Here is a 72,089-nt window from a genome sequence, read left to right as displayed (position 1 = left end):
GCAGGTTGCGGTGGTTGGGACTCTTGTTTTGAAAGGGGTTCTAACGGAAACGTTTTAAGCGACACTATATGTCACTACCTCGAAAAAAACTGGAAAAAAAAAAGTTAGAAAAACTGGATTTTTATCTCGGAAAAACAGAAGAAAAAAAGTTTGAAAAACAGGAAAAAATAAATAATATTTTATTTACTTTTTTATCCATAGCTTTTTTTTCAAGTGAATGCAATATGCTTCCGTAAAAACTAGCGTAGCGAAACTAATACTGGAGAAATGTGGTCTCTTTTCTTTTCTTGGTTCTTGACAGGACTCGTGCTGCAGCATTTTGGAGAAGTCTTTAATGATTTACTGTTGGAGCCTGATAATAGTGAATTACAATAGTCCAGTCTGGATGTATAAAGGCGTATCACCCCAACTGTCTTAGTTACCTGCACTCTTGTTGCCAATGCGGAGAAAAAATATCATGTGTCCAGAAATGTTGATAGACTTACAGGTCCACACCCTTTTAAACACTCAAAAGTGTGAGGCTTTATCAAAGAAAATGTTTTATGAAGAAATAATATGCATTATAACCCTTTCTGAAGATTTTTTTTAATTAATCTTGATGTCATTATAATATCATATTATAAACACATCATGAGGCTTTCCGTGACACTGACAGAGGAATTCTCTCAACGACATGTTCATCACAGAGGTTGCAGTTAGAGATGGTCAAATATAAGAAACACCCTTTCACTGGACACTATTGAATTACACCAACCAAAGTAGTAACATACTGTTTATGTACTGTTATACATGTATGTGATTATTTACATTTATTAGTAGTCATATAAACCTGGCACAAATAAAAAATGAGGAAAGAACATCACAAAGAGAGATATACTGAATTTAGCTGACACTGCTCTCAGAATGCTGGTCAGCTGTATAAAAAAAAACAGCAATGTTTTTAAAAGAATGACTAACTCCCACAAATTTATTCCAGTGTGGGAGATGGTTGACTCCCATACTTCCCCCCCCTCAATGTTTCACTACAGTGGCCTCTGTTTCACTTAGTCCTTCTCTGCGTGCAGAGAATCAAACACCTCAGCACTTCCAGCTTCACTGGAACTGGGCTGGGGTTTCTTTTTTAGCATCGCTCTCTGTTCCTCTGTCAGAGACTGAGCATCCTGCTCACTGCTGCACCATCAGACCTCCATGTGCTCTGTGGGAGTTAATGGATGATAAGTGTACCAAAAAGATGTGTTATTGGTTCAGATTTTGTCGGTATTGGGCCACATCATATTACCAGTGTTGTGCAAGTTCACTACTCTCATGAACTAGTTCAAAGTTCAGTTCATACAAGTAAACATGAATAGTTCAGGTTCATAGTTCACCATTTAAATTCTGAACTAGTTCATATTTCAGTTCATTTCATAGTTTTAATGTGGACAGTGAGAATGAAAGACTTAACTTGTTAAAGAAAACCTTATCCATCACTACCCCTTGCCTTTACTGTCGGAATATTTATCAGACAGTTTGTAAAAATCCCTCAGATAATAATAAGGTGCATCGGATCTCGGATGTAGTTGCTGAGTCTGCATCTCTGCTTTCTCTTGCCATCTGTATATGAGACCGAGAGCTGTTGTGTTGCAGGTATGGCTTGCCCCTTTAAGGAAAGTTTGTAGTGTGTGACGTAGTGCACCAGGGTATTGTGGGAAAATATGCTAAAAGTGTGTCTATAAGGAGAAGTGACGGAGCACCTAGAGGTGATGCGAGTGTTGCTCCTGCTGTATATCCGAGAAATAAAGTGGCCGCATTCCAAGTAAAGAAACATCTCCTCCTCCTTCTTCACGGAGCGGTCCAGACGGCTGGTTACCGGCCAGACCGCGAGCCAAGATAACGTAAGTTATGACCATAACTATGGATCTATGAGACCGACCGATGACCGTCACCACGGTCTTAACACGAATGATGTCCTCATCTCCCTATCCTCGAGACCAAATATCAACAATGTCACGTGAGTGACCTTAAGGGGGCTGGGCTCACCGCCCATAAAGCTCCCCGGTGAGCGCGGCCGCCTCCTCCTTGTCTGAACGCCTCAGCCCGTTCTGAGTGACAAAAGAGGGTGACGGTCATCGGTCAGTCTCATAGATCCATAGTTATGGTCATAACTTACGATCTATTTCGACCTCCCTCAGACCGTCACCACGGTCTTAACACGGATGACTAGTATCATCAGGGTCGCGAAGAACAGAGGACTCTACTGCCTCACATCCTCGCCCAGCAGCTGAGAGCAGCACTGCGGAAGCCAATGGTGTGGGGGAAGCCACGTTGACCCTGTAGAATCTAGAGAATGTGCAGGGAGCACTCCATGTTGCTGCTGCACATATTTCTGAAAGAGGGACCCCCTTTAAAGCCGCCCAGGAAGTGGCCATACTCCTGGTGGAATGAGCTACCAAGGAATCTGGGACTGGTATGTTCTGTCCAGAATAGGCCTCAGCGATAGTATTAACAATCCAATGGGACAAACACTGTTTAGACACAGGGTGGCCGACTTTTTTACCCCCAAAACAGACAAATAACTGAGAGTATGAGCCCCTCAGAGACTTTGTGCGTGCAATATAAGCCTTCAGTGCCCTTACTGGGCACAACATAGGCAGGCCGGCTTCCTCCTGTAGTAGAGCCGGATCAGGTTGAAAAGTGCTGATCTCGATCACCTGATTTACCGTCTGATGGTTTATGACCTTAGGCAAAAACGAGGGGTTTGGCCAGAGGGACACACCGGATTCACCTGCCCTCCATCTTAGACAATCGTCACTTATAGACAGAGCATGCAATTCATTCACCCTTTTGGCAGAGCATATAGCCAGGAGGAAAGCTGTTTTGTAAGATAGAGACTTAAGGCTGGATTGCCCTATGGGTTCAAAGGGAGACTGCATCAGGGACCGTAATACCAAGGGGAGTTGCCACGATGGAGCCCTGGGAGCCCTGCTTGGTCGCAGGCGGTGTGCTCCTTTAATGAACTGAGACACTAGAGGATGTCTACCAACTGTAACATCTCCCACTGTCTCATGGAAGAAAGAGATTGCGGCAGTGTATACTTTAATGGTGCTAGGCGCCCTGTTAGAGTCCAAAAGTGACTGAAGGAAACGGAGAATCAGCTCAATAGGACAAGTGGCTGGATTTTCCTGTCTGTTGCGACACCATGTAGAAAACACACTCCATTTATGGCCATAGTTAGCCCGAGTGGAGGGAGCCCGGGCATTGTTTATGGTCCTCAGGACAGCCTCATCTAACCTTTGAGAGAGGTACTGAGAAGGGGCCAAGCCCAAAGCTGCAGGATGTCTGCTCTGGGGTGCCATATCTGACCTTCTGCTTGTGAGAGGAGGTCTGCCCTGACTGGCAGGGCCCATGGTTGACCGTGAACCAGGCGAAGGAGCGCTGGGAACCAATGCTTCCCTGGCCACCTGGGGGCTATTAACAGCACCTCGTAGTGGCCCGAGGCAACCCGGTTGAGTACCTGGGGAATCAGAGGGAATGGAGGAAAAGCGTACAACAACCCTTCCGGCCATTCTTGAGATAGTGCATCTAGGCCTAGGGGACCTCCCTGGCTTTTCAGAGAGAACCACATCCGGCAGTGGGTTGTCTCTGCTGATGCGAATAGATCGGCCTGAGCCGTGCCAAACCGACTCAATGGGAGGGATACAACCTCTGGATGAAGCCTCCATTCTCCTGGGAGAGGACCAGTCCTGGACAGGAGGTCTGCTGCTCGATTTACAATCCCTGGGATAAAGATTGCTTTGAGTGAAGCCAGATGCTGAAAGGCCCAAAACAGGAGTTTCTGTGCCACCTGGAGGCAACGCAGGGACCTTGTGCCTCCTTGGTGATTTATATGATACACAGTTGAAGTGCTGTCTGTTCTTATCAAGACATGCCTGCCATGGATGGAGGAAAGGAGAGCCTTCAGAGCAAGGTGAACCGCTCTCAACTCCAGAACATTGATGTGTTCGCCACCCCAAGGGGGTATCCACGGGCCACGCACCATTCTGCCTTCCCAGACTGCTCCCCAACCTGTGAGGGAAGCATCTGTCGTCACCACTTTCCTCCTCGCTGGAATGTTCCCGAGGGGGACTCCTTGGAGCAGGAGCACCCGGTCTGCCCATGGGCGTAAGGCTTGGAGACATGTGCGTGTCACACGAAGTTTCACGTGTCTGTCCAGCTTCGGGTCGAGCTTGAAGGCATTCAGCCACCTCTGAATTGGCCTGGCCCTGAGGAGGCCCAGAGGAACAACAGCTGCTGTGGCTGAAATCATCCCCAGCATCCTCTGAAAGTTGATAAATTGTAGCTGCCTGCCGAGACGGAATCGTTCCCGGAAGGCTAGAATCTTCCTCACCCTCTGAGATGTGAGGGATGCAGACATTGTAAGGGAATTCAAGCAAAGTCCCAGAAAAATCACCTGCTGCCCTGGCTCGAGGTGGCTTTTCGTCACATTTACCTTGAAACCCAAGGACCGTACATGCGACAACACCCTCTGGGTATCCTCTACAACTTGGCCAAGAGATGGAGCACAAATCAGCCAGTCGTCCAGGTAGGGAAGGATTTTTATTCCTGACAACTGGAGAGGAGACAAGGCAGCCCCAACCACTCTGGTGAACACCCTTGGTGAGAGGGAAAGGCCAAATGGCAGGACCTTGAACTGAAAGGCTTGCCCCTGGAATGCAAACCGAAGAAAAGGTCTGTGGTTTGGACAGATGGGCACATGGAAGTACGCGTCTTCCAGGTCTATCGAGGTGAACCACTCTCCTCTTTCGATAGATTCTAGGATCTGACCCGTGGTCAGCATCTTGAAAGGAAGTACCTTTATGAAGGCGTTTAATCGCCTTAGGTCCAAGATGGGACGTATTCCGCCATCTTTTTTCGGCACGAGGAAATACGTGGAGTAGAAGCCAGTGAGCTGTTCGTCTGGATCTACTTTCATAATTGCATCCTTCTGCAGAAGGGTTAAAATTTCCTGTGTCAGGATTTGAGCCTGGACTGGGTCCGTGACAATCGTCATGCGGATCCTGGAGTAAGGGGGGGGCCGCCGCCGAAACTGAATTCTGTACCCCTTTGATACTGTAGCAAGCACCCATGGGTCTGACACAGTTTCTTCCCAGCTGTCCAGGCATAGCTGAGAATGAAATTCGGCGGGTGTCCCCCCACCCCTAGGCTGTACCGCCCCGAGGTCCTGAACCTCTGGGGGGGCGCCTCCTCTGGGGAGCATCTCTAGTCGAAAAACGGGGATGGGACCCACGTCGACTTTGTGAAGGCTGTTTGGAGTCACCAGAGGCTGTGAATCCTGTAGCCTGTCGCCTGTCATTCACCCATGGCTCCTTACGGGCCCAGGATGATGATTGGTGGGGAGGCTGGGAGCCCCTAAGTTTATACCTGGTAGTCGCAGCCCCTCTAAACGTGCGCTGTACTGACTCTCTGGTACGCCGAGACTGTTCAGCCTTATCTAACACACCCTGGGAGTCAGGATGAAAAACATGTGCTGGCACGACTGGCATATTGGTCAGTTCTTTCCTGATATTCTCGGGAAGAGTTGTCTGTGCCAACCAGATCTGCCTCCGAGATATCATGGCAGATGACATAGCTGCACCAATGTCCCTTGTTAGCTGGGAATGAGTGACAAGGGCAGAGTCTATCAGGCTCATGGTGTCCTGGTCCTCTGGGTTGGCTGTTCTCCTAAGAGCTGCCAATAAAATGGCGAGTGCATTGCCCGAGCGGGCTGCTCGTGTGGCTGCATTATATGTCAGAGACACCAGTCGGTCTGACTTATCACACTCCTTCAGGGGACAGCGTGGATTGGTGGTTACCCGCTCTGGACCCAGAGATGTTAAGGCTGCCATCTCCCGCTCAACTGGAGGCATATCCCCCATACCTGTTTCAGGAGCATACTGATTCTTAGTCAGTCTCCGGCAACCTGCATTGAACTGAGGTGCCCCACTTGGAATGTTCCATGCTTTCCTGAGCATGTGCAAATAGTCACCAGCCACAGGTACAGTAACTGATTGCTGGGTCTGAGTGATGCCGGCCCAAATCCCATCCACTGGAGCAGGGGCCTCAGTTGGAACATTGAGCCCCACAATTTTTGCCGCACTTGAAACCTTTGAGATGACGTCCATGGGTGAAGGCTCACTGTCACCCATGTTGCTGAGGTTGGACGCCCCCTCACATTGTGTGGATTTAGGCTGTTTTAGCCCAGCAGCACCCTCAGACTGCCCATCACTTTCAAAAAGGGAATTTTGAGCATAGAGAGAGAGAGAATGTCAGGGTGAACCACATTCTCCTCCTGATAGGAGGGTAACCTGTCCGGGGAGGACTGCCCATGCCTCGATGCCCTAGCTGTTGTGGCCGGGTACTGGGCCTCAACTCTACCCAACCTCTCTGATAGACCACGTATGGCCGCTAGGATTTGCAGCTGAGTGTCATCATGCTGACCAGCTGGGTTCTGTGAAGGTTTTGGAGCCTGTGTCTTTCCTGAGTCCCGCCTGCGAACAGGGGTGTGCTCATGCCTACTGAGCTGATAAAGGGGATCTAATAAACAGGCTAATCACAGCTGGCCAATATCACATAAAACGAAGGAAGGGGTGAAATAACTAATTCACCTGAAAATGCCCACTGTATGCCTGCAATGGCAGAAAACAAGGGGGGTGGGGGGGTGGAGAGAGAACAAAATCCCAGCCACAGCGAACAGGGCTTTAAGGGAAACAAAAAATAGCACCTACAAAGGGTGATAACTACTTACCCAAAGCTGTGAACAAGAGTAGTTAGTACCAGGTGCAGCCAATTAAGCTGCCTGAAACAAAGAGCAGAGCTTAACACATGTAGTGTAACCCTCTGCCTCGCTATTAGAGAAGGGGAAAACCACAAACAATCCTCAGGGACACAAGGCGCCTGCACAAAAGTGTCGGATTGATAAAAGTGGAGTCCCAAAATATATCACTTACCTGTCGGTCTCGGATGAGGCTAGTGAAGAAAAGAGGAGGCGGCCGCGCTCACCGGGGAGCTTTATGGGCGGTGAGCCCAGCCCCCTTAAGGTCACTCACGTGACATTGTTGATATTTGGTCTCGAGGATAGGGAGATGAGGACATCATTCGTGTTAAGACCGTGGTGACGGTCTGAGGGAGGTCGAAATAGATCCAGTGGCAGGGGCAGCTCCTGGTACAGGCGACATAGGAGACTGATTTATCATGACGTGACACATGCAATGTAAAACAATACATTAACGTCACACCATCATCCTCTAACCCCGGGGACGCACCGGAGGTAGAAGCACTGTGAAAAGCGCTCCGCCTCCTTTCCTCGCCCATGTTAAATACTTTGGCTGTTCCACCGGCAGCGTAGTGCCGGGAAGAACCAGGAAGCGCCGCAGCCACACACACAAGCACATAATCTCCTGTGGGGGGGTGGCGGCTACAGGCTTGCGTAGGTCAGTCACCTGTGAAGACCAGCATCATTTACCCCTGAACCAGCGCGGAGAAATGATGATGAAATGTAATAAAAAAAATATATATATAAAATTAAATATAAAAAAATTTAATTAAATGAAAAATATATAGTTTTTTAATTAAATTAAATGGGGGGGGGGGGGAAACTTCGCGCGCACATCCTGCGCAGAAGCCCACTGCGCACATCCTGCGCAGAAGCCCATTGCGCACATCAAGCCACATTCTGCGCAGAAGCCTACTGCGCAGAAGCCCAATGCCCAGGAATTGCACGGGCAGCTTCTTCTTTTTTTTTTTTTTTTAAATAATTTGTTTTCCTGTTTTTATATTTAATTAATTTGAATTAATATAGTGTAAGATATTTTGCAATTAATAGGAGAAGTTCTGCCAATTTTAAGTGTAACATATTGTCAGCTTGAAAATGGGAAAGAGTGGGATTTGAACCCAGGTCACTCTTGTTAGAGACCGAACGTTTTACCGACTAGGCCGCTTCAGCTGATGGTTTCCACCTGGAACTAAGCACATTAAGACGATGGATAAATTATCGTGTGTGTCGGTGTCATTTTATGCTGCTTTTGATAAACACTTCTGAGAAAATATTTTCTACTTTACTACATATATTTGACAGCCTTACTTAAAAGTTACTATTATATTTTTGGCTTTTAGATACTGGATGAAACCTATTGTTAGAGAATAACCCAGTGGGGGGGGAAATATTTTTTGAGAGATGATTCCAGATTCATTCACTATACGGCTCAACAGAAAGTATTGAAATGTCCCGAGGGTCAGTGAACAGGTAGGGGTGGGGCACGTGAAAGTTCTAGGCCAATGGCCGTAGGGTTTTGTGGGATGCCAGGCTCTCATTGGCTGATGAGTTGGCGTATCAAGGGTGAATGAGGAAGGGGAGTGAAGAATACAGTGGTGGATGAGAGGAGTGTCAGAGTTACGAACAAGAAGCGTGTCGTGTTCGCTGGATTTTAATAAAGTTATACATAAAGAGAGAAGTTTCCTGTCGTCTATACGCGAGGACGCTACAATATGAACGTGTTCACCGTTAAAATTCATTATTTGTCATTGAGTTGCGTTCAGTTCATCATTCTCATAAAACTGAACGTTTTCATTGAACGCGTTCTTTTGCGTTCGTTCATGCACAACACTGCATATTACCATGTACACCATCCTTCATTTAAAAAACAGATTATTGCAAGACAAAAGACATTTAAATACATTTAAAGACAGTACAGGGAAGACAAGAAGATTTACACAGTTGTCGAAAGATATAGGAGATAGAAGAGAGGAAATAAGAAAAAAGAAAAAAGAAAAAGAAAAAGGGGCTAACACCAGGGGCGTTTCTAGGATTGAAACCCTAAGGCCAATTTTTTTTATGGGGCTCATTTGGGGCTGCGGATATCCATTGTTTCAGACAGTTCAAAGATTGGTTCAATCAGACAGAGTGTGATTTTTCTCTGTATCTTTGCTTGCATTCATTCAGTATAAGATAACAGAAGAGACAGAATTTCATGGTCATTGTGAAATTTGACAACACAAATATGAACTTTTCTCAATTAGAGTGAAATAATTTTCCTGCTTGTAGAGAAAAGACAGATATACTAGTTTTCATATCCGCGACACTCCCAAATCCTAATTCTAATGGACCTGCCACTGTCAACTTCTGAGTTGTTTATTTGTTGTATTATGAGCAGAAGGGAATAATAGGCACTGATATTATGTTTTAAAATATTAGAGATAGATATCTAGTAATCCTGCTGTCTTGATGAGAGATGTTACTTGGCAGAGTGAGAAAGCCAGTGCAGCAGCGATGCAGACTCCCCAAGGTCCTAGTGCCCGGTCTTTTATTGTTAAGTATGATGAGAGGCTATTGGATTGTACTTTGAAGGGGGAGAAAACATATAAACCAGAAACGCACACACATATGTAGCATGTTAGAGTTATAAATAACTTGTCCATGTGTAAAACAATAGTTTAATTAAAAAAAAAAAGAAGCCCAATAATTATTTTGGGGGGCTGAAGAACATTTTAGGGGGGCTTCAGCCCCCCTAAAACAGGCCTAACGACGCCCCTGGCTAACACAGATATACACAGCATTAATGATGAGGTCAGTGGGAGGCCTGTTTGACTGTCCGCTCTGGCCAGCAGGAGTTTTGGATCATGGCACCTAACGGGAGCTCCAGTATGGCTCACCCAGGTGAGTTGTCATCCATCATGATAAAGGTTGTCGCTCACATCTCCAGTTCTTAGACAAATTCTGTAGAATATTTCTCAGTCACTCAGTCCATTCTAAGAAAAATGTTATCGAACCGTCTCGTTTCGTTCTTACCCCAGTGTGTGAGTCATTTGGGATCGCAATCGTCTCTCCCCCCCACCCAGTTGGTACCAGTCCAGCATCTGAACCCACCACCATCCCTCCACACCGAACGCGACAAAACAATTTAAGAAAAGAAATCCTGTGCTTTTATTTTGAAGGGGATTTTTTATGCAGCACAGTGCCTTCTACTCACACTTACTTAAGTTAATTAAGTACTTACTTAAGATACTGAATTTTTATGTATGTTGTATTACCTTGTGTCCTTAAAATTAACTTTTTGGTTTTTAATTAAAATGTAGTTAATTGAGTGTTAAAGGTTATATTTCCCTCTCTAGCATCGCCACCTGCTGGTCGTTGTGGTTTATCATTAAACTTGTTTTTTCTTTTGGCACTGTGATATTCTGTACTATCTCAGGTTCAAACGGCACCATCTTTTCATTAAATAAATTTGAGAAGTTTTGGGTCACAGCTTGTCAGTAAGGGGTGATGGTGGGTCACGTAGCCAGACCAGTTGAGAACTGCTGATGTATACGATACTCTGTATTGTAACTCCGTTGTGAAACTTCCTACTGTAACTCAAGACGGTAGACTACTCTTACATTGGCCGAGTGTCCTGCTAACACTTGAACAAACATGAGGTCAGAGGTCAGTGTAACTTACCGTTCAGAAACATCCTGTTGTAACCGACTGTAAATATGTGGCTGGTCTTCAATAGCTGCCTTCTAATACCTTCTCCAGACATTAAGCTCCATTTCTGGAACTAGATATTTCTGAAACCCTGGGTATTTCTAACCCTAACCCTGCTGCAAAGTGATGCTAAGTGATGTTTAACCTGGCCATGCATTCTTAAAAACTGAGTTTTGTAAGCTACATTCATACCTGGTCATGAAAATGGCTTGGCTGATGTCATGTCTGGGTTTTGATTTCAGGAGTTCAAAAGCATATGTCTCCATTCAGCCATCTGACTCTAAAGGCTAAAGTATGCTTCTCCGAGTCCGTTACGCACCGACGGACGGACGGTCAGACTCTTTTTCATTTATGGTTCTACGAGCGGTTTGTGCTGAAAAAAAATTCACCGCCAGAACAGTAGTTGGCACAACGGAAGAGAGCATAGAGAAGCCTACCTCATGAGGTATGTAGAAGAAGTCCACGCTGGTTTATTTACGTTCTCCCGGCTCCTCACACATAGTGAACGATGGCAACTAACAGACAAAGGCTGTAGATGTTTTTGCTGATATAAAGTGACACCCAGCGATTCAAAATGCTTATGTTATCGTTTCTTAGCGCAGCCGTTCCCCGGTCTTGTTTCCAAACTGCGTTGCTAATTCAACAGCTTGAAGGTACACGGAGGCAGCTATTTCCCCTCCCAGCTTCCACACACAGTTAGCAGGGACTCCCGATACTCACTACTACCAAGTGTTTGCTTTTAACCTGACGGTGTTTGAGAAACAGTGTCATGATAGCCCTGGAATTAAAGTCGTGACAGCAGGTTTTTGCGCCGTTACCACCCCAGTTAGCATGTTGGCTAGCCTGCTAGCACCGTTATGACAAGGCGTTATAACCGTATGTGACCGTACACACATGCAGTTAGTAATCTAACCAGCCACCGTCAGCCGGACAACTCCGCTGGCTTAACACACTTGTCACATTAATACTAGAGTCGTATTATGAATCAGCCAGCTGCTGGCTGCAGCTTTTCTCTTCATCTATGTCAACCCTCTAAAGCCTGAAACATGCTTCTGCGTTTTCACGGGCCCGTAAGCGCAAGAGCCCTTCCGGGTCCCTTACGTTCTTATGTATCCCTTCTTACGTGCTGACGGGCGTCGCCCCACTTTTCTAAAATCTACGGCAAAGCTCACTCAGCCCGCAAGGCTGTGATTGGTCTGCTCTACATCCCTTCTGGAGCTGCATTTCCGGTTTCATGCCCCATAATACAGGCAGAAACAACGGGAGATTTAGAAGAATGAATATGGACCAAATAGAAGAGCGTTTGGCAGAAGAGATCCGAAAGTATGTCCACTTGTATAACCCGTCACTGACTGGCGTATTTGTCCGCCTGAAAAAGGCTACAAGGAGCCGCAGTAGCTATGTAAATAAACAATCGATGAAGAAGAAAGAAGGCGTCTCTCAGGTCGTCTTCAACAAAAAGCATTACTCCGCCTAGTGTTCTGGCGCGGAATTGCTTTGTAAGACGCGCAACGGTTGGGGAAGCATGAATGACAACGAGTCTTGCGCCACAGCGGCGTGAAAAGACGCAGACGCAGTCGCAGAAGCATGTTTCAGGCTTTAGGAATGCTCCTCCTGGTGATAATAAAACGGTCCTTCACACCACCTCTGACTGGTGAAGCTGATGACAGTTTAAAGCCAAGCTTACTTTGATAACACGTTGAACAAGTTTATAACATGTTGCAAGCTGTTGTGTCTGTCTCTGCTGGGGCAATAAATATGAAATCAGATTTTCAGTATGATCTTACCTTCTCACCGATAAACCATAGACAAGCACATGTACAGTTTTTCTTAAGCAGTCCAAACTGAATAGATCATTCTAAGGTTCCGAAAATGTAATTATTATTATGATCTTGGGGATCGAACTACCGACCTTCTGGTTGGAGGATGACCGCTCTACCCCTCAACCACATTATTTTGTATTATTTTAAGGTCGGTTTAGCCTGCATGCTAGACGAACTTAGCCCCGCCCACAACATTTGAGGTCGGGAAGTTCGGTCTGGCATCGCTCTGTTGGGGAGAAACTATGCCCGAACAGAAGCAGTTCGGACCAATCAAATTGTCAGGGCGGGCTTTATACGATGATGGAGATAATCAACCACGTCACCAAAGAGCGCTTGGGCCCCTGGTCTCTTTTCTCTGATGCTTTTCTCTTGCTTCTTCAGCCTGGTCTCCTTCGTCGTCTGTTCATTTTTTAAACACTGGAATGTCGCGTTCCAATCGTGTTATTAAGTTCTTACAGGACCGACAAATGCGATACGATTTGTTTGATGTGTTGTGGAGTTGTAATCCTAAACGGAGAAGTTGTTCGTACGTGCATTCACCTTTACGCCGGGTTCACACCGGACGCTGAAGCGACGCCAAAGCGACGCCAAAGCGACGGGTAAGCGCAGCGCAGAGCCTTAAATAACAGCTGGCTCCCATCCACTCCCATGTTAAAACCTTTGTGCGGGTCACACCGAGGCTAGCCAGCCAGGGCTGCCTAGCGCCGTGCAGCGATTGTTTCGGCGTCGAGTCTATTTTTGGCGCTTGACACGAACATATCGCGCCAGGAAACACACTGAAAAATTATTTTAAACGATATTGATGACATATTTTATATGATATAAATGATCAAATATGCATCTCATACTTTGAATTCCCCTTCTTTTTAATTTTACCAATTTTACCAGTGACATTATTAAATGTCCCCCTCTGCCCATCCACTACAGCCACACAAGCAGTCATAAAGATAAGAAACGGAGAAGAACTTCAACATGGATGACATTAAATTACTAATTGAAGTGGAGAAGTACAGTGAGTTGTACATCCTCGGAACAGTATAAAACACAAAAAGACAACACCAAAAAAGTCAAATGTTGGGACGCTGTTGCTTAATGTTGAAGCAACAAGTAAGTATATGCTTTTATACTGCTGGATCAACGGGTGATATTATTAGTGCTGCCCAACGCTTCTGCGTCGCTTCAGCGTCTGGTGTGAACAGCCAAGCCCTGGCGCGCTAGGGATTAGCGTGGTGCGTTTTTGGCATCCATGTCCCGCTTTTTCCATTAAAGGTGTAGAGAAATGTGCTGCCTCTGTATGAGGACTGAGTAGCTGCCCCGTTTATGCCCAAGCTGTCTACCATCAAAGGAATGTAAAACCAGTGTTTGGCTCTTATCGGTATCTGAGCTGATTAGAAGGCCTACTGCAGATACTTGATGCTGACTGACTCCCAGCAGGCCTAAGTTTACACATTGTCTCCTTCCATTTTACAGACTGTCCCCATTACCACAGCTTGTTAATGTTATTTAAAATGTTATAGTAAATGTTATAAATAGATATTGGAGCACCATTGACTTACCAATTCATTTACATGAAATAATAATTTGTCCACATCCTCTGTTAGAGGATGCAGGCTAATGCTTTTGGTAAATATACCATAACTTAGCAAAACAGGAGGTGCTGGATGACGCCCATACTCACAGGCCTTTGTTTATCAAACATTTCCCCCCAAGAACAAAGGAAGACATTTCCCTTCACTTTGACCTTTCAACAACATAAAAAGAGAGGATGGAACTCTATTAAATAAACATATGCCCCCACAAGAAAATTTAAAGAGAACAATGTATCCTGACGACTGTGTGACAATTATGGCATCAGGTGTGGGTCTTCACATTTTATCAGAGGTGATAATTTTGGTCAATGACCAATTACTTATTGTTTGCGTCTTTTCTTACTCTCTCCCTCAATTCTCCCTCTTTTTCAATTCATGTCCATCACTTTGGTATGAGGCAATTTCCTTATTAACTGAACATAATAACAAATCCAAACTGTAACAAACCTGCAAAAAGAGCATGGTCAGGGTAGTTCATTATGAAACTCTCTGGACAGTCCCTCAGGTTGTCACTGAGTATTTACACAATACAGTGTGCTACTCATTTGATAAATCGTTGAGATCTACTGGATGTGGAAGGATATTCACTCAAAAGACGATATGGAAAAACTTTCTAAAGCATAATTCAGATTCAGAAAATAAAAGTAGTCTGTGATTGAGTGATTATGCAGGGAGTTAAAGGATGTAAAGTGTCCCAGATAGAGTTGCTGTTAGATTTGTGTGTATATTGTGATAAATACTTCCATTGGTTGGGTAGAAGCAGTGCCCTCAGAACCTAAACAAACTTTGGCCCAATTTGCTGCAGTTGAAAAGCAAAGCACAGGTGGATCCAACGGTGTTGGCACCCAGATATACTGTATGGCTGCTCCTAATCTCCAAGGCAGGAATTGATCTGGAAATGTAATTAAGCAAGAATTCCTAAAGTCAGGGTTGATGAACCCTGGCTGCAACGTGGTTTGATACAATAGACAGAAAGGCCCAATGATCTCACTGTATTTCCACAGAAAGCAATGGACCAGAGAGCTAAGTGAATGCTTGGTTACTGCGTTGAAGTCAGTGAAATTAAAACAAGATTAAACAATTCACCAGGGTCTGGGAACATTACGCTTTTCTCTGATACTTTAGTTTAATCTCATCCATCAACATGGACCACTAAACTCTGCTGTTGTTGCTTATCTTGACAATGAAATAAATTGTAGAGAAATTTGGAAAAGTATGCACCCAAATTTCTTTCTGCTCTACTCCATAATTGTCCATCCCTCGGTACTAGTTTAAATTACTTCCAGGTGAATTTACAATCGTTCCATTATCACTGTGAAAGAGAGCAAGCCATTACTAATGATTAAGTACAAGTTCTTCACAAATTCTGTGTGTGTGTGTATGTTTGTGTTTGTGTGTGTGCGTGCGTGGGTGCGTGTGTGTGTCTGTCTGTGTGCTATATTTCATGTGTACTAGAAGCTTTATCCTTTGTCAACATTCGGTGAACTCATTCAGTCATTTGCATTCAGTCCTTCCCGTCAGAGGGTTCCTTGGTATTCAAGTCACGGTGAACCATGATACAGCCGGGGCCCACACTGCCAGGGGCAGAGGGGGTTCTGGGGGTAGGAGGGATGATGGGGACGAGCTTTGGCAAAGTGCCACATATGTATTCCCAGCCAACTCCATGAGAAGCAAAAAATAAAACTTTATGACTGCCCACTACATGAAACAACCAGTGTCTCTGCTCTGACATTTGCTACAAATCTTTGACAGTTTCTATAAGTCCTTCCTAAACATCTCAAAAAGCATGTTATAGTGCTTTACGTGTTTTCCAACCTTCCTGCTGCTGGTCTCACTTAATTTAATCTGCATGTGTTTTTATTACAGTTACATTGTTGTACAGGTTACCCTGTGTGGTGAAGTGATGTAGTTGTAAGTCTGATCTGAAAAGGCAGCACTCCCTGTACATACGAGAGCAAAAACAGACAGCAGAGGTTTTTCCACTTTCAGTCATGTTGTAACTTTACATTAACTGTGGTTAACACAGTAGAAACCTCTCTATTAACATACCACAGTCCAAACTCACTCTCAGTGTCTCCTCTGTATGTCTGGGAGCATAACTCAAAATAACTGAGTCTATGAATAGACCCCCAGATCAGCCATTGGAGCTGTTACACGAGTGGAAGTCCTGACTAATGACCTGAGCTGCGGCGTCTGCAGTGTGTGATGCTGTCACCCCAGTCAGAGCTATAGTAGGCTTCTCAAGAGCAGAGTATTTGGGTTCCATCATGCTGTAGTAAGTGGTTGTGTGGTCAACATACCACTGGAAAGCATGTCATCCATTCCATTCCCACTATGACTACACAAAACCCACGACACCCCTAGGTTTGCGTCACATCGGGAATTTTTTTGTGCCTGGTGAACATTGACCAACCAAATGTATATGTTTATAAATCTGTCATGAAACATATTCACCACCTGTTACATCTTTAAAAAAATGTCTTGTGATAATTATAATAATAGGCAAATATATAAATATAACTAATTCAGCTAAATGAAAAGTCATTTTGAGATATATAAAATCTTATGGATTATTTTAGATACAATAAATACTGGGGGGGGGGGGGGGGGGACTATTGTGTTGTTTGTGACTATTGTTGCAAACCACTTATTGTATAGAGGGGTCGCTTTTTGGGAAACCAGGATATATTTTTTTTAAACAGCAACAGTATCACCAAAAATAACTAGTCAACCATAACATGGTTGCAATGTGCCTGATTCATTTGATCTCTTTTGTCTGTGAGGGTTGTAGAGCAGAGTGGAGTCACCTATTCACTGAGGATGTGGGAGGTGTTGCACTGTGTTAAACTGCCGAAATGAAGAAATAAAGAGGTCAGGTGTTGGTAGCTGAGAAATGTTCACAGGAAGCACTGAGACTCAGGTTATGACAGTCTGGTGACGCCATGGCCGGACGCTCCATATTTGGCAAGCCCCGCGCGGTCACGTCGCTAAAACCATTGGTTTCCAGACAGAGAGTCAGAGGATCCACACAGTGCACACGGTGATTGGTCAGTAGCACCACAGATACAGAGCTGAAACATCAGGAATACATCAGAGGAGATGGCGTCAGTCACAGCAACTCTCATCTCGGTTCTCTTCTTTTTCTCAACACACTCCGCCTCAGGTGAGTCCCCGCTGCTCGCCCTTTATTTCACGCGTTCTCTCAAATGACCGTAACATCCTATTGCTGAGTAGCGTACGTAAAACATGAAAATGAGATATCAAATTGAATCAAGTACTTTAAAACATAAATAGATGATAATTTGCATGGAGCAGTTTGTTTTGTAGTATTGTGAGCGTGAAAGTGTGAATTCATAGCAGACGTGAAGTTGTATTCACATGAACAGCGTATCTGCCTCTGCTGACAGTTTAGAGCTCAGTCATTTGTTTCTATGTTCAGATTTCTGGCTCACATATTAAGACTCTTTAAAGTTTTCATTTGGTATTGAGTTTTCATGCCACGTCACTAAACAGTTTGCAGGATAAATATTTGAAATTAATGTTTGAACCTCAGTGGATAGTTACACGGTGCTTTGGGCTGTGAATCACATCTAAGAATATATTTCAATGATCTGTTTGTAAATAGTGGATTGTGCTATCCGTGTGTATTGCCAGCATTTCAACCAAGGACCTGTTAAAATGATTACATAACTTACACAAAAATTTCCCTAGGTGTGCTCTGTTTGCCCATTCCGCAAAGAGACAGCAATTACTGTAGTTTATAAGAAATGACTCAACCGACTCAAATATCTTAGGTAACAGACAGTTGATATAAAAACACAACTTCTCATGTTCTTTGGATGCCACTCTTTCTGCTACTACATTGTAGTCCTAAAGACCACACGTTTGTGGTTGTGACAGAACAGTCAGTCCATGAAATAAATGACCAAGGATATTTTACACTGACGATAGCAATGTGCTCTATTCACCACATCAAGATCATCTCATCTCACTGACAAAGTGCTGTGTCGGAACTTGTGGGTTTTCATTATTTCTGGTCTGCATTACATCATGTTTGAAGCTTTTTCTCTCTAATAAATGAGTGTAGTCCTACATATTGTGAAGGGCCTCAAGTGTAGTTTAGTGTTAAGAGTCTAAACTATGGCACTAAGGCCCAATCAATGTGTGACAGTCTCATGTACAGCTCAGTTATGGGAATTACTTATATAATTTAATAGTGTATATAAAACACCTAGGTGCATTGTTTTCCTATTTTATTTGTATTACTTTGTTAGTATAGTATCTTACACACCTTGTCTTATTTTACAGGCTCCTATCCCAAAGCACAGAATGTCACTTGGAAATCAACCAACTTTAAAACCATTTTGTCCTGGGAACCGAAACCATCAACCGATTATTCCTATACTGTGGAGTTCTCAGCGTAAGTACCTGCATCCAAACTCTCATCCCTTAACCCTTTCAACAATTGGCATTTCTATCCCAGATACGTTCATCTTGTTAGTGTGTCCACTGAAGCACATGCCCTCTTACTTGCCTGCCGTGTGACCTTGCAGGAATGGTTTATTGCTGAAGAGCGTGATAAGAGTCCGTTATTGATCCAGTAAAAGCTTTTACTGGAATGTAGATTTCAGGCCAGAACTCTTTAAACAGACAAATTGACCTTCATGATCAAATAATACAAAAATTAAAGAGGCAAGAGCAATGACAACAAATACAATTAACAAATGCAAACAGCTATGTTATTGTTCCACAGTATATTCATATCAATTTTATTTTTTGCAAATTATTTATTTCTGATTTATGCATTATAAATAATACACAGACTTTACAGATTTAAGACCAAATTTATCGCTCATCTGGTGTCTATTAATAGACTAAATAAGACTATTTTCGTCAATCATTCATGTCCATATGCAACTTGTCAAATTGTTGCAGGGTTGGTGGGGGCCAACGGAGGAACCCTCACTGTATCCGGTCCTCAGCAGCAGTGTGTGATCTGTCCAGCTCTCTTAATGACGTGAATGCCTGCTACATTGCTGACGTCCTGTCTCAACCGCCGCTGGGGGCCACCACTGACCTCATTGAGTTCCCTTCCACCAGCTCACCACGGTTCTGCCCCTACAAAGACAGTAGGTTATTCCCTTGTGAACTCTTTCTTAAATGTGCTGAAAATAACCAGCTGTTAAGTTGTCCCAGAGCTTGTCAGTGTTCAGGTCCTTCCCATCCTTAGGCAGCTCAGCTCTGTCTGCTCTCTGACCTGCACTGAACTCCGCAGCTCCTCTCCGGAGGTGCATGTGTGAACACAATTGTTCAAGTGTCAAAGCAAATGTCCAAGTGAGAGAACGCAAATGTCCAAGTAAGAGAATGGGGCGACAATCACATAGAAGACACAACAGAGATGTATTGAGAATTTGTGGTTTTAAAGTCTTTGTGTTGTCAAGAAAATCACATGATCTCCACAGCAGAGTTAGTATGTTGCTGCTCCACCTCTCACCTGAACAATGCAGAAGATTTGTTGCTGTTGTGAACGTGTCTGTGCAGAGAACCTCCTGTTGTGATGAGCATATGTTAAAGGCAGACTATGGGCAAACTCTATAACAAATTCTGCAGACTTTAACCGCTGGTCATGTCTAAACATGGTAGTGTCACAGCGTTCTCAACATTCACACTTTTTAGCCTCAAACATAATTAAAATGATAATTTACATAGGAGATACAGTGGTGTAAATGCACAGATGACATATCTCTGACAGTCTCCCTTCCTCCTCCACAGCTGATATAGGCAAACCTAACTTCAAGCTGGAGGTGAATGAAGACAAAAAGAAAACCACCCTGTATGTGACTGACCCACTCACCGCCCTGTTTAAAGATGGCCACCAGCTGAACATAAGGGATATCTTTGCTGACCAGCTGCAGTATAAAGTCACCTATCGGAAAAATAAAAGCACCGGAAAGGTGAATAAAAGCAGACATCACTATATAAGTCTCAAACACGCATAAATATTTTGTAGTCATTGTAAACTGCATGTTTTCTGTTCTGTGTATTCTGCAGAGAGTCTACAACTCTAAGTCCAATATAATAGAACTGCCTCGTCTGGACAAAGACGAGAGCTACTGTTTCAATGTCCAGGCTTACATCCCCAGCCGCACTATTGACAAGCAGCTGGGAGAGCTGAGCCAGACCCAGTGCTCCCAAGACAACAACCCAAATATCTTTGAAGGTGAGTTGTCCTGAATTTTAGAAAGGCTGTAAGCAGGAAAGATGTGGGAAGGGAAGGGATTTAGTTACATGTATGCAATATGTTAATGAACCACTGGCCTGTATGTTAGATACTTCAGTGGCGAGCAACACAACAACAGTAGTCAAGTCCTGACACTGAAGGTTAGGTGGCATCTGTGTGAACTTACACACCAAATAAGACATTGTGAAGTAGTTGCTCAAAACTAAGCAGACAGTTAAAATCTCTATAGCACATCGACAGTGTCATTTTCTACATGGATAAAGACTGGAGCATCTATTAAATGAAAGTTGTGTGATAAGATGGGAACAGGGTAATCGGGTAGACTGGTTTATTCGTGACAAAGCAAAGAATCAGTCAAGGCCGGATCTGACAGGACACTGGGTGTGTTGTTGTGTAATTCTCTTGTTTATAGATTTAACCAATTGTACCCTCTTGAGGAAGTGAGAAATTATTTATTTGTTGGCTGGTTGTAGCCCCCCCACCATCCTCAAAGGATAAGCAGTATAGATAATGGATGGATGGATGGATGGATGGATATCTTTTGGAGATCCACTCATTGTTCATCACAGTGTGGCACATGAAAGGGATCTATGACTCATGTCTCTTTGTTTGGATTATAAGAAATGTAAATCAGCAACACTCCCTATAACTGGGGTGTGTGCGTTGGTGTGTGTGTGAGAGAGAAAGATGGTAAATGTTTTTGTATTTATATAGCGCTTCTCTAGTCTTGATGATCATTCAAAGCGCTTAACAGTACAGTTTTACATTCACCCATTCACACACATATTCATACAGTGCATCTATTCACAGCACTTTGTTGTTCTATGGGGTGCTAGTCACCCCATAGAACAACAAAGTCTTGCCGAAGGACACTTCGGCATGCAGATGGGTCAGACTGCGTCCTCCGACCTTCAGGTTGGAGGACGACCACTCTACCCCTCAGCCACAGCCGCCCTTCTGTGAATGTATATTGAATGTATTTAGAAGAGAGAAATATATAAAATAAATAGATTCACTATGCATATAAGAGAGACTAACACATTGTCTTTGGTATGTTTCATGGGTTTTATTCACAGTAAGATAATTTATAGAATAACAATGTACATTTGTTGGCCAAATAGCTCTTCCTTTAGCAACACCCTCAGGACAAATTAAATATTGCATACAACGCAGTGTCAAATGTGAAGAATAGCAAAACATCAGAATTATGTTATTCTGTGAAAACATTTTACTGTGGGACATAATAAATATTGCAGCCTATAGGTATACAGATTTATACTTTTATTTGAATGTGTATTTCATTTATTATTTTGTATCTGTTTGTACTTAAACCAGGCTACATCCCATCCTAATAATAGTTTCCTATGCAACAGTCTTGATGTCAGACAAGAAAAGAAAACTAACTTAAAGTTATGCTCTTTCAATAAGTTGTTGTCTTGTTTTGTCTTCAACAGTGTATTCAGTTGGTGTGATTGCTGCTGCCATCTTCCTCATCCTGCTACTGATCGGCATTATCATTGCCATTGCAGTGGTCTGTTGCAAGCGGAGGAAGAAAGCTCAGAGAGGAGAAAAAGAAGGAGTGCCACTACGGCATGTAGTGGATGTATAGTGTGTGTGTAGTTACACACACTATGTGCACATGCACACTCATGCACATATATTATTATGGGAACATGCGGTACAGCTGAACTGGATTGAGGCGCGCAAGGAAAGTAGTAGTTCAAAGTTCCACTGTCAAACACTGGAATCAACCCTTCCTTTAGTTTCTGTGAAACTAGATGTGTTGAACTTATTATTTTCTTACTTTATCATTTCATGCTGCAAAAAAGAAAAGATGGAAACACTGAACACTGATAGTCATCTTACTGAACCTATTATATTCCATTTCTTTTCTTTGGTATGTGCTTAATGGTATTTGATAATTGTAGATGAACACTACCATTTGATTTTATTTATTGCATTTTATATAGACCTTTCTAACTTTAAAGGATAGTCATGACAAGGTATTATTTTAATCTGGTGAAAGCAACACTTTATGGGAAATCAAGACTTTGTATATATTTTTCTATCTGATGCTTAATTTATTGTCGATAAAATTAACATATTTGTATATGATGCTCTTGTTATACATCTGCTTTTTGCAGATAATTTAGTATTTGAAGTGAATATTCAGGTTTTTAATAAATATTGTTATGAATACAACCAGTTATTATTTCAGTTCTGTTAAATGGAAAATGGCAAATATCGCTATTGGTTTACAAATAAATAAATGGATAAATATCAGTGCTTTATTAGAAATGGAATTGGAAGTGTCAGCATTGCAAAAGGGCTTTGACTGAATGTGCAGAAGTCATAACCACGTACTGAATTTACAATAATAATGTCTGTCTATAGTTTTAAGAACTTCACTGTCAAAATAAGTTCCATGCATCTTCATCAAAAGGTGAACAACAAAAACAAATAAGTGAAACCTGATCCATTTTTTGTCCCTTTATTAAATCTTGACTAAAAAGTTCACTATTAATATTTTTACACTCTTACCTCAATTATTCTAGAGTCTAGGTTTAGAAAATAACACTCTAACTGGTACTTAATAACCCTCTCTCATAAGTTGTTTTATTTTTTAAGTTTTCTAAAGTTACCCAGAATAAGTCATTCCAAAGATTTAAGTGGACAAAATACATTTAGTTGATTCCTCAAATTTGAGCAGGGAGATAAATACACAATTTCTACGCCAAGATAGAAACCACAATGAGGTGTCACAACTAAAATTCAGCCATCCGATGGTTATGATCACCCATGGGCCTATCGTGTATAGAAAACCAAAATACAGATCTGAAGTAGAAAAGATATTCCATAGTCTTTTACAAATTTGGGTAATTAACCAAGAATTAAGAATAGCCATGTACAGGCCTACAATATGAAAACCACCGTGAAGGTAGAGGTAATAACAACGTAGGATATAATCAATGTTTCAGGGTCATTCTGCACCAATCAATTAGGCCATGAAATGTCACATTCACAGACTGCAGTTCTACAGTTAATTACATCTTGATGCCTTACAATATAATATGGTCTGTGGCAAACAAAAGAGAAGACACGTGTGGTATTGTCAGTGATTTTACTCGGCCCTAAATGCCTCAGAGAAACATGTCTGACAGCAGTTATCTTGCATGGCATTAGCTTGGCCCCCAGCTCTACTGTGAGGAACTTTAGAGTTATGGGTGAACAGGACAAAATGGCGCCATATTATTTACCTTGAAGGTGAGGAGGAGAATTTTAAATGATCATGTGTCTTCCCTTATTTGCTATGGTCTCAGCTGGGCCATGACAACATGTAAGTAGGAAAGCTGTCTCAAAAGCCATCTTCCTCGGAAGTAGATCCAGTAAAATAATTTGTCTCAAAAAAGAGATCGATGTCATGTAGAAAAGCAGAAACTTGATCGGTGCATAACAATAACAAAATCTCTCTCTCTCTCTCTCTCTCTCTCTCTCTCTCTCTCTCCTCTGTAGGTTTCTCACAGTTAAAAGGGTTTTTTCCCTCATTAGAGCAAACTCTTATGTTTGAGCTGTGATATAATAATATAATAATAATAATACAAATAATAATAATAATAATAATAATTTTACAAACAGAAGTGCTTTATCAGCAATGCAAGAAGAGTAAATAAAAACGTAGTAATATGACAATTAAATAATAATATGGTCCAATTTTGATTACAAATGGGAGAGCAGATGGTTTGGTTGCGAACCGATGAACTCTCTTCTTGGCTCCACATAATAGTCTATTAAGATACGATTAAGATACATTTATTGATCCACAACACATGCACAATCGAACGACATGCAGATTAGGGAAATTTGTCTTCTGCTTTTGTCCCATCTGGTGAACATCGTAGAGCCATAATTCAAACTGCCGATTGAGGCATCTATCATGCAATTACATGCACAACAAAATAAAATAAAATTGTTTATATTTTGATACATGTATAAAACAATACATATAGAACAAAATAGTATGAATATATACATTTCATTTAATAGTAACATGCCATCACCCATAAATATCTTTTCATAATAGTCTTTTATTCTGTTTTCGATTTTTGTTGAAAGCCTTCAAAAAGCCACTGCGACCTATTCATTTTGTCAGTTAAGTGTTAAGTAGCACAATAGCAATATAATTATAGGCTCAAATATACAAATAACTGCATTTCTTCAAACTGTGACTATAGCATTCCATTACTTCTGACTGTATGTGTTGGCAGCTCTGCCTGGTAAACGCATTTCCCGTTAGTCTGCATGAAACTGACAGTCATCTTATTCTCAGTGACCTGGAAGTAAGCCACGCCTCCTGTTGTGTGATTGACCGGACTGGAGTAGAGCTGCCAGGAATGAGGAACACTGTCCTTGTGAGTGGTGCTGGGATCGCTGACCACCCCACTCCCACTGACTACATATGCGCTCCCATCATCCTCTCTGATGAACTGTTAAAAAAAGCAGAGACAGACGGCATCAAAGGCATCAATGTTGCGCTCAATCAGTCCGAGATACAGTGACAAAATTCATTAAAGGTTCAGTGTACAAGATTTAGGTGAAAGGGATCTATTGGCAGAAATTGAACTACAATGGGCCCTTTATATTTAAATAGGGAGCGGGTCCTCGGCCACCATGTTTTTTACAGTAGTCCAAACTTGACAAGCTAAACACCATTGAGTTTTTATGACAGCTGAAGGTAGCCTTCCCAGGTTCCTTTTATGCTTGGAAGAGGAGAGTGCGGTGAGGGGTATTCAGCTGCAACATGCAACTGCTCAGCATAAGTTCAATCAGGAAGGACTTCTCAAATTCAATTATTCATTTGTTCTCTGCCTTTGACCCATCTGGTGAACACAGGAGGACACACAGAGCAGTAGTAGTAGAGGAAGTTACCAGATATTCCATCATAGAGTATCATTCTCCATTATTCTGTCCATCTTTTCACTCCCCCTGCCCTTTCTGCTTCAGTTGTGCCCTCATTTTTGTGCACTTGAAACCATATATTTTTGTGCCATATACAATTACATAGGGAATATAAGGCATACATTGTACTATTCTTAAAACTGACATTACTCAGTAGCCATCACATGCACAGTGCAATCATTTACTTCATGGAGATAAGTTCAAGCCAAATTGTCAACCACTACTTTAAGTCTTCTATTTAGCCTACTTTATACTTTACTTGGGTTGGGTTGTTTATAGCAAAGTAACATTTTATAACTCGATCATGGACATATTTTTGTGTAAAATCTACATTTGTACAGAAGCCAGTACTAAAAATACTGTATGGATTCAATTGAAGTAAATACATATGCTCATCTTCCTTGAACAACATTTCAACCTTGAGCTTGATTTCATCATTATGATTAATCATATTGACCAGTTATATTCATGGGTTGAAATAAAGTATAATTTACCCCACTGGTAAACAGCTGGCTGATCTCAAATTTTTGGAACTGTATGAAAACCTTGTGACTGTGTGATATGGTCACAGGCCAGTCTTGGTGCCAGAAGTTATTCAAACTAGCTTTGAACCATTAACAACAAGTAATGAGTCTTTTTAGCACCTAAAAGTGAATGCCACCCCTTGTACAGACCGGTGCAATCTTGCATACCATCTTCTCAAATACGATGAGATAAGTCGGACATGAAACAGAGTAAATAACTGTCAAAGAGACAGACAGTTTGACAAATAACATTACTCTAAGACACACTTCCTTGATGAATCTATATACACATGATATTCTTTATTACTGAGCTTGCGCTTACCACATACCTGCAGATTGTGGTCATGGCCAGACAAGTACACAGTGACTCTGTATTTCTTCAGCAGGGGCCTCAGTCTGTTGACCAGACAGGATGTTGGTCCATGATGGCCGATGGACCAGACAGGATAATGACCAGCCACCACAACATAGGCTGACCTGACACAAATCACACATACTGGCACTTCAGTTAAAAGGGACCAATAAAACGAAATGGAACTGTATCACATTTTAGAGAACAACCACAGTTATGTCTTATTTGCTTCTTTTTCTGCAAGTAAGTTGACACTGGCATGATGATTTAGTGCTGTGCAAAAATATTGTTCTGCTTTCGATGTTTGGATTCTCATCGATAATGCGGTAAGATGCATAATACATTTTATACAATAATACATGCACATAGCAATGAATCTAAACATATAACCATATAAAGATTTATCAAGAACTATCATCAGAGATAAGAGAAACAAGTAGCTCTTTACATCATCAAGTTAATTTTTCACAGCATGAAGTGACACAGGAATGTTTTTGAGCACTGTTTCAGATCATTAAATAGATTTTAATATAAGATAAAGACAATGTGAGTTAATAATTGGATTTATTGAAAGGAAAGAGTTAACCTAAATCACCTGTTGAAAAGTAATCTACCCCAAAACCTAAAAACTGGTTGTTTGCAATAACTTGTAATTGCATAACTTATGCTTAATTTTAACTGTTGCTGGTGGTTATCATTGTATTATTATTGTCGCCCTGTTGTAACAGTGTGTGTGTGCGCAGAGGTGAATAAAGTACACATATTGTTTACTCAAGTTGAAGTAGTACAGCTACTTGTGTTAAAAATAACTTTTTGTAGTTCAACTACTGACTCAGCTTCTTTAATCAAGTAAAAACAGAAACGCAAATATTCTGAAATGTACTTTGACTTCTTTGACTGAACTACTGTTACTTCAAATAAAATAAAAAACAATTTAGTAAAACAGGGTTAAACTAAGATTTGTGAGCATGAAAACCCCTCCCTTACTTTCTTCCAAGTTGTTAGTCCTTGTCACGGACATGTGCGCTGCACTGCGCTCGATGATGAAAAATAAATATAAATAAAATGTAAGGAGTCCAAAATACAGATATTTGTGTTCAAATTTAGGGTAATACATGTCAGAAAATAAGTACTCAATAAAGTACAGATACTTGGAAAACTTTAAATACTATAACAAAGCATTTGTACGTGGTTGCTTCCCACCTATGTGAGTGCGTACAAATGATATTCATTAATGATATTAACTGCCACTAGATGTCGCACTAGCAGCAGTATCTAAATCTAAATAGTTAGATGTTCGTATTAATGATGTATGTGTGTACATTTCAGTGGATAAGATGCATGGTGCTAAAGAGGGAAATATTTTATTCTTGGAAGGAGCACCAAGTAAACTGCAAGAATTCATAATTTTTCTTTATATTCTTTGTTTGACCGAACAACACCTACCATAATTTAAGGAGATTCACTTGGGGGTGGGGGCGATGGTAGGTGCTGCCATAATCTCCATTTGGTTTGTTTTGTATTGTTTTTTAACATGTCTTTTTTGTTGTATTGTTATGTTCATCATTAATGTATATTTGGTACTTGTCATCAAAACATCATATAAATTATTATCAAACATAAATGAATGATTAAAAGCGGTCTGACTTGTTTGTAAGGTTTAAACACGGTGGCTCACCTGCTGCTGGCCAGTTTAGACGTGATCCAGTTCCACTGGCGATCTGCTGCTCTGGGGTCCTCTGGTCCTGAAGGCTGGGTTTGGTTATAGGTGTTTCCACATAACACCACTGTATCGATCATCAGTATGCTCACTGACAGCTTTGTGTGTGGGACATTAAAATGAAGGTCATAATAGAGACCAGGGTAATTCCTGCAGACAAAAAGGAGACCTCATGATATTTTAATAACAAATGACAGCAGGGAGATATAAAGTATGGAAACCTTGACAGACAGCTGAGATCTTTTGTGCAGCAGGTTCATTTTTTTGTTTGTTTCTTTTTCCATCTGAAGACAGCCTTCACTGTTTGCTGTTGCATTTACTCATTCTAGCCACACAAAGCTGCAGTGCAGTCTTGAGAGGAGTAAATGCATCCATGTTTTCTTCTAGGAGGTTTTCTCTATGTACTCTAAACAAAAGTCCAAAAAGTTCAAACTTAGAAAACGTTTTAAAAGAAAACACGAAAAGTGATGTCAATGTGGATTAGTAGAAATACTTTATCTGTCTTCGAGTTTATATTTTTCATTCATCCCATGTTATGTTTCTATTGAGACCATGTCTGTATTGTATTTGTAGTTTTTACCATCGTTTGGACAGATCAGAGTAAGCCATCTGAGCTGAGATGTTGCCCCTGTGGTCATGGTTTCCACCGACCAGGTACCATGGGATATGCAGTAGAGATGGCTGGGAGAAGACCCTTTCAAATGTTTGCTGTGGATAGGAAACCATATTACTTTATGTAAATTGCAAATACACTGGACTAACTAAATTTCATATTTACCAGGCTTGATCAGGAATCACTGTGTCCAGCACTGAAAGTGTTATTTTCAAACAGTAAATTTGATTTTTTAATTTGCAAAACCAGACTTGATCAGGATGAATACAACAAAAATATCACATGTACATTTTCCTATGATGCAATTCTATCAAACAAAGATTGTAGTAGGTGGCACATCAAAATATTCTATAATATGCAAGAATCGCCATCCTCATATTTAATTGAGTCTATGAAATAAAAGGATTATTAACACTGTGATGCAAATGTAACACTCATCCCAATACATGTGTCACACAATTATAACATGAATTAGCCGTAGTTTACAAGGAATTAAGCGATAAGTGACTTTTGGACTGATCCCTGAAGGACACAAAGCACAACCAACAGCTAAAGAAAGGCCTTTCATACAAAGTCTACTGCTCAATGTTGAGATTTAATCCTAACGTGGCTTGTTAACAGCTATGGTTGTGGAGAGTAAGCCTCTTACAGAAAGGACTGTACAGGGTAAATTTGCTTCCTTTATATTGTGCTTTTCTTGTCTTATCTAACTGTCAAAGCGCTTTACAATACAAGTTACATTCACCCATTCACACTCACATTCATGCAGCACTTCTATGAACTTCCTTGTCCTTTTTGGCCGGAAAATGAAATGTTAGTTTATGCTACTGAATATTTCAGATTTTCTTCTACTTATGTTGATGAAAAAAAATTCGTGATTTTTATTTCTACAAATTTATAATAATAATTAAAATTATTATATATAATAATCACACACCATTCATACACTGAGGAAACAGATGTCCGGGGTAATTGTGGGTTCAAGATCTTGCCCAAGAACAGCATGCAGACTGGAGGAGCTGGGGATCTAACCACCAACCTTCTGGTGATTGGACGAACCGCGTCACCTCCTGTGACCTTTTACAGTTTGAGCTTCATCATTCAAAGACATGTCTCCCCCCTCTGTGTGTGCTTTGTGAGCTCACCTTGAAGCGGTGGTCTTCCAAATTCTTGACACCACTAAAGTAGAAGTGATCTCCCAGGCTTAGGACAAAGTCCACTCCCTCAGTCTGGGCCAGACTGTCCACTTCTGCAGCAACAGCCTCCTCATGAGAAGTGTAGTATGGAGGCAACGGAATACCACCCCAGTCAGCAAGTACAGCAAAATGCAGAGCAGCTAATGAAATCAAGAGAGAAACATTTTCTGTCTGAGGGAAGTACCTATCTGATGGTTTCATACTTCCTGAAAAATGTATACTGACTAGTTTGACAAAAACCTGCCAGGTTAGAGTGAAATCAGCTTTATCAAACGTATTTTATAGGTCGATATCCATATGTTTCCCTTCATTACAGAACAGACATACATTTTTTTTTAAAGTATTTGCTTATATGGATGGGGTTACAAGCCTCGGGAACTTCAGGTTGTGTCTTGTGTTTCATGAGCAGACGGAGTATAGTAGCCTACCTTGTTCAAGAGTTTGAAGAGGATACCAGCGGGTATAGAAGCAGAACAACAATAGCACACGCTGCAGTCTGTCCATAACTTTCCGATCTCACTGAACACCAGATATTTGTTTGTTTGCACTTTGTTCTAACGTTAAACATATTTCAGCAGCTAACAGCTTGACTTCCTGTATCAGTCAATGAGTGACTCATGGTTTCACTTGTCATGTTTTATGCGCCACAATCACAGCTGGGAAAATTTAAAGGCGTGACGAAATACAGATCACAAGGTGCTTTTTAACCCTACCTGCACATGACAGTGTCTTCATATACCCACTGAATACTCCCCAGATAAAGGCAGAAAGCCTTGCAAACATTCATTTTTTATATGTTGGTGTGATTTTTTTTTTCTCCTTCTACACGTGAAAGAATCTTGCAGATCTCCCACGACCTTCAACTATCGATTTAACATAGTATGAGGGAGGCACAAGACAAGCAAGTTGCTTCTACCTCCTTCTTTTTAGACAGAAGATTTAATATCTATCCATGTTAATTTATGTAACTGAATATTTAACTGTACTTGTTTTATTCTACGACTAATGATGCAGATATATTTTATTTTACCTTTTAAAAGTTTTAAAATGAAAAAAAAAAAAGATATATATATATATATATATATATCAAATTGTCCAACTGGTGTACAGAGCCAGAATGCAAATCAGTTGTATAATGACAACTTGAAACGACCTTGGTAAACTATGTTTTGCTTTCATCTATTGTCCTACAGGAAATGCTCTATATTCATTTGACATGTGCGATAATGTTGTCTTTTAGTCTATATGAATAGACATCCGAATAGGAGATTAGCAGTAACAAGTGAACCAAACACTGACAGAATGTTTCTAGTTGTTTTCATGACAGAGTGAAACATGTTAGATTCGAGTCCAGTTTGTTCCATGCACACATTTCACATCGAGCCAGATTAATGAGGTAAAGGTCCATTTCAACCCCAACCAACATCTTTTCCTGAACATTTTCTTGTTGTTGCCTGAACTCTGACTGCCTTCTTGCTAGTACAGCTTTCTACCCTGGAGGCAATCCCATCCCATAACTCATGGTAGGTATTGGAGAAGACGATGATTTAAAAAAAATGAATGCCGACATAGGGAGACCTTTCGGAAAATATATCGAGGTAGTTAATGTGAATGAGCCCTGCCAAGACAATTGACCCATTTGCTGGCTTGCCAGCTACATTTGTATTTTTTTTAAATAACAGAATATGTTTTTATCTATTCAAGTTTCTCCGGAGTTGAGAAGTTCGGAACAAATGACAGTAAACTTCAGTTCAGCAGTGCAGTTAAATATCCATTTAAGGTATCTTCTGCTCTCCGTCACCACCTACGCTGTTTGAATGTATACCAATGTCATTCATATCTTCTGGTTGTTTTTTAATAAATTTGTATAACTTCAATCTTCAAGTGACTAGTGTTGAAGACCAAAGAAGAACCAATGTTAACTGTTAGTCTTTTGGATGTGGGGTTTGCAAGAAGAGATTAAAGATAAACATCTAACGATGCTCAACTAGAGCTGGGGAAAAACATCCATGTAAACAATGACATCGATTACGTTATCAGCTTGTGGCAAAGTTGGCTGTGCCTGGTCAAACCATCAATAGAGAACTTCTACTCACAACTTTACATGCACAGATTGCAAGCATGATATGACCATAATCGCCCTCTCTTTAAGAAAAAGAAAGAGACATTAGAATTTTTCATTTCAATTATTTTTCTTATATATATTCAATATTATATTTGTCAAAAGTGGCTCTTTAAGTCGAGAATTAGGTATACACAATTATTTTTCACTGTTTAGCTGCATTCACTTTAACTAATTGAGTAAATCTAAAAGACCCCTTTGTGAATTGAAGCGACTTTTTGTACATCATTGGTCGACAGGCTCTGTAGCATTGATTCTCCGTGAATACTGCAGATACAGGACAGGAATATTTATTTTTCCTTTGGTCCCAATGAGCTAGCAGGCGATTTCCTAGCATGCGATCTCCTAGCATTTCTAGGTCCCCTTTCAACCAGAATTAAAACAATAGCTAAAAAATCTAGGTGTCATATTCGATTCTCATCTCAACTTTAAAATAGACATTAATAAAATAATTAAATCGTGCTACTTCCATCTACGCAATATTGCCAAACTTAAATCAATTGTATCTTTCCCTGACTTAGAAAAGCTAATACATGCCTCTGCCTTTTTCCGTCTGGACTCTTGAAACACACAAGTTGGAAACCGGGGTGTTTATTATTGTTTATATTATTCAATAACAATATAAACAGACAACCCTGTTGTAACCTATGGTTGTAAACTAATAGTGGTAAAAGTAGTGCTAGTAGTGTCCCACACTTATCATCATATATTGCCTGTTATGTAAGTTAACTATTGTGTTTGCTATAGAAGACTTTTGGGATAATAGTTATTCTAAAAACAAAAGTTCTTTCTTATTTTAAATTAGAGATGAAGAGCCATCACATGACCTCTTGTTTAGTGCCATGCAGTGAGTGAATTTTGACATAGCAGACCTTCATTAACAACACTGATTCACTTAGTTCACCAACTTAAAAGAAAAAAAATCTCTGCCGGGAACATACCTCACCTGTTAGAAAAACGAGTGTGATAGTGGATGCCATTAGAGAAGCACATCGATCAGACAGTAGATCATAGACTCACTTACCATCTTTCTCACACACCAACAAAAAAAAACAACCAGTAACACAAGTAAAACAGACCACTTTATGAAAACTCCTACATTTTAGTGATCTTAAGTGCGTGTTTATCCATATAAAACCATGGGCACAACAAAGGCTCCTTCTTCATCTTTTTTGAACACAGTCAGTGTACATGTAGTACAACAGCAGAAGCGAAACAGGCTGAGTAATGACTGAGAGGTTTGGGAAGGATCATTCCTGCATATTCAGGTTACAGTGACATTCATAAAGAAACTATTATTGCCAGTTCCCAGCTACAGTGTTCATGTGAAATCAGTTACTATAATTTTCCAAAGTTCAAAACATTTACACCTGCCCACCCCAATTTTTTTTAACATTTAAACAGAAATTCATATAACTGCAATTAGATAGCAATGCGATTACAATAATAATAAAAAGAATAACAATAATGTGCATTAGCCTTTTGATGAGAATTAACTTTATTTAAAAATTTAGGTCATATGCTTAACCATTGGTTCTCACAGGAACATGATTTAAGAACATTTTTAGAATCTAGAACCTTTTCCTCTTGATTGACTACAGACAATGCCCTGCCTCTACTGTGGAGTAAGGGCATACAAACTGAATGAAGTAACACTTTTGTATAATCACTCTTTTCAAAATTGTCAGCACTTCTACCATGGCCACATGTTGACCTTGAATATGAGAAATGTTCCATCTTCGAAAATCCCCTAATTACAGGGACTTCAAAAAGGTAGTTGAGGTAATTTTGAGGGTAGTAGGACCCATCCTCATGTCCACATCACCCTGGCAGCTACATCGCATAGAGGACTTTCATTTACATGTCAGGGTCTTCGATGTTAATTGAAGTGTCATTTCAAGCACCCATAACATTTATTACAGCAGGAATTTTCAAAACAATAAAATGACTGGAGAGGAGTGCTGCACTAGCAGCAGATGTGTCCCTAGTCTGTGCCCCAACAACAGCAATGTACGGTTTCATTTGGGAAGTTCAAATCATCAATACTGATTGCCTGAGGGACAGACATATTGCAGTAGCTTCTGACAGACATCCAGGACACTGATATGTAGGCAGGTGGTCACACATTAAGGATACACTTGCGGCTCCACAAATCAGACAAAAATGCTATCCTTCCACGAGACTGAGTTTACCCAAGAGGCTCGCTGCCATGCTACAGTAAGCCTTTCAAAGCCTTAGTCTACACTTGCTTTTGAAAATTATATTGTATTACTCTTTATCCTGTAGCCACGGAAGCTGAGAGTGGGAGTGGTTAATCATTTTTTTTGTCCCTTAATATAAATGCTTCCTGCTTGATCATTACATTATCTCGAGATAAATGTGGTTCATAGTTGAATCAAAGGATGAAGATGGTCTGATGATGATCTAACAGTCTTTTTGTATGAAATTGTACTGCCCGTTTCTGGAGATTTGAGAGTGATTCCAATGTGAATTAATCTAGGATAACAACCTCCTTATTCCAAGTGCTTTTTGGATAATAACTGGGGAGAGTTTTATTGAGAACCTACATGGTATTAGCATCACACGTGTTAGTATCCCAATGTATACGGAAATCAGTAATATCCTGTTCAGGATACTCCACTAGATACAGTGGAACATGAGGCCTCAAAGGTCACTGTGGTGTGTTCTCTCCACACTACCTTACTGTACGTTACCATTGTACGGTATTACTACCAGATATGACTGCACATGCAGAGATGACTAAAACTGTTAAGTATACTTTCATCTTCCTTCAATAATTTGAAGTGTATGAAAATACAACATAGATGTTAACTATAACTTACAGGTGTTATATAATCACATTGGACAAATTCCTGATTAGATAGAGTGATGCTTTAATTTAAAACAAAGTAAGAAAACAAGGGTGAGTAACAAATGATAAAACCGTATTTTCTCCTTCGAGCTAGCTAGCTTTCTAGTTTAAACTTCTGTCTTGAGTGCAAAGATGTGATGGACTAGTTTTATTAGAAGTTATGAGCCAAATTCCACGGTTTCCTCTGTGATGGGCTTGAACTCGTAGTTTCCTCTCCCGTCCATGTGGAGATAATACTTAATGACAGAGAAAAGAAGAAAGTCGATAAGTACGCTATAAGGCATTGTAAGTCACACACACTTTTTTCAAAATTGAAGTAAACCTTAATAAAACTGAGACTTGTCGGTTTAATTAAGTATCTAATATTGTATTTCAAACTACGGCCTGCGGGCCATCTGCGGCCCGCCATCCATTTTAAATTGGCCCGCCACAAAAAAAAACTACCAATTTAGAAGCACTTAAATGGCATTTAATTACAGCACTTTGTAGTTGTACTTTCTTGATTCTTGTTGTTCTGGGTTTTTACCCTTGAATTCACTTATTGTAAGTCGCTTTGGATAAAAGCGTCAGCTAAATGAAATGTAATGTGATGGACTATGGCCCACTGTATTGCAGCTGTCCCTCAGAACGCTGCCTTAGCATTTTGTGTAATAACCATGTGGAGTCATGAAGACCGGGGCCGGGGTCTTATCAGACAGCACTGATCAGTCAGTGTGTATGTTGTAAACGAGCAGCATTTGTAATCTGATCCTTCCGATTGAAAATTTTATATTGCCAGTGGATTCAGTTAGTCATGCTGCTTTTTCAATTAGCAAGAGAGGGACAAGAGAAAACCTGGAGGTATGTTACGAACTTACTTGAAAAAATTATTATAATGCTCACATTACATTTGGTAAGACACAAAGGATGGTTTTGACACTTTGTGAATTAATATCATAATTATGAAATAAGTACAGAACAGGTCTGTGTCTCAGAAGTTGAACTACAATCTGTATTATGTGGTCGCAACACACATCATAGTCTCATCGATACGCAAGAGAGATATGTTTTACCACAGATACATGGACCACTGACATAAGTGCAGTGAGTATGCTTAGAGTTTTGACTTTAACATGAGAAAGGTATTATGCACTGGTATGCTTCAGTTCACATAGGGCTAGAAGCTAAATCTTCTCAGAGAGGGTAAAGTAATATTTGCTGCAGGAGTATAATGATTTCATATGACAGCTCAGGGGCATGGTTAATAAGTCCTTACCTCATGATGCTTCCACAGAGACTTTCTGTGAGACACCGTGAACAAGCTGATTCCCACCTGTGAATTAAAGATAACATAACTTTTGCTGAACACCACACCAGATCCATGAGTCAAAAATTACCCACATCAACAGGAAGTGAGTCACTGCATCATCAAACTGCTTGAAAGTGCTTGAGATTTTCATTTTCAAAAACAAAGACCAGCAAAAAGGTGTGGCCTAATTCTGTCTTTGTATAATATTGTTTAATAAAAAATTTTCTCTGTCAAAATATCACAATTTACTGATGGATTTTATTTATCATTGTTTTGGTATTTGTTTTGCTGTGTGAACTGTAGCTGCCAGAATAATTTAGGTTTTGTTTGTCGCTGGTTTCAATGAACAATTATATACATAGAGCGAGTCATCATGTAATGTCAGGGAATATGTAAAACAGCAACAACTATCAAGAAATAATTAATTAAGCTGACATAAAACCTATAAACTTGGCATGTCATGTTGGGGTTGTCCTTCGGGATGTCTACCCTCATCAAATGCTGCTAGAGACTTTAATCTTTAAGACTTTAATCTTGATGATGTTTTCCTGCACGTGGCATCTATTTCACTTCTGTCCGTCCTGGGAGAGGGACCCCTCACATGTGGCTCTCTCTGAGGTTTCTACGTATTTTTACCCTGTTAAAAGGGTTTTTAGTAGTTTTTCCTTACTCTTGTTGAGGGTTAAGGACAGAGGATGTCACACCCTGTTAAAGCCCTATGAGATGAATTGTAATTTGTGAATACGGGCTATACAAATAAAATTTGATTGATTGATTGATAAACAGACTATCCTTTAGAGAGGGTGAATGTCTTCACATCACCAGTCACTTATATTTCCACACACTTCATGCAGAGTGATGTCAAGCTAGGTCTAAGCGAAAACATCAGTTATTTATTGTTGCACATTTACTGCAATAGTGTGTTTGAGTTTATCACAAGTGAGCATATATAAATGTGGGTTCTGAGAGATGTGCTATATTTGTGTGTATGAGTTGCATAGGATTACCGTCCTGCAGTGGCTGTAGATGAAATCCTCAACATCCACACTGACTGCACTGGTGCACTCATCCAGAATAGCAAACTGGGGTTTATGGTAGAACAGTCTGGCCATCTACATACATGAACAGAAACAGCTACACATTCATCATCTGCTCACATCGGAATCATTAGCAAATCAATACAGGGTTTCCCCCAGTGCTTTATAGGCCTGCCTTCGCAACAACTTTCACGCGACATGTCACGGAGAAAGCGTCAAAAAACCTTGGACTCCTTCTTTTTCTGGAGTCGGGGGAGCACTGGAGGAGACGATGAGGCCGCTCGTTCACCCCCAGGCCAAGCGGAGAGCATCGCCAGCGAGCCGCGGCTCGATGATGAGGCAAAGCCACAGCTAGTTAGCGCGGATGTTAGCGCGTCGGATGTTAGCATTTCGGATATTAGCACGTCGGATGTTAGCGCTTCGGAGCAGCCTGCTGCGAGCCGCGATGGGAAACATCGAAGTAGCGGATTTAACCCAAAGTTTAACCCAAAGACCTCAGGAACAGGCTGCGGGCGAAAAGCCTAACTGCCTGCCTCCGTATAAAAATAAATGGTCCCTCTGTGTCTGATCTTGACTACAGTAAGGCTCGGAGGAGTTCTTTCAGAAGCCGAGACGGATCACTTGCAAGAAGTAAAATATGTCACACAGCATACCTCTTCAGGCCCTGAGTTCCCTGTTCCCCCTTGGCCATGTTTGCACTTTTTTATTTATGTTAATTTATTTTACTTTTAAATGTGACCAGAAATGGCTTGTTTTCTTAGATTCACTTAGATTTTACTTGAAAACGAATTGATTATATTTATTTTTATTTTATTTATTATTTTTTTGTGTTTGTAAACTGTATTATGTAATATTAATAAGTATTGTTAATAAATGTCTTACAATAACAATTGTCATAATTTCAAAATTCCTGTCAACTTTTAACTTTTTTTTTTTACAAAAACACGGTCGGCCGCCGATCGGCTTCTCTAGCGGCCCTACCACCAGGCTTAGCAAGTTTTCTGGGGGAAACCCTGCAATAAGTCCAGTATTTGTCTGTGCTGATGGATCAAACAGCTTATTGTTATGATTCAATTGAGTGATTGTAAAGTGCCAAGACCCAATATGCGTTATCTCAAGGGACATATTAATGTGGAGACCAAATGATCTTCTTTTGACTCTTGAGTGGGGTGAACTAATTCTCAATCTGAAACCCCACTTTAGCTGTATGTGAGTATGAGCTGTGTTAATCGCCCCTCCAACACCATTTTTCATGTTATGTTTCCAGTACTGCCTGTTGACAGGGAGTGAGTGGGTCCTTACAGCCATCCTCTGCTTTTCTCCTCCACTGAGAACATCCATCCAGTCCTGGACTGAGTCCCAGCTGCCCTCCCTGCCCAGTATGTGTCCCAGCTGAACATTGTCGAGGTACTCCTTCAACACCTAGACATATACAGACAGAGTAAATTGTAAGAACTTAGAGACACACACAGTGATGGAGGTGAAAGTGTTAAGTGTATTGTGTCCACCTGATCAGAGATGCCTTTTCTCTTCTGTTCTTCATAGGTGTCAGGATAAATGACTTGATCCCTCAGAGAACCCAGAGTCATGTAGGGTCTCTAGAAAAACAACAGTCAACCAAGTGAAATGTATGATTAGAGGGTTGCATTAATTACTCCTTTAATAATTTAGTATGCTTTAGTATGTGTTCACAGTTCACATGTGTTATGAGAACTGTACTACAAATTGACAATGAAACTTGTATTTATGGCAGAAACATTTGATTACATTTGCTATTGAATATATATTTCTCGCTTGGCTGAAAAAATTGGCTGGTACTAGCTCATCACAATAGATTTACACAATTAAAGGTCCTATTTATCTTCAATTATCTGTCTTTGCAACACATTATTCTTTGTCAAACTGAATTTCCCAAACATAAACCAAATTGTTACTAAAACCTAAAGCTGGTACATAGCTGGCACTTAGGGAGGTCTTTTTTAGGTGTTAATGGTGAGAAAAGACTATTTACCTGTGGAACATAGAACAGCTTTCCTCGTTCAGGTTTTGTCAGTTGTCCGCCAAACAGAGGCCACAACTTAAAAAGACGTGTAGAGAAATAAACATAAGTACACCACATGTGCTATACTGACAAAATGATTATGTTGTGCTTTCTAGTCATTGTTATTTCTCCAGTATTAGCATCGTTACACAGGCTTCCGGTTAAATCTAGAATAGAATTAAAAATTCTCCTCCTCACCTTAAAGGCCCTGAATAATATGGCGACTTTTTATCTTAGAGAGCTGTTAGTACCCTATCAACCCACTAGAGCACTCCGCTCCCAGAATTCAGGCTTACTTGTCGTCCCTAAAGTCCCTAAAAGTAGAGTAGGAGCCAGAGCTTTTAGCCATCAAGCCCCTCTACTGTGGAATAATCTACCACTTTCAGTTCGGGAGGCAGACAATATCTGTTCGTTTAAGAGTAGGCTCAAAACCTTCCTTTTTGATAAAGCTTATAGTTAGAGCTAATTAGTGCAGCAGAACGTTACTTGTCCTATGTTCTAAAATAGGAAGCGTTTAGTTTAAAAAGGAATAGAGGTACTGATAGCTGATCTACTGAGTGGGCCACATGGTTTTCATCGTACTACCATACAAACCAGTGGCCAGTCAGATTTACCGTGAGCCTCAGTGTACCCCCAAGTTCTGCCTGTATCATTGATTACAAGGCAAAAAACCCTGATGACCCCTGCTTGACATATAGTATGGAAGCTTTCCTTGATGATGTTTTCCTGCACTTGACATCTATTACACGTCTCACCGTCCTGGGAGAGGGATCCCTCACATGTGGCTCTCTCTGAGGTTTCTACGTATTTTTACCCTGTTAATAGGGTTTTTTAAGTAGTTTTTCCTAACTCTTGCCGAGGGTTAAGGACAGAGGATGTCTCACCATGTTAAAGCCCTATGAGACAAATTGTAATTTGTGAATAAAATAAAATTTGATTGATTGATTGATTAACTGGAAGGTCTCTCACCTCTCCAAGTACTCTGAACAGAGAACTCTTTCCACAGCCATTTGGTCCACAAACCAGGACATTGGTGCCTGACCTCACCTTCAGACCCCAGAGAAACAACAAAAGGTTTGAATACAACATTACAGAGAAACTTTTACTCATATTATTAAAATCATGATATATGTTTGAGAAGCTTAACTAAAATTCAAGTTTTTCAAGCTAAGTCATGATTATGAAAGAGGATAGCTGTACCTCAAATGTGAGGTCCTTTATGAGGATGTCTCCATTGGGTGTTGCTAGTGGGGTGTGGTCAAATCTGCAAAAAAAATTAAAAAAAAGTGAGTTCATCAAACAAACGGAAAAATGCTGATATATTAAAATGACAAATATTAGACTTACTTAATGGTGTTATCTTTGTGAATAATTTGACCACTTCCTGGCACCAGTATGACTTTCTCTGTAGTGTCCGTTTCTGAGGGGAATGGAAGAAAAATCAGTAAAGCTGTTTGGCTGCAAAGCTCCATTTATATTTGATGAAAACTAATTTATCTGACATATTTCTATGTGATTAGGAGTCACTTGTACCCTTGTCTTGCTGGGAAACCATGGTGCGCTCATATTTGCCAGCATTCAGTTCTTTCAGGACTTTCATGAGTTCTGTAATACGAGACGTGAATCTGTGGGAACATACACATGGAAAAGACTAATTTGAATTTGTCAAAACAGATTTGAGTTCTGTCTGATTTGGAAGGGATGATAATATTGCATTCATGCCAAACACACAAGATAATATCAGCCGCTCTGCAGGGAGATCAGATTTACTGACATTTTAAAAAGAAAAGAAAAATAAAGTCAGAAGCAACAAATGGTCATCATTCAAGAATAGCCACAAAGTATCTGTTACCAAACCTATTTTCTATGTTAATTTGACTGGAACAGGGCTCAATACATTCATCTGACCACACATGTAATGCCTTGGCAGTGGCCAGGGATGTGCATCTTGACCAAGTGAAAGCAAACAGTTGATTGTGATTAATTCAGATAATACAATCTGAAAACAGAATTGACAAAAGAGATTATGGGCCATGAATTAGTGGATGAACCTGTCATTTAGTTTATAACACAGAATATTAAACTAAGCTTCAGCTCACCCTTATGTTTGCCGTTAACTTCATCATGATGATTCTGTGTCTTGGGCTAAATTTGTTACTTGAATAACTCAAACAACTTGATTGCAAAAAATCATTGGTTAAAATTCCAAAGCTTCATTTGATCTATTTAACTATGCACTGCTCAGTGGTCATGGTGTTTTGAACAGACAACCTGCTGTGGACAGCCTCACGCCCGCGCCATACTCTCTGCATGTGCAGCCTGTAATGGCTTGTTTACATGTTGTTCACATAGGCAACATGTCTGCTGCGTGCCTGCAGCGGAACTTTTACCTAAGGTTTCTGGTTTGACTACTGTATTCCTCGAATAAAAGTATATATATGCAACTTAATGCCACAAAACTATGGTATGAAGCTGTGCATCTTCTGGCCCTGTGATAACCAATCAAATCAAATATACCATAATGTCCCCATCGGGAAATTCTTCTTGGGCCAAAGTGCTACAGCAGCTGCATAACGAGCAGAACCTTGTTAGATTCAGTCAACAGAAACGCAGGTACGCCTTTATTTTGGAAAGCGCACAGGATGTGTTGCAAATAATTATCTATTTGACAGATTCTCTAGAAGAACAGCGCGAAGTGTCCCTATGCACATGTTGGTGTCATTTAAGATTTAAGTGAGTCGCCACTAAGTATGGGCAGCCATGTAAACTTTTAAAAAGAATTAAGGGAACACTTCAGTCACTTAAACTTAAGGGATATCAATCTTTCCCTTTAGGAAGCACAAGGGATTGTGAATCAATTTCACCTGCTTTGGTGCAAATGAAAGTGACAAAAAATGCAATGGAGAAGCAAAAGCAGTACAACCCCCAAAAAGGGAATGGTTTGCATGTGGTGGCCATAGACAATTGCTCTCTCCTTATCCTGTCTGACTGATTCATCTCTAGGTTTGTGTTCTGCTAGTGTCCTTGTCATTACTAGTAGCATGAGGTGGTGCCCACAGCCAAATCAGGTTGCACAGGTAGTCCAGCTCCTCCAGGATGGCACATGCTCTGTCTCGATTAATAACCGTTTTGGCTGTCTACCTTTTTTTCCTCTGTCTACCGCAATGTTTTCTTGTACTCACTTCTTTCTGTGTCAACTTTTTCTATGAGCCCATTCATTTAAATAAAAAAATTCAAAATTATATAATACTCACCCTGAGAGGCGGGTCATCTCTCGGCCAGCCAGTACAATCCTGCCCAGGGCCTGGGACAATCTGAGGAGCATTCTCCCACTCTGGTAGTAGTCCTGCAGGTCAAAAAGGTCCAGTTTACATTAGTAAAACCTCAAACATTTCAAACCAAGATTTGTCATTACATAAGTGTTTTGTTTATTCCAAAAGCAATTGTCATTTAAAGAAGATGTCACAAGAAATAATAAATCTTTATTATTAGCCGCTTATCATTAAGACTACTTAATAGTTGCTTATGGAGCTCTGTGTGCTTACTGCTTTGAAAGGTATATGTTGCATAAAAATACATGCCAGGCTTCCATTCGTTTCCATTAGTTTCAGTGCAGTAAAAAATTTGACTCGTTAAAATCCAAAGGGAGATAAACTTTACTGCTTGCCATTAAAGATGCATTTCTATTTTTAAGTTCCACGTTTTTTCATTTGATACCAATAGGCATGGAACAAGCAGACAATCTACATCTAAATGAAACATCAGCTAAATGAAATGAATGTAATGTAATGTAACGTAAATCTGATTTTGACCAGAAGGCTTTTGTGTGTGTGCTTTTTTCTCTAACCTCCAGCAGCACAGACTGTGTGCTGTGCAGGTGTCGAGGGTGGGACAGGTTTAGGAATGGCCGGCTAACCACCAGATAGCCCACCACAGTGGCCAGGTCTGCAGAGAAACGAGATGTTGATACATGAAAAAATTATATATTATTTGCATAACCATTCAACAGTTCAAATTTGATCAAATTCTATCGAAATCATCATCATATAGACAGACAATGGGATGTATTTCACTTACTCTTTTGATCAAGGTGATTCATATAAAAACAATACGTACAATTAAAGAATACTTCAAATTTACATTTTTAATCGTGGGATCCATCTAAAATTTGATGAAAATAAAAATCAAATTTCTTTGTAAAGGGAGGTGAGTTTCTCGTTTCAGATTTCATTTATAGGACCTAATTGTTGTCGATTAAACTATGAAATAGAAATACTTACACTTGGCTATCATGCTGTCTATAAATCCCATAGAGAAGCGAAAGAAGATGAAGTTATGCAAGTGGTCAACCTGGAAGAGCAAAAATGTGGAGAAACAAACTTTCAGCTTTTTTTATTTCGATAAAAAAAATCAAGTGTAGCTGTCGCATTTTTACAACTACCCGTTAGTAAAACCTTAATATTGCTCACCTCCAGTTATTTAACACTGGTGCATTATTGTTGAGGATTACACCAGGACAAAACTGACCAAAACCTATGCTACGTGTCCCATCTTAAAAGGGTAATATAATTGTGTTTTTATTATTTCAGAAACATAGCCATGTTTAATTCTTTTATCTCACATACAGATCTGGAAAACTCACGCACCTTCTTTCTTCTCACATTAACTGCTGTAACTCCCTTTATACCGGTCTTACTCAGAAATCAACCCACCGTCTACAGAATGCTGTAGACCAGTCCAGAATGCTGCTGCTCGGCTTCCAACACAATCCAACAATTGTACCATATCAACCCTGTTTAAGCATCCTTGTATTGGCTGCTTGTTCATTTTAGGATTGATTTATTTTCTAAAGCATACATGGGCTGGCCCCTCCATGTATTTGAGACCTTTGATCGTTCTCCGAGCCTAGACTAGTCTGAAGTCTAAGCTGAAAACCAAAGGAGACAGCCTTGTGATGGAAATCTGGAGATACAAGAGGCTGGAAACAACAAAGTTATCTACGTGTATTTAATAAGGGGCTTTCTGCAGAAAGGATCAACACAGGGAAACCACAAGGATCTCAGAGTGAAGATCGAGAAAAGTCAAAAACACAGATCTTATATAGGACGACTTGGGGCTGTCTCACTGAACCAATCCAGACTGGTTCAATAGGTGGTGGAAGGAGACGAATCTAAACACAACAGCTGATTCACATGTGTATCCTAAGGTGATAAGAAGACATACACTCCTTCCTCTGATGGGTAAGCAAGTCGCAAAAGGCTCTGGCAGTTTTCATGTCATAAACAGTTCAGACCATAAAACAGTTCAGGTCATAAAGTCATTAGACAAGGATGCATAAAGTTAATCTTCAACTACAAAATAGGTTTCAACCATACGAAGTAAATTTTTCCATTACAGCCTTTTCTGTGAGAGCCCCTACACTTTGGAACAATCTGCCAGAAGAGAGAAGACTTGCGAACGGTTAACTGTTTGATCTCACATTTAGTAAAAAAAAAAAGAAGCTTTTAACATCAGACTTTTACTGCTTTTATTATCCGTATCTCTTTTATCTTATTTTTTATTTATTTTTTGTAAAGCACTTTGTTAATTGTATTGAAAAGTGCTATAAAATGAAATTATCTTTATTTTTTATAAAACACTCTCCTGCACACACCCACATCAATAAGACATTCTGGCTATGGTCAAAGGCGATAGAGGAAAATAACTCATGCAGTCTCACAACACATTCTGTCTTTGTGGGAAACACTGCCAAAATGTTACCAACCAGCTTCTTGAACGTGGCATGGATGGTCTGTTTTTCCCTTGTGTTCCCATTGTAGAAGGCAATCTCCTCACTGGAGAGACAAAATAACAGATAAATACATTGTATTCAACAAATGCAGTTACATAGCAGTGTTTATTGTTACCTGTTGGTGATCAGGCGAGAGTTTACATAACGGTACTCTCCCTCGTAGCGCTGCTCTGTGACTGTCATCTTGCCCATTGGCCTCCTCAGTCTAGTCAGGAACAGACCTGAGATCAACAAGTATGCCATCATGACAGTTGGGCCCTACGTAGGTGAGGGAAGGTAAAGACAATCAAATCATTTCATATATTCAGACTATAGAATTTGTGAAGATTGTGTTTGAGTGTCTGCTCGTTTCTGTCCCTCTTCACACACAAACTGATAAATCACATGTATTCAGTTATTAATCGATGATATCCGATCATGACTCCGGATCGTTCCGCTCACTATGACTCTGATGTCCTGAATGTGCGTGTCACGTCTGGTGTTGTAAAACAGGTTTAAACATGTGTTTCATAAGCTCTAGAGCATTGGTTCCCAAACTGGGGTACATGTACCCCCAGGGGTACGCAAAGTGGTTCAGGGGGTACGCAGGGGAAATATTTGATTTAGGTTTTGCATAGCGCAACATCTTTTGTTTCCTATCGCACGTGCTGCGCGGGGTACGTAGCTGGAGATTGAATGTCTGAAGGGGTACGCGACTGTAAAAAGTTTGGGATCCACTGCTCTAGAGCTCCCAAAGTGTGGGCCGCAGCCCCCTGGTGGGCTGTGAAGCCACTGCAAGTGGGCCGTGAGAGGTCATCAGAAATTAAATAGATAGAAAAGTTTCAGATTTGTAAGTAAGCGTTGATTATCACAAAAAATTATAATTGATTTAAAAAAATAAAATAATCATCAGTTTAGCTGGGAATCATAGCTGAGGGAGAACTTTCAATCAATCAATCAAATTTTATTTGTATAGCCCATATTCACAAATTACAATTAGTCTCATAGGGCTTTAACAGGGTGTGACATCCCCTGTCCTTAACCCTCAGCAAGAGTAAGGAAAAACTACTAAAAACCCTTTTAACAGGGTAAAAATAGGTAGAAACCTCAGAGAGCCACAACTTTGTTGTGTACTGTGTCGAGCAAGATGGAGCAGAGGAAAGCTGCTAATGACGAAGTGGAATCAGAAATTCCAACTGAATCATTCAAAACTAAAAAGAGGACTCGCAGAAAGGACTCAAGTGAGTACCTCTCGCTGGCCCAGAGGAAAATTCCCAAGCCTGTGTGTGTGTTGTGTGCTGAGATGCTAGATAACAAGTCTCTGGGACCATGTAAAGTGCGCCGCCGCCATTTAGACACTAAACATGGACAATACTTATCCAAGCCTCGAGAATCTTTAAAAAATACGCCAGGAGAGCATCTGAGCCAGCTAAGTGATGTTGCCGCGGGGCCACTTAAGCACCTTAAGTATATTTTGTTACGTCTCAGATGTGTTTTTCTTCTCCCTGATATTCTTGTTGTGCTCTTTTATACAGACAGTAAGAATATATTTAAAAGATCCACTATTTGCAAATTGTTACTCTTAAATGTGGATGTTGTTGGATTTGCACTGCATATGCCTACGTTCATATACAATTATTTTAACTATAAAATGAATAATTTCTTTGGTAATAGATAATTATAGTCCTGTGTGTGGATCATAGAGTTGTGGTTAAAGGTGTGGGTGGGCCTACACCTTTAGAGAATCAAAGGAACACAAAGTAAACATCAGTCCTGTACGTGTCCTAAAACTAGTGATAAATGCTGTGGTTTATTGTTATTGTTAACTTAGACCAGGGGTCGGCAACCCGCAGCTCTGGATTCATATGAACGTGAATGTAAGGGAACGTCACGTTAATTTGTTAAATGATCATCGTATCAGGCAAGCATGAAATACCAGGAGCACGCGAGTGGGCGAGTGTGTGTGTGTTCCCAGACAGCGCAGACACACACAGGCCCCGGGGCTCTGCCCCCTCGCACTCGCTCAGAGAGACACAGTGAGATCAGAGCTGTGAAGCAGCCGCTCAGTGGAAAGTCCACAGAGTTCCTCTGGTCTCAGATGCTCAGAGATCAGCACTGCAGCTTCTTGATCAGAGCAGAAGCTGCAGTTGGTTTTTACCAGCTTCAGTTTCTGTGTCCGCCTCCAGTCTGACCTGCTCTCACTTTTTGTTTTAAAATTTCGTCAACTTAAATATGCGTCACATCCTATTACGTCTAAAGGCTGAATTATAGTCCTGCGACTGCAACCGCGGAAGGCCACGCAGCTGCATCGACGGACTTGTTTTGGTTTATACTTCCCTAACGTGCTGCGCGTGTTGCAACGCAATTCACCGCCAGAACCCTAGGCGGAGTAACGTTTTTTTTCAAAGACAAAACACACAAAGAAGAGACGTCTTCTTCTTCGTCGACTGTTTATTTACATCGCCACTCCGGCTCCTCATAGCCTATTTCTGGCGGACAAATCGGCCAGTCAGTGACGGGTTATACAAGTGGTCATACTTTCGGATCTCTTCTGCCAAGTGCTCTTCTATTTGGTCCATATTCGTTCTTTTAAATCTTCCGTGATTTCCGCGTATTGTGGGCCATGAAACCGGAAACCAGACTCCGGACGGGATGTAGTAAGCAGACCAATCACAAGCCTTGCGGGCTGCGTGAGGCTCGCGTCGTTTTGTCGTATAGTTAGAAAAATTGGCCGACGCACGCAAGCCCGCAGAGGGCAAGAAAGGGGCGTGTTGCGTGTCTTGCGTGCATGCGTGCGTGCGTGCAACCCGACTATAATTCGGCCTTAAGGCCTGGCGCTCTTGCCTGCAGGTCGCTAATCTATGTTTTCCGACCCCCGGCCTCAGTAAACTAACCATGGATAAATCCCCAAAAAGAAAAGACTGGGAGGAAAATAGAGTTTAATTCTGCTTGGACAGATTAATTTGCTTTCATTGCCAACGATGCAGGTTTGTCTGTTTGCTTGATATGTGGCGAGGAGTTAGCAAACAACAAAAAATGTAATGTTGAAAGACATTTTCAGAGCAGGCACACAGCATTAGCTGAAAAGTATCAAGCTCGAGGTGAGCGAAAAAGCATAGTTCTGTGTTTAATTTATTTCAAAGTAGGACTTACACATGTATTTTTTTCCCTTCATCATAAGAAGGTGTTAGCAAGAAATGTTAACAGTTTTCTTTATTGTTATTATATAATTTCATAAATGCAAAAAAACTTTAGTTTCTATATATATATATATAGTATAACTATATATGCAACTTTATAATCTTTGATATCAATTATGTTGTGCAGCTCCAGACAAATTTTATTTGGGGGAAGAGGGGCCTAAAAAGGCTCTTTTGTTAGTAAAGGTTGCCCACCCCTGACTTAGACCAATCTGGAGGAACACGACCGTTATCAAACATATTAAAAGTTTGGACCTAATGTCTCAGTGAGGTTGTCATTTAAGTAGGTTTGATTTGTGTATTTTTTTTATTTACATTGACTGAGAGGAAAGAGGAGCATAACTAAATCTGTTTGTCTTTGGAAAATCTACTTACCTGAGCACCAATGGCACTTGTCAGCTTGAAGATGTACAGACCAATATCCAGAATAGGCTGCAGATGAAACAAATATTTGTAAATAACACTAGTAGACAATAAATGACAGACGTGTTGAAACATCCTGGTATATACTGCTTGTAATGTCCCTATTTCCAAACAGAGTAACACTTCGAAAGTGCTTAACTACTCTATACCCGCTAAAGGTAATCGACCCAGTGAGGATGTCAACTTATCAACATTTTAAAGAAACACACACCTTGCAGGACCTGTCTGAATTTGATTTGTCATTGATTAACAATGCATTTAGGCAATTCTCACATTTAAAAAAACATGTGAATACCTTATGGGTAGGGGCACATTTTCACTGGCCCATTCTCTCCCTGCACCTCTGCTGGCCTCTATACTATGGTTGTAGTGTACAATGCTAAGGCACAAGGCCATCATGCTTGATGCAGCAGGACTGTGTCATTCATTTTGTATAATCTGCCTGGAACATAGAGTTTAAGTTGTGATGCTTATTTAATTTAGTAACAAAAAGTCACTGTGGAGCACTCAAAAATGTAAACCTTGACTTTCTCATTTACTGTGCATCCTAGAAAATTGCAGAATATTTCCCAGCAGACAGTTTAGACAGTCTGGTACCTTGCTTAGGTTGGAATAAAGGTCCACCACACTGTTGCAGAACTTCTCCACATCTTGTGTCAATAGCTGGTCTGCATTGGCTATCCGATTGTCCAGATTTCCCATTTTGTAGAAGGTGAAACCTCTGAAGAGGAATAACACAGGTGAAGACTTGGAAACACACATGCAGTTCTACAGGTGAGTGAAAAGTCAGAGAACCACAGGATTTCCATGTGGTCATTTAACATTTTCAGTTTCATCTTTTGTTCTTAGAATAAGCACTCGATCTTTCCCACAAACAGATTAGGTCATTATGTTCCATCAAAATTTAAATTTGCTAATAAATTGCATCTCAAAATAAGCTGTTGAGTTCTGGTCCAAGCTAACAATTAAGTGTTTCAATTTTTATGTTCTGTTTGTTAAGTGTTATATGTTTAAAATAGTTTAAAATGCGAATCACAATTACACAGAACCCAATATGATGAAGTTATTATCAAATAATAGGATATGATGGTACAGCATATACTGTAATACTTACTGCAAATATTGGTCATACAAGTGCTTTGTGAGCCTCTCACGAAACCTCAGCTTCAACTCATATAGGCCTAACTTCAAGAAGTTGTTCACCAAGGCAATCTGGAATGATCCACAATGACAATTACAAAACAAGTTGCAGGTTATACAATCCTTATAATAATGTTTGTTTCCAATAGGATAGAGAATGAGGAGATCATGCACTAGTATAATAATATTGAGTATTGTTTAATAAGAGCAATGCAAACTCAAAACTTAAAGAATCTGAAATTCTTAGAAATAATCCATGTTTTTCTTTTTGCCAACAAATCAACAATAAATGTATCCTGCTAACAAGTATTGTGTGTGTATCCAAAGTTTGATATTGCTTAGTATTTGTTGCCATATATCCCAGCATACTTTATTTTGACTCAATATCATACCAGCCTGATGCAATAAACAGTTGATAGTAAAATGGGGATCACTTGGCCAGGGAATGACCTCCATCCAATTCTTCTTGTTTCTTCAAGTAATCGTTGCTAAAAGCTACAGCTGACAGCTGTGTAATGAATCTAATGATACATTTTCAAAAATGAAACTACACTGTATATTAATGTCTATAGTAAAATTTACTACAGAAGAAAACCACTTAAATAATATGCAGGATAATTAACTGACATTGAACTATAAATGTTACACAATAATAATAAAAATAGCAATAATAATAATAATGTAGCAATGTATATTATACTTCAGTGTGTGTCAAAAAGAAAAAATTTACAAAATGACTTACAAGTGGCATGAATTTCATGAAGCTGAACAAGAAGATCTTGAAATCTTTTGTTGAGCGACCGATAATTGCACTGCAAACCACAACATGCACAAAGATGAGCAAACATCACCAAGTAGGTAACAGGGTAAATTGTCTATGCAATTGTGCTATCAGCAAAAAAACACAAGACTTATTCATATGGAGATACCCTCCCAGGTTGCTTCCCAACTAAATTTGGTAAAATTCTGTCAATGTTTTGTCGAGTTCTAAAGCACCCCTTTAATGCTTTAAAAGGTTTATATGGATATCATTATTACAATCACAATTCACAGAAGCCATGCTAAACAATATCAGTACTTGTAACCTCAAGAATAACTTGCTTGTGGGATTATCATTTAATAACAGTGTCCCTTTTTAATTGTAATTTTAGTTGTTTAATTTACTTTAACCTGTTGTAGGCATAAACTTAATAACACTGTTAAGTTGTTACAACTGTATTCTACATTTTCAGATGGTAAATTGATTGAGGGTCAGCAGTATTGATTCATTACTTTAAGTTGATGAATTAAATAGACAATGACCTGTGAATTTGACTTTTAAACTGAAAGAAGTTACAAGGCCATATATGTTTACTCTGCGAGGAAAGCCTATGTAGTGGACACAATGTTTTTTCCTTAAATTGCTATACCTGATCATTTACATTTTTGGACTGATCTCAGTTTTTTTTTTATTAGACACATGAACACAAAACTTAAATGGAATTACATGTTAAAATACTTTCCACTTAATACTAACAGTATTAATTTCACGACCAGCTAAACCCACACTTCAGTGTTATGGCTGAAGGAAGTTTAGAAATAAAAAAAGAACCACACAACTTACAAAGCAGTTAGAGTTAGTGGTTATAAACATGGCTTTCCACCTCTATGAGAACATGTGACAGTTACCCCTGGTATGACTGATATGTAGGAACAAAAGTGCTTCTTAAATAATCTGATGTCTCTGCTTATTATACCGCTGTGAGGAATCAAAATAAAGTCATCAGATCCTGCAAGGAATTAAATAACAATACATTTGCGGACAGCCTGAGCATTTTCATTACAACTTAAGAGAACATTAACAGCTTGATACAGTGACTGACCTAAAACTGGCAGAAGCAGAAAACCAATTATAATGCAAACTGTAAAAAATTATTGGGGTAAATTGGTGAAATACAGAAATACCTGTTTAAATGTGTGTCTTAACCATGGCCAATGAATTGGACAAATGAGTGGCTGTGGTTTAGGAGGGAGAGCAGGTTCTCTACTAATCAGGCGGTTGGTAATTTGATCCCAGTTTCCTCCATATTGCCTGCCTAAGTGTTCTTGGGCAAGATTCTGAACCCCAAATCCTGCAAGCAGTATATGGCTGATGCATGATAGTTAGATGCACTATGGTAAATGGTTTTGGTAAATGGTTTTGTATTTATATAGCGCTTTTCTAGTCTTGATGACCACTCAAAGCACCTGTATGAATGCAAAACTGTACTGTAAAGCACTTTGAGTGGCCATCAAGGCTGGAAAGGCACTATATAAATACAGACCCTTTACAGTATTATTTTAGATGGAGAGTGTAAATGCTTCTGGAAATAAATTTCTACTTATTGGGAATTTTCAACTGACAAAACAGACTTAAATAACAACCTTTATTTAATTATCAATACAGTATTCATTATTAAAATCAGAAACATGCTGTCTCAAAAGGATGTTGAGAAACTAGCGCAAGCATTTGTTACCTCCAGACTGGACTATCTCTCGCTCTCTACCCAACCAGTGGAGGCAGATGGCCTTCATTGAGTGATATACTGCAACTGTTTAGTGTTACAAAAGGGAGCACTAGATATTTTATGAATTTACCTTCCTCGAATCACGATAACAACAAAGGCCCTTTGGATGTTGCACGGTAAATTTGAAGTAGCAGCTTTTGGTTTTTATGGGCATGGTGCAACATGACCAATGGTATTAGATGTGCTGTTTAAAGTGAGGCTCCTGGGACTATGAAAGCATTTTTCATACATACAGTATTGGAGTACTGAAACAATAAAACAAGAGCAAAAAGTCATGATTACTGACTGCACTATATTATATTTAGTTTTCCCATCTGTGAACATAAGACTGAGAGAGTTGTCATGGCTGCTACATAATAACAAGATAATATTAAGATGACTATTTAGAAAGAGCTATTTTAAACTTTAAATGATAATCAACACAGAATCTCACCTTTCAATCATGGTGCCGTTCTGGATCATCCATACGTCACAGTAGGTCCTGGTCACTAACATGGCAGCGATAAGCAGTAGGTATCCAGTCTGTGTTGGAAAGAATAGTTAGGAGAGCCTGTCAAACATTGCCTATCATAAAGTCCTTTATCATCCTGCCCTTGACTCTGCTTCTATCTGCTGACCTGATCGGATAAGGCCGAATGAAAAACCAAGAGCCATGTGACTGTGACCTTTAATTATGGAGCTAAGGTATCTGTGTCAAAGGGCTCCTCTCTCTGTCATGTCATATTGAATAATGTCTCAAATGTCCAAATCTTGGAGTTGTTTTATACACAAGCAAACTGCATACAGGACAAATAGAACTGAATCATTATTCTGTAATGATAAAGACTTCATGTGAAATCACTTGCTGTATTTTGAGTTTCATCTGACATCCTATGACAAGTGTATATTTTATATACAGGCTGAGTGTAACCCTTGTTAGGTTCAAACCAAACATGAAACTAGGTACAGACTATCCTTACAAAATCTAAAAATATGCATGATCAAGTTTTACAAAGGCCTTTGTGTTTTTGATAAAAGCTTACAGTAAACATGAAGAATATTTTTTTAATTTTAGGAGCTATTCTTCATTACCTATGTAGCTTTAACAGCTCAGTATTGACACTATTATATATCATATTAAATTATCACAAAAATATCAAAATCAGTTTGCATGTTATAAATTCCAAATGATCAAATTTTATAACCTAAATCTTTAAATCAGTGAGTTACAGTCCATCCAATATATATTCACAGCGCTTCACTTTTCCACATTTTATTATTTTACATTTTATTCCAAAATGGATTCCATACATTTTTTTCCTGAATATTCTACCTCATAATGAGAGATGTTCAATCAGGTTCAAGTCTGGGCTCAAGCAGGTTTTCATCAAGGATGTCTCTCTACATTGCTGCATTCATCTTTCCCTCGATCCTGACTAGTCTCCCAGTTCCTGCCGCTGAAAAACAACCCCACAGCATGATGCTGGCACCACCATGCTTCACTGTAGGGATGGTATTGGCCAGGTGATTAGCGGTACCTGGTTTCCTCCAGACATGCTGTTGGCTGTCAGGCCAAAGAGTTTAACTTTGTTTCATCAGACCAGAGAATTTTGTTTCTCATGGTCTGAGTCCTTCAGTTGGCGTTTGGCAAACTCCAGGCGTGTTGTCATGTGCCTTATTCTGAGTGGCTTCTGTCTGGCCACTCTACCATACAGGCCTGATTGGTGGAGTGCTGCAGAGATGGTTTTCCTTCTGGAAGGTTCTCTTATCTTCACAGTGCAACACTGGAGCTCTGTCAGAGTGATAATCGGGTTCTTGGTCACCTCCCTGGTTAAGGCCCTTCTCCCCCGATCGCTCAGTTCGGCCGGGTGGCCAGCTCTAGGAGGAATGGAGGCCACTGTGCTCATTGGGACCTTCAATGCTCCAGAAAATGTTCTGTACCCTTCCCGAGATCTGTGGCTTAATTCAATCCTTTCTCGGAGGTCCACAGACATTCCTTGCCTTTCCAAATCTTGTCCAATCAACTGAATTTACCAGAGGTGGACTCCAATCAAGTTGTAGAAACATCTCAAGGATGATCAGTGGATACAAGATGCACCTGAGCAAAATGTTTAGTGTCATGGCAAAGGCTGTGAATACTTATGTACATGTGATTTTTTCGTTTTTGAATTTGTAATAAATTGTCTAAAAATGTCATAACAATTTTTTTCACGTTATCAGTATGGGGTATTGTGTGTAGAATTTTGAGGAAAAAATATATTTAATCCATTTCGGGTTAAAGGCTATTACATAACAAAATGTGGAAAAAGTGAAGCACTGTGAATACTTTCCGAATGCACTGTAAGATTCCTAGGAATCAGTACAAAGTATTTGACCGCCCATTGCTCTCAAAGCCACAATTCGTTGTGACATGGATTAACATTCATACCGCCAATATTCTGTTCTATCACATCTCAAAGATGTTCAACTGGATGGACATTTTTTGACTTGGCAGGTAACTCACTGTCATGTTCATTGAACCAGTTTGAAACAACTTGTATTTTGTGACATGGCCAAAAAGGATGATCATTGACAGCAATAATACTCAATAGACAGTGGCATTCGAAGAGTTATTGTTATTAAGGTACTAAGTCTGTAAAGAAAACATTCCCCACACCAGCTAATTGTTTCTATGTACACTGCAGCTTCAGGTTTGTGAGCTGTGCTGACAGGAGTTGAACCTGCTGTGGTCTCTGCTGTTGGAGACCATCATCAACAAGATGTTTCCTTCCAAAGACGTGCTGCTCACTAGATGATTTTTTGATTTTCACACGTTCTTAAATAACTCTTGAGACTGTTCTGTGTGAAAATGTTATGAGATCAGCCGTTTCAGAAAGCTCATACCGGCCAATCTGACACCAATAATCATGTCATGGTCACTGCGATCAAACTTACATCATTCTGATGTTATGGAAACACTGGGTCGGCCTGTTGGTCTGTTTCAATCTTGTTATCTAATTTGTTACAAATAATATAGCTGTGGTTATATTCTTTGTGTCACAGACACTCGTCTATCTTAAACAGAACTTTCAATTCAAAATCCATAATTAACTCTTTCTAGGTGTATTTGTGTATGTCTGATGATATTACCATGAATAATTCAATTAAAGTTAATTCAGTTTAGTACTCCTTGACCCTGATTAACCATGAGATTTCCCCAGTCTGTCCAACTTTCCTGTACCGATGGTGTTAAAAAGTTTATCAGCATTTCAATGTCATACCTCCATGCAGAATAATCGAGGCACCAGGATCCGTACAATCTGGAAGATTCTGAGGAAGAAATCCTTGTCCACTCCTGCTCGATCTTTTCTGCCATCTTTCTGTAAAAAGACATAACAATGGTTCTCTTGGACTCTACTACAGCCATTAATGAAAATGTTTAAAACAAACTTTAAAGGCTTCAGACACTCAAATGTGAAAATAAGACTAAAGTACCTCAGTGTTCAAGACAAGATCAGAGCCTCCTTTTCTACTGCAAAAAAAGAGCAAATCAAATTGATTATTAAGCTGATTTAAAGTTAAGCAAGTAAGTAAGCAAAATATACTTTTAATCATCAGGGTTATCACATCACTTCTAAAACAAAACTTGACTTGTTCGGTGCCATTAATAGGACCATTATAACAAAGAAATGTAATAGATGCTAGATATTTTACAGTTAAACCGTAAACTTTAATATAAATTACTATAATTAAAACACAAAATAAGTCAATATACAGTACTTCGAAATAATATAGAAATTTCTTTGTACATAAAATGTAAACATAAATGCACATTGTTTTTTCTGTAAAATAAAAGTTATATATTGACAAACGCTGAAAACGTATACAAGTATGGCTGATCGTGGTGGTGGTGGCGGACCCTGTGTCGCATTGGCATCGGGTACGGGCATTGGACAAGGACCGCGGCGGTGGCTCGTGGTGGGTGGCGGTGGACGGTGACTGGAGTGGCGTTCTGGTCTGGATGGTGGATCGTGGTCCTGCTGGTTGCTGATCATGGACTGTGATTGCAGCGGGACTGCTTGGGGTTGTCCTTCGGAATGTTTACCCTCATCAAATGCTGCTAGAGACTTTAATCTTTAATCTTGATGATGTTTTCCTGCACGTGGCATCTATTGCACTTCTGTCTGTCCTGGGAGAGGGATCCCTCACATGTGGCTCTCTCTGAGGTTTCTACGTATTTTTACACTGTTAAAAGCGTTTTTAGTAGTTTTTCCTTACTCTTGCTGAGGGTTAAGGACAGAGGATGTCACACCCTGTTAAAGCCCTATGAGACGAATTGTAATTTGTGAATATGGGCTATACATATCAAATTTGATTGATTGATAAATTGGTAGATAAACAAACTACTTTACAGACACATTCACAGCAATCATGCAAGACAGCTAACCCAACGGGTTTGGAATCAAGGATAAACAGTGTACTTTGGTGAGTAACAATCAAAATAAACAGAGATGCTTGCATGGAAGAAAAAAAATGTGGACACCTGGGGCTTATGACAGTTAGGATTATCTGAAGAGATAAAAGCAGGCCCTGAGGAAAAGTGTTGCTGTTATCTAGTAAATCATTGTGAAGTACTTGAAGGCAGGATTAATCCGAAAACCTTAAGGCATTTATTTATTCTTTCCTCTCGTAATTTCAGTGTAGTTGTTTACCTGTCTTTATCAATGACGGGTGTGGTAATTGCAGACAAGAGATGTGGAGGGACAGAAAACCACACAGGTCTGCATAGAGGAAATGGAAATAGAGCCACTAAAGAAGATGGTCTACACACTGAGTGTGTCGGAGTCAGGGCTACACCTGTTTAAACAGTCCCGTGTGAGATTCGTTTGGATATCTTTGGCAGACCACATTGTGCATTTTACCCTGGCATATGAAAACATCGAAAAGCTTGTATGGCTGAGCAACTGGTGAAAAGAATATTTGACTTTGTGAACTGGTTGACTCAAGTCATATTACACAAGTTCACACTGTTTCAAATAATATCATTACTGTATAAAACTTGGGTCATTTATTCTCACTTCTCCACTGATCAGACTATATTTATAGATACTATAAGTCTGGAATGTTATCCCCATGACAAATTGTCACACAGTAGTTGTGTCTAGTGTCTGTGTTACGGATATTTGGAAAATTAAAAAAAGGAGCCCTAACAAAGGTTCTGGCAGTTAAGATTGTAAAAATTTACTCACATGAAAGATAGATAGTGAGAACATAACAAAGTTAAATTATTTGTAGTAAAGGTGATATGGACACAATATACACCCCTTTAAAGTACAAGTTACAAACAGTTTTTCTAGTTAAAAAGTTTTAGGGTCAAGGACAGCATCCATTTTAAGGTTGTCTTCCTGCTTAAATAAACATTTTAAACGTAAATCTGAAGCATATACTAATACACTAAAACAATCTTATTTCTCCTCTTATAATCAATCTTCTTTATGCAGCATACACAAACTGCTTATATCAATTCGGAATGGTCGTGGAGACTTGGCTGGTAAGAAGGATACAATTCAGTTAACCATTTAAAAATGGAAACTATTCTGTCCAAGCAAAACGTGTTGCTGAGTAATAATGTCAGACAGATCAGTTATAAAGAAACCAATGGTTAACTCCACTCGGAGACACGACTGAACATATCAAGTCGTTAACGAGTTGGCGCAAGCTTCACGAATCCCTCATTTTAAGGCTGTCGATTGAGCAATTCGTGACAGGCATTGGTTTGGTCACGGTAAATGTGGTTTTTCGGTCAGGGAAATGAGAGTGACAGGAGGTCGATGTCACCTGCTTGAACGAGGAGGGAAAGAAGCTAACTAGCATCCCGATATCCTGGTTTTCTGCGCTTCAATGTGGACGTTAGTGTTAATAACTTACCCGTCCTGTCTGTGCGTCCGTCTTCTACGTTTCAGCAGGTATAAAACCAGCAAAACGCCGCCTGCTATTGAGGAGTTCTTTGCTGTTACATATCTACTGAAGGCCGCCATGTTTTTGACACAGCGACCGATTTAGTTGTTTGCTTTGCTCGAGGTTGCTACAGTGGAACTCTGGGAGTTGCAACGTCTTCTTCTCCTTTCTTTTCCTCACAACAGATCAGACCTCCCCCTAGTGGACAACATAACATTACTCTCCAGTTTGACATGCGTCAGCAGAGATCCTTCCTCACCTGAGTCCAGTGTGAATTCAACTTTTAAATCGACCATTTTTTTATATAAAACAGTGTAAACAATGTGTGCTTACAATTCTCCTGCTTCTGGAAAATTGTTAAATGTCAAAAAAGTAAATGTCAGGTTTTTGTTAATTATTTAGAATTTATCCTTCTATGTGACCAGAAACCGATTTGTCAGTGTAATTTGAGACACGCAATCCTTTAAATTAATTTGAGTATGCAAGAATTGAGAGTTCAAACATAGCCACTCGAAGTAGTAAACAAACAATTATATTTAATAGATAAATAAAACTGTGTATGTAGAAGTAAATGTGCACATAAAGTGAACAAACCAACAGTCCCAAAACTACCAAACCAATGCAGGTTATTGTGTCGACATTGCGGCAGGGACTGTAGGAGATACAAATCAATTCTGCTTCATAATATATGGATGGCATGAGCACATGCAAAACATGGATCACAGACAAAATGCACGTATTAACATTTAATCAGAACAAGCTCAGTTAATACAGTCAAACATTTTCACTGATAAAGCACAGTTTACTAGTTACTAAATCAGTGCTTTCCATAAATACTGGCTAAATAGCTGACAACTAATTGAAGTCAATCAATCAATCATATTTTTTCTATATAGCCTATATTCACTGATCACACATTTTCTCACAGGGCTTAACAATGTGCCACATCCTCTGCCCTTATCCCTCAAAAAGTCAAAAAAAAATACCAAGAAATCTTTTTTAGCTGGGAAAACAATGTAGGACAGAGCAGTCCCTCTCACAGGATAGACAGAAGTGGAATAGATGCTGCAGAGCACATAAAAAATATATATACTGTATATTTACAGAAGTCATAAACATAACATTGTCTAAATGGAAAGGAATGAATATTTACAGTATTTATCCTAAATAAAACCAGCTTAGGGTTGTTCCTTTTTTGCCAATTAACTGTTCCAGTCTGTATGTGATATCAATGTATAAAATGCTGTACTAAGATCTTAAGAAAAAAGGACAGATAAGAAACCTTTATCTGTAGCTATAGGAAGGTCATTTGTGACTTTTGCCAAAGCTGTATCTGTCCTGTGTTGACCCCTAGACCCTGACTCAAAGTTTTCATATTGCTCTGGAGGAAGTCACACAGGTGAGGGGAAGCACCAGCTGGATGTTTAGTTGGCTAAAGCCACCTGGAGCTCTATAAGGGTGCCAGAAAGCACAAACCCATACGTTAGGTTGGGACGGTGTCCCCTATAAGGAGGCTCGAGTGCACCTGCAGTAACCACAGAAGACTTGCATCTGACGTCGCAGGTAATCTGATGCAAACACAGACATTGGATGTTACACTACCACCTATGACCTCAGTCACATAAATGAGCACATATTCCCAGTTAAAGTTTAACAAAGATGAAGTATGACCAATGAATCTGCCATAGGAAGTTGGACAGCACCATAAAACTTGAAAAACATATAAAAGAAGTTGCCTTTTTAAATTTGGTGTCCATGGCAGGGAATAGTAGAGAGATCAAATATTTTTTCACTACAGCCATGATTTGTTGCCCTGTTTTGGATATGTTATTTGACATATTTAGTATCAAAGCCTCCCAGTTTTGTGAACTGCTCGGTTACTTTGAACAACTTACTGTATGCTATGGCCAATACACTGGCCAGAAGATTGATTGTGGTGTTTTCTTAGGTCCTGAGCACGACAGTGCTCCGTTTATTCTTCTTCTGACAAAAGAAGTGCCTTTTTGGGGACCTTAATAAACTCGAAAACTCATCAAATTCTGCGGTTGAGTCAGGTCTGGTGAAAATGTACGTATTTTAAGGTGATCGGGAACGTGCGTCCAAAAATGGCTCAATAGCGCCCCCTACACATTTTCAATGAGGGTCTTCCTATACATTTTCTAGTAATGAAAAAATCAGCACACATGTGTATCATGCCCAGATGCAAAAAAAATCCTTTTGAGACTCTTCCCCACACCCAACAGAAAGGTTTTTTTTGTTTTTGATTGAATACGAAATTTGGGGTGATTTTTGGCATTTTGAGTCTTGTTTGACAATAAATCTATAAGTGGAGGCAGCCTATCCGGACAGATTAAATGTTGTTTAACTGAGTGTAAATGGGACTTTCTTGACATTTTTAACGTTGTTCCCAATTAAACCAATCAGGCTTAAAAAAAGGGAGTTAATTAAGTCATGAAAAAACCTTGCATTCTGAGTCATTAACAGACTAGACTGATCATGTCATGTCCCTGGCAAGGCTGCAGGACCACACTTTCAACAGTTAAGCCTGTCCTATGTAGGGTGTGGTGTATTATTCTGAGGTAAGTGACAGCTAATAGATAGATAGCTGAACTCTGACTGTGCTGTGTAATTAACATACTGAGGTTAAAGTCCAGAGTGGCCCCATTTTGTTGCAGGTGGAGCAGATATTGCTCAAGTCTCTCCATGTCACTGAGCACCATGAGGCCTCTGCCCTGTCAGCTGACCTCTAACATGCTGCCATGTTCTGTTCACACTACTGTCCACGTTAAGAGAGAGAGAGACAGCCATAATGGAGCATGGTAACATGAGACAGCTCCACAGATACAGATTGTTTCATTGAGCACCTCATCTGCCATAACTGCTGGTAACGATAAAAAGTACATAATGTTTTTCTGACTGAAAGCTCCTACAACAAACTTTAAATTTTTGTTGATTTTGGCTGTTCTGTGGACAAAAGTGGTAGTGATTCCACTGTCCCCTGTCAAAACAACCTCGGCCCAGACAGCATGTGCATTTAGGAAGGAAGGAGAGATTGACAGGCACTAGGTGTGTTAGCACATGTTTTATACTTAACTTATCCTTCCCTCTAAGGACAGTGTGCACCGTGAAACAGTCTATTGTCACTTTAGGGAGGGATCTTAGTGAGAGAGAGAAAGGAGGGATGGGGGCTGACACAAGGATAAACCTTCTTAAAGGAAAGATAAAAGTACAAAACTATGTGGTTATCTGCCACTAACACACCAAGTTCATCAATATAACTGACTCCAACCAGCAAAGAAACGTGGAGCTATGCAGAGAATCTGTGGTACTTTGAGCACATGGCTCCTGTGTGTTTGTTTGGTTATATACGCTCCAACAGTTGACAGTGAAGGATCATTTGCTCTGATTTGAATCAATATCTTATCTTATCTACAGTATAAACTCCTTATCGGGAGTATATAATATTAATATTATTATTAAATAAAAAAAGACAAAGAGGAAAAGGAAAGTCCAAGGGAAATGGTAAAGGTTTATGAATCTACAGAGAAAGTCTTCAATTCTTCAAAGTATTGTATGATCGGATCCCAGGTGGATTTGAATGTCTCAGGATGACCCCTCAGCGAGAATAACATTTTCTCCAATTTTAAAGAGAACATCAAATTCCTCAACCACATTCTCCTTCGTGCCAACAGTGTTGTGAAAGCAATTATGTTTTTGTGTTATTTATTAAAGTTTTGTCTCCATCGCCCTGAACACCAAAGATGCACAGCAAGTAAGTTGTGAGTTGTGGACAGATCCAAAACTTGTGAGTAAGACCTGCTGGTGAATTATGACATCTTTTGCAGATATCCACCACATTAGAGTACATTTTGAAAGTTTGGAGTTAGAGTAGTGCAGGCGATGCATTACCTTGAATTGAGCTTTTAGGGACCCTTATAAGGGCCTGGTTCCAAAATGAATCAGGTAAGCTAATGCCAAGTTCTTTGTAATTCGCTTCAATTTTACCAATGTTTCAGTAATTGAATTGATGATTTGATATATTTGGGGTATAAATCCTTTAACTTTGGCTGGTTGTTCAGAATTTTATCATTCACTGAGTATAGTTACAAAAAAGGAAAACAACTGTAGTAGACAAATTAACTAAACATAGTTGACAAACTACTTTGTATTTGGATAGTAAGTTTCTGCAGCCTTGTAGGAGATTTTTATGACTTGTATTTACATACACCAAATGTTTAAGACTTGAGCTGTTTTATGGTCGGAACTGTTTATGACGTGAATAAGGTGAGACCATTTGTGACTTAATTACCCATCAAAGGAAGTAGTGGTATGTCTTCTTATTACCTAAGGAAACACATGTGAATCAGCTGCTAATGTTTAGATTCCTCTCCTTACCCCACCATGGAACCTGTCTGGATTGGCTCAGAGGGACAGCCCTAAATCCTCCTATATAAGACCTGTGTTTTTGACTGTTCTGCATCCTCACTCTGAGACCCTTGTGGTTTCTCTGTGTTGATCCTTTCTGCAGAAAGCCCCTTAATAAATACACGTAGATAACTTTGTTGTTTCCAGCCTCTTGTATCTCCAGATTTCCATCAAACAACAAACTCTTGTGAAGAGGAGAACAAGATACATCTGGAGGCCTACTTTGAAATAAATTAAACACAGAACTATGCTTTCTGCTCATCTCCAGCTCGATACTTTTCAGCAAATGCTGTGTGCTTGCTGTGACGTCCTGGCATTTTAGTTTGTTAATTTCAGTCTCTTTGTATTTTCTGTTTCCTGTTTTATTTTGTAGTCCCGCTTTCCTTGTGTGTTTCGGTCTTTACTTCCTGTTGTTGATTGTCGTGCCCAATCCTCATGTGTTTCACCTGTGTGTAATTGCCCCTTCCTTTCCTCTGTATTTAAGCCTCTGTGTTTCGGTTTGTACTCGTGGTTGTGCTTCTCGTTTCTACACGTAGTCTTCTGTAGGTTTGTTTTGTACTGCTGTCTCGTGCAGCTTTCCCCTGCGGATCATCTGTGTACCTTGTGCGCCTTGACGCTCAACTTCTGCTCCTGCTCACCAGAGTAGGCACTTGTGTTTTTCATCCCTGGGTTTTTGACTCTCCAGTAGTCACCGGTTATGTTTTGTTTTTGTCTTGTTTAAAGACCCCTTTTATATTAAATACACCTTTTTGTTATAACCTCTGCATCCTGGGTCCATCTCCTCCACCAAACCGTAACAGAACAAACCGACCAAACTATGGACCCAGCAGAGGTTAATTTATTTTTTGAAAGTTTATTATTTTGAGTTTCTGGTGTATGAGCTGGAGGAGGAAGCCCCAGACCCTGCGGAGACCCTGGAGGAGATCTTGGTGGTGGAGGCCTGGCTTAAGGATCCCCCTTGGGTGAGCCACACCGTGCCATACTTTCCGGAGATGCAGGAGAGGTTGAGGAAGCTGCGCAGCCATGCAGTCCCATCCTCTAACCCGTTTGAGGGAACCCGCCTGGCTTTTGGAGGACCCCGCAGCCTGCAGCAGAGGTCTGCGGTTGGTGGCAGAGGTCGGAGCAGTGCCCCCGCATCTCTAAGGCCAGCTCGCAGGCACCACCCTCCAGCCCCAGCTGTAGTCCTGTACGCTGGAAGCGGCGAGGCCTTTTGGGGACCCCGCAACCTCAAGGGGTTTCCTGTGGCGGGTTGTGGACGTTGGAGAGGGGGGATCCCGAGCAGAAGCCAATCCCTCAGGCAGCATGCTCACAGGGACCAGCTACCTCCAGTCCCGACTGGGTCGCAGTCCCCTGCTCCGCGCCGGAGGCCCCCAGCTGATGTCTCTCGCTCTCCGACGCCAGTGGTCCTCACAGCGGCGCCTGCTCCAGTACCAGCTCCAGTCCTTGCTCCGCGCCGGAGGCTCCCAGCTGATGTCTCTCATTCTCCGACGTCAGTGGTCCTCACAGCGGCGTCTGTTCCAGCACCTGCTCCGGTCCCAGCTCTGCGCCGGAGGCTCCCAGCTGATGTCTCTCGCTCTCCGACGCGAGTGGTCCTCACAGCGCCGCCTGCTCCAGCACCTGCTCCAGTCCCTACTCCAGTGCCTGCTCCGCGCTGGAGGCTCTCGGCTGACGTCCCCTGTGTTTCGGCGTCAGATCCTCGCGGTGCCAGCTCCGCACCCAGCTCCAGTCCCTGCTCTGCGGCGGAGGTTTCAGTCTGATGTCTCTCTTTCTCCAACGTCAGTGGTCTTCACAGCGGCGGCTTTCCCAGTCCCTGCTCCTGTCCCCGCTCCAGTCCCTGTCCCACGCCGGAGGGTCCCGGCAGACGCCACTCTGGTTCCGGCATTGGAGATCCTAGCAGTGCCAGCTCCAGTTCTTGCCCCACGTCCGGGGCTGAGGTCAGAGCTCTTGCCCTTTGCCCCTGACTGGTCTTCGGGCCACCTGCTCGAGGAGCTCCCGTGTTGGGCTCCTGACCGCCCTTCCAAGCCTCAGAACTCTGCCTTTGAGCGGCCACGGTGCCGCGCTCCCGAGCCTAAGAACTCTGCCCTTGAGCGGCCACGGTGCCGCCCTCCCGAGCCTAAGAACTCTGCCCTTGAGCGGCCACGGTGCCGCCCTCCCGAGCCTAAGAAATTTGCCGTTGATCGGCCACGGCGCCGTCCTCCCGAGCCTCTGTGCTCAGCCCCGGAGCAGCCACGGAGCCGTCGGCCTGAGACCCTGGGCACCTCCCGGATTCCCTCCTCCGGTTCCCCCCTCCTCCCACCCGTCTCGGTTATGGACCGTCTGGAATCCGGTCCTTGAGGGGGGGGTTCTGTGACGTCCTGGCATTTTAGTTTGTTAATTTCAGTCTTTGTATTTTCTGTTTCCTGTTTTATTTTGTAGTCCCGCTTTCCTTGTGTGTTTCGGTCTCTACTTCCTGTTGATTGTCGTGCCCAATCCTCATGTGTTTCACCTGTGCGTAATTGCCCCTTCCTTTCCTCTGTATTTAAGCCTCCGTGTTTCCCTTTGTCCTCTGTTGGTTCGTACTCGTGGTTGTGCTACTAGTTTCTACACGTAGTCTTCTATAGGATTTGTTTTGTACTGCTGTCTCGTGCAGCTTTCCCCTGCGGATCTTCTGTGTACCTTGTGCGCCTTGACGCTCAACTTCTGCTCCTGCTCACCAGAGTAGGTACCTGTGTTTTTCATTCCCGGGTTTTTGACTCTCCAGTAGTCACCGGTTATGTTTTGTTTTTGTCTTGTTTAAAGACCCCTTTTATATTAAATACACGTTTTTGTTATAACCTCTGCCTCCTGGGTCCATCTCCTCCACCAAACCGTAACACTTGCTCTGGAAATGTCTTTAAACATAACATTTTTTGTTGTGCCAATTCCTCGCCACATATTAAGCATACAGGTAAGCCTGCATCGTTGGCAGTGAAAGCAAATTAATCTGCCAACGCACTATTAAACTCTCAATTTTCCTCCCAGACTTTTCTTTTTTGCGATTTATCCATGATAAGTTTGTTATTCCGGGGGTCGGAATCTCTAGATTAGCGACCTGCAGGAAAGAGCACCAGGCCGTAGACGTAATAGGATGTTACACATACTTTAGTTGGCGAAATATTAAAACAAAACGTGAGAGCAGGTCAGACTGGAGGCGGAAACTGAAACTGAAGCTCGGTACAAACCAACTGCAGCTCCTGCTCTGATCAAGAAGCTGCATCGCTGATCTCTAAGCAGCTGTGGCCAGAGAAACTCAGTGTTTTCACTGTTAAGCGCAATCAGTCACTGTCCGGTTGCTTCACGTGAACAAGCTCTGATCTCACTGTGTGCGTCTCTGATTGAGTGATCGGGGAGCAACCCGCTGCTCTACCCTGGGTTAGACAGATGGACCCAGGATGTAGGGTTTAAAAAAAAAGTGTCCTTTTAATAGGTGAATGTCCAACAGGAATGAAACAACAAACAAAGGAGTCTCAAAATGTCTAAACAGAAACAACAAAAGCACACGGGGGCAAACACCAGAAGCTTATGAGGAGATGCAGAGACCAGGGATACAAAAAGCACAGGAGATTTGGACAGGACATAAGAGGCATTTAGACAATGAACCGAAAAGGGGAAGCCCATACACTTAGATACACACGGGTAGGTATGGGCAATTGAAAACAGGTGAAACACATGACTGGTGCAGAAAACTGATCTTTACAAAAGCAAACAAGGACTGATTCACTCAGTGGTGCAGAGGTTACACCTTTTTCTAAAAGGTACTAACTCCCTTTTAAGAAAATCTCTTGAATAAATTCATCTGGCTTAGTTTAACTATAGAATCAAAAATTTTAGCTTTAATAGATTTGCCGTATATAAGTAAGTATGTTTTAATGAGTGTAATCAGTGATACAATTTACAGGCAACATCTGAGGATACATTGTTAATTTTGCGTGTCAACAATGCTATTGGGTCAAGACCTTTATTCCTCCCCCACTGTGATGTTTTAATTCAAATTGGGATTATTTTTATAAATGGATATACAACAATCAGAAATGACACGAAATTGCAAAAGGTGGAGGGGTTGCAATTTTTGTGGGGCGAGGGATGAGGTACAATGTTAATAAGAGAGGTAAAGAACAATAATCAATAGCAATCAAAGTATGGACAGAAAGAGACAGCTTAGAGATAGTGAATTATTATAATTGATGTAACAGACTGACACCTGACATATTAAATGCAACAAGTGTTCCGGTCAATGGCAGAGTAGTTTGGTGCAGAGATTTTATTTCACACAGTACATTATGGGGAAGAAATAACACAGACGGAGATGGGGCAGTAATGGAAGAGTTTATGGATGAAAAGCACTTACGGTGTATAAACGATTCAAAGGGAACACAATAAAACAGTATACAGAACACAGAAAGTGCAATTGACTTGACAATTACATCTAGAAGAATTGCAGGTATTAGCACATATCTACAATATGCAGTGACCATTAACCATTATGAACCAAATATGGAATAGAAATACATCAAGATCAAGGGGTTAGAATACATATATGGAAATTAGATAAGGCAGATTGGAATTCAGTCGAGATAATAAGTAAAAACTAGGGCTACGTTGTAGCACTTGCGGGCCCGAGCACCCGCACGTTGAAGCCTGTTGCGGTCGGTGGAGAGAGCGATCGATGACCAAGCGCACATCATCGATCGAGCATGCACTTCTCCACGTTGCATGCGTTTTGCGCTCTGCGGCAGTAGGTTTGCCAGTAGGTGGCGCCATCACTATTATTACGCACAGACATATAGATCTGTTCAAGTAGGCGCTCTGATGTAGCGTGAGAAATTTTGTGTCAATTGGACAATGTTTCCGCAACTTAATTTTCACACTGATCAATAGGTGGCGCTATGATCCTGAACTAATATTCATATATGGAGCTGTTCTATTCAGGATTGTGATCATAGGTCAGTAGTTTGGAGCCGGTTGGATAATGCAGAGTGGATTAACAAAGTACTTCCTGTTTCCTGGCGAATCAGTAGGTGGCGCTATGACACTGAGGAAATATTGACACATAGAGCTGTTCAGGCTTGGACTCTGACCATGTGACAGAAGTTTTGTAGTGATAGGACAATGCACAGTGGAGTTATGATAACATCGTGTCCTTTGGCGAAGGAAAATCCTTCGCCGCACATCAATGTTTACACGGTTTGAGGAAACGTCACAATTCTGACCATGATCTAATGACTTGACTGATCTGATTTGAGCTGTATATTGTAAATCAGCCAGGAGCAGTTCATCAAAGTATAAAACATGTCACTTCCTGTAGCCACCAGGGGGCGCTGTAATTTCAAGTCATAATTTCTGTGTAGATGTCATCAGGATGGCACCCTTGTCTTACATGTCTAGTTTGGACTCGATTGGACAATGTATGTCCGAGATACAGAACCTCGTGTTTTGATGGCGTTTAATCAAACTCAAGACGCCACGCCACGGTCACACGGTGTGACGAAAGGTCAATCTCTTAATCACTTTTTATCTCCATCTTGTTGTGATGGCACTGATCTTAATTTGAAGTTAATCTGATGAAAGCCCTGGGACAAGTGCATCAAGTAAAAATGTGGAATATGGAAAAAAAATGGCCACTTAATCCAAAATGGCGGCCTCCCTGTTTGGTCAAGCATACCTATCCAAGATATTTTTTTGTTTGTTATGAAACGACACATGTCCCGATAGATTTGTATAAATGTCGGCCATCGTAGTGCCGGGGTTGCCCTATAGGGGGCGCTGGTCAGTTTTTTTGCCACGCCCATTTCTTAAAACCATATGAATATCTTCAGGGGGGGGCTGTTGTTACACACATGTAGTTTGAGAGAGATAGAATCATGAACACTGAAGTTACAGCAATTTCGTGTTTCACGGCGAGTTGATGAACTTTAATGCCACGCCATTCATATGGCGTTTGACGAAAAGTCACGGTAATCTTATGTCTTCATTGTCAATGTCTTGGGACCCATTTGATACAGTTTGACATGGTTGAGGTCAGTGGATGAGGAGAAATTCATCCAAGTGTAAGACAAGCAAAAAACAAGACATTTCCTGTTGCCACCAGGGGGCACTGCGGTTTTAAGTCATCATTTATGCATAGATGTCATCAGGCGGGGACTATTGTCTTACATGTCTAGTTTGGACTTGATTGGAACATGTATGTCCGAGATACAGATGCCCGTGTTTTGATGGCGTGTAACCAATTTTTAACGCCATGCCACGGTCACACGGTGTGATAAAAAAAAAATCCCTCAATCATTTTTTATCTCCATCTTGTTGTGATGACACTCATCTGAATTTGAAGTTGATCTGATGAAAGCCCTGGGACAAGTACGTAAAAGTAAAAATGTGGGATATTGCCAAAATGGCCACTAAAAGCAAAATGGCGGACTTCCTGTTGCGTTTTTCATAATGCTCCATGAGACTTTTTTTCATGACTGGTCACGATACACCTATATCCAGATTTTGATGAAAATCCGTTATGTGGAAACCTAGGGGCTGGTTCCAGGGGGCGCTGTAGAGCCATTTTGCCACGCCCAATTCCAATTACTCCAGAATACTAAAATATCCGCAGACCTTGAATTTCCTGCAAAGTTTCATAACTTTTTGAGCATGTCTAGACCCTGAAAAAGCCCCCCAAAGGGAAATAATAATAATAATAATAATAATAATAATAACTAGGGCTACGTTGTAGCACTAACGGGCCCGAGCACAGGCAATTTCTATTCTGTTGCGGTCGGTGAAGAGAGAACGTTCAATGACCAAGCGCTCGTCTCTGCGTTGCATGCGTTTGTGCACTGCGGCAAGGATTATTGCTTCACTTCCTGTAGCCAGCAGGAGGCTCTATGAACTAGAGGTAAGTAACCTTGAAACCATACAACCAAACCTATTGCTTTAACTAGCACCATATACTTACATGCCTCAAGGCTTTTTTAATATAAAATTGTTATAAAAGTTAGTTTATTTAACACGTCTAATGAACACATTGAAGCAAGTTAACTGCAGAGTCGTATGTTTGGCTGTGACTTTGTTTTATTTTAATAAGTTAATATCAACAGCTACATGTGTAAGTTGCATGTGATAATAACTATGTTTCACCATTATTCTGATACAGGCTGATATATCCACCATTACTATTTTCACATCGTTAATTTAGTCTGTCATAGAGTTGTAGAGTCAATTAGACAGTATAGATAAGATTATAATGTCCACACATCAGTGTTGTAAACAGTTCTCACATTAATTATATAATTATGTTTTCACACTGAGGGAAGTGGAGAGACTTGATGTGGACTGTTATCAATAGCTCTGTGGGAGATTATCACCTTGAATATTACAGATGAGGTAGAAAGACATTTTATCTATTTTTACAATGTTGTATTTCTTTCAGTACTTTTATCAAAAGCGACTTAAAATATGTGCATTTAACCATTAGGATACAAACCCAGACCACAGTACAACGGTTCTATCTGAAATCTGTTGTGCTTCATACACAACTCAAAACATTCTTTAACTGTGCGTTTCTTCTCTTCATAGATGAGGAACTGCAGCACCTGACGTCGTCAGCAGCAACATGGTGGTCAACACGTGGACGACTGCATCATCATCAGAAGCTACACAACACTTCTAAATTCCTCCCTTAAATAAAGATGGCCTGCAACTGTTTGGTGGTGGCAGTCATTGCTAAGTGGCATGGATAAGAATTCATTTCTATCTTCATTATGGTTGGTTAAAATAATAAAAACTTATAACAACAATGTGTATCTTTTGCTTTCTGATTTGATACACTTTAGATAAGAACCCAGTGTTTAATATTTCTGCTTTGCCATAAGAGACAAAACTTGGTCAATTGGTCATCACAGCTGTGTCCTTCAGGCTCGTCCGTCCCTAATAAAATGAGAGGAAACATAAAAATAATCAGATCATAATCATTTCATCTTAGGAAATAGGTAGTGTACATCATTTTCAAATTCTCTATGAACACTGTCTGTTCTAGTAAAGTTACAAGGCTATAATGTATTTATATTTAACAAAATAATTCAGGGAAGTCTGCCTGAGATTAACGATGTAAACACTAGTAGACACGGTTATTTTTCACTGTAACACGTGACAGGACATCAACACCGTGACTCTGAATAAAGAGCCTTAGGATACGTAGTGCTCCTTTGCACAGCTGCTCTTACAATGTGTAGCAAGTGCTAAATCTCCATTAGTATAATAGTAATGAAAATCACCCTTCACATAATTGAACATATATTTTCCATGTGAACCGCTTTAACACAGTTCAATTCCGGAGCAAAATATAACTTATACAGTATTTATTAGAGTTACATATGAACAAAGTGTGTATTCTTATTTTCGGTGGATATTCAACTATGTATTTGAATATGCTTTTGGATTAAAACGTGCACTACCATGACAATGAATGTTTAGTATGGAGCTATTTCACATTAAAAGTATTGCATTATAATTTAACACATTATGTATTATGTGCAATACTTTCTAAGTAATGAAAACAGGTCTGTACCTGGAGTCAGTGTTCAGTCTGGTTGGATTCAAGTTGTGTCTTACGCTGGACATCCTAGAGGAACATTGAACACAAATACACAGATATGTTAAGTCATACATGTGCCATGTTATCTGCTTAACAGACTTTTACATGGTAATAATAAAATATGAATTCAAAGTTAATCAGATCATAATCATTTCAGCTTAGGAAATAGGTAGTGCATATTAGCCTACAATTCTGTATGACACTGTCTGTTCTAGTAAAGTTACAAGGCTATGATTTACTCATATTTAACAAAAGAATTCAGTGAAGTCTGTCTGAGATTAACGATTTAAATACTGAAGGTGGGAGACACGGTTACTTTTCACTGTAACACGTTACAACACTACTCTGAAGAAAGAGCTTTAGGACACGTAATGCTCCTTTGAACAGCTGCTCTTGCAATGCAGATGTGACTTTAAACACTCAGGTTTCTCAGGTTGCAGTTAGCATCGCTAGCCCGCTAGCGAAACTAACTTACAAGCCGACACACAGTCTCCTGTCTCAGAGTCATCCGCATAAAGTAACGCTTATATCTGCTGGGTGGACCCGCTCATGTCGTTTCATGTCGGTGTTTGTCGGTAATAACCCCAATCGAGTCGAAGAACAGTTACTGCACCCATGCGAAGATATTGTTAGCTTGCTTGTTAGCGAGCTAGTTAGCCTCCGGCGCTAGCGAAAAAGAAGCCGACACACAGTCTCCTGTCTCAGATTCATCCTTATAAACGAACGCTTATCTCTGCTTGGTGGACCTGGGTTCATGGCGGTTGTTTCGGTAACAGCTGGCATTCGCATCGAACCCGTTGATATACACTGAGCTGGTATGTAGCTCTCGGATTAGCGTCCCTTAGCTATCACGGCTGATTCAAAGGCACCCTGGGAATCACATCGAAATAAAATACTTAACGTGACTTACCACAGAAACGGAGGCGCAGACATCGTTACCGTGACCGTCAGGAGAAGGAGCAGAACATCAAAGTGTGTAATTTACTGGGTATGTGGGTGTAAGCCATTTCATGAGGCGTTCACTTGTACCTGGTTAAAGCCGAACTCACAACACACAGCACAGCTTACACTGTGACGTCACGTGAATTTCAAACATCTATATCGCTTAAACAAGGAAGTTAAAAACAAATTTACCCCCCTCAGAGTTGTCATGAAGGAAGAACTTAGCGATTGAGACTAAAACCAAAGTTTGAGCAATGCTGTAAAAGGTTTAATTCTCCTC

General features: G+C 40.6%; 3 protein-coding genes and 1 long non-coding RNA gene across 5 annotated transcripts; 1 reads left to right on the top strand and 3 right to left on the bottom strand.

The window, feature by feature from the left end:
* The first annotated feature begins 16,889 nt into the window (after positions 1-16,889).
* On the top strand, positions 16,890-22,332 carry f3a (coagulation factor IIIa). Its single transcript, XM_053412788.1, has 6 exons — positions 16,890-17,052; positions 18,198-18,309; positions 18,825-19,018; positions 19,662-19,843; positions 19,941-20,109; positions 21,585-22,332. The coding sequence occupies exons 1-6, from the start codon at positions 16,989-16,991 to the stop codon at positions 21,737-21,739; spliced, it is 876 nt and encodes a 291-aa protein (XP_053268763.1). The 5' UTR covers positions 16,890-16,988; the 3' UTR covers positions 21,740-22,332.
* A 905-nt stretch (positions 22,333-23,237) lies between these two features.
* On the bottom strand, positions 23,238-30,137 carry acp5b (acid phosphatase 5b, tartrate resistant). The gene is made up of 6 exons (XM_053412787.1): positions 29,920-30,137; positions 29,441-29,631; positions 28,263-28,390; positions 27,641-27,832; positions 25,940-26,087; positions 23,238-24,614 (listed from the first exon to the last, which is right to left on the bottom strand). The coding sequence occupies exons 1-6, from the start codon at positions 29,993-29,995 to the stop codon at positions 24,357-24,359; spliced, it is 993 nt and encodes a 330-aa protein (XP_053268762.1). The 5' UTR covers positions 29,996-30,137; the 3' UTR covers positions 23,238-24,356.
* Positions 30,138-32,682: 2,545 nt separating this feature from the next.
* Positions 32,683-58,011, bottom strand: abcd3a (ATP-binding cassette, sub-family D (ALD), member 3a). 2 transcript variants are annotated; one of them, XM_053412786.1, is made up of 23 exons: positions 57,817-58,011; positions 55,384-55,417; positions 55,170-55,268; positions 52,364-52,452; positions 50,127-50,196; positions 49,359-49,456; positions 48,842-48,965; positions 48,197-48,253; positions 44,758-44,900; positions 44,616-44,685; positions 43,132-43,201; positions 42,699-42,796; positions 42,106-42,197; positions 40,385-40,476; positions 40,199-40,271; positions 40,052-40,115; positions 39,821-39,898; positions 38,822-38,887; positions 38,319-38,408; positions 38,113-38,232; positions 36,781-36,885; positions 35,741-35,797; positions 32,683-34,721 (listed from the first exon to the last, which is right to left on the bottom strand). In XM_053412786.1, the coding sequence occupies exons 1-23, from the start codon at positions 57,924-57,926 to the stop codon at positions 34,644-34,646; spliced, it is 1,977 nt and encodes a 658-aa protein (XP_053268761.1). In that variant the 5' UTR covers positions 57,927-58,011; the 3' UTR covers positions 32,683-34,643. The 2 variants fall into 2 exon arrangements, with proteins under 2 accessions (XP_053268761.1, XP_053268760.1); XM_053412785.1 differs by having other exon boundaries at positions 55,384-55,420; positions 57,817-58,010.
* Positions 58,012-67,124: 9,113 nt separating this feature from the next.
* On the bottom strand, positions 67,125-71,936 carry LOC128425434 (uncharacterized). The gene is made up of 3 exons (XR_008333131.1): positions 71,778-71,936; positions 70,841-70,894; positions 67,125-70,200 (listed from the first exon to the last, which is right to left on the bottom strand). It is a non-coding gene; the product is annotated as an uncharacterized LOC128425434 (long non-coding RNA).
* Positions 71,937-72,089: the final 153 nt, after the last annotated feature.

Source organism: Pleuronectes platessa, chromosome 20 (genome assembly GCF_947347685.1).
Source record: "Pleuronectes platessa chromosome 20, fPlePla1.1, whole genome shotgun sequence".
Lineage (NCBI taxonomy): Eukaryota > Metazoa > Chordata > Actinopteri > Pleuronectiformes > Pleuronectidae > Pleuronectes > Pleuronectes platessa.
Note: the sequence above shows the minus strand (reverse complement) of the source record. Positions and strands in the feature narration are given on the sequence as shown.

Excerpts from the sequence above, each read along its gene's own strand:
- f3a (XM_053412788.1), top strand. The coding sequence starts at position 16,989 with ATGGCGTCAGTCACAGCAACTCTCATCTCGGTTCTCTTCTTTTTCTCA. Across the intron at positions 17,053-18,197 it reads CTCAACACACTCCGCCTCAG|GCTCCTATCCCAAAGCACAG; the intron begins GTGAGTCCCCGC and ends CTTATTTTACAG. Across the intron at positions 19,019-19,661 it reads GTTCTGCCCCTACAAAGACA|CTGATATAGGCAAACCTAAC; the intron begins GTAGGTTATTCC and ends CCTCCTCCACAG.
- abcd3a (XM_053412785.1), bottom strand. The coding sequence starts at position 57,926 with ATGGCGGCCTTCAGTAGATATGTAACAGCAAAGAACTCCTCAATAGCA. Across the intron at positions 52,453-55,169 it reads CTCGATTATTCTGCATGGAG|ACTGGATACCTACTGCTTAT; the intron begins GTATGACATTGA and ends TTTCCAACACAG. Across the intron at positions 50,197-52,363 it reads AACGGCACCATGATTGAAAG|TGCAATTATCGGTCGCTCAA; the intron begins GTGAGATTCTGT and ends TGTGGTTTGCAG.
- acp5b (XM_053412787.1), bottom strand. The coding sequence starts at position 29,995 with ATGGACAGACTGCAGCGTGTGCTATTGTTGTTCTGCTTCTATACCCGC. Across the intron at positions 26,088-27,640 it reads TCTAAACTGGCCAGCAGCAG|GTCAGCCTATGTTGTGGTGG; the intron begins GTGAGCCACCGT and ends GATTTGTGTCAG. Across the intron at positions 24,615-25,939 it reads GCCATGACCACAATCTGCAG|TTCATCAGAGAGGATGATGG; the intron begins GTATGTGGTAAG and ends TTTTTTTAACAG.